The following is a 72,089-nucleotide window of genomic DNA, read 5'->3' as shown; positions in this document are numbered from 1 at the left end:
GTGACTGCTTTCCTAGGTTAGCTGCTCCACTGTCAACTTACCCAAGAAAGCAAGTTGCTAGCAGTGGAGAGTGAATTCAGCTTTCTCACTAATCTTTCTCACATACATCAGTTCCAAGACCCTTTCTTGATGCAGTATTACATTAGGAATTAATTATATTCCTAAAAGGACTCAATGACTTGGGAAACTTTCATTTCTTTTTGAGACATATATGAGAACAAGTGTATTAGAACTTATTTGATACTCATTGTTTTGAGTAATTTGAAACATTAATGTATTTACTCAGAAATATAATAGTCTAAATACTAGTCACAGAATCTCTCTTATCATAAGTTCTGATTTTTTTATTAGAAATATATGCACACACATACATAGTTTATGTTTATGCAAATTTATATCACCTATTCATAAGATGATATGAAGGTTTTCAAATGACTAGTGTTCTTTTGATTGTAGACCAAATTTTTCATGTTAAAATATTAGGTATGGTTCATGCCATTTGGTTATATTTTTTTTAACTGTAGTGCTAGGCATACAAGGAGGTTTTTTACATCAAGAAATTAAAAATTTAATTGTAACTGCTAGGTATTTTAACTAAAAGTAGCTACACAATATTATTCAAAAGTTTTCTTTATTAGAAATCTGACTCAACTCTGAAATATTGCATTTGTGGCATATATCAAGCAAGTTATTCCTTAGAGTTCAGCTTACAAAAATTACTATTTTGCAATCATACAAATATAGTGTAGCTCTAATTCAGTGTTTCAACCAAATAAATCTTTGACGTCAATGCAAGAGATAAACTAGTCATAGTACAGACTTAAAATAAAATCCCCAACTACTTCTGCTTAATTTAGAACACATACAAATGCAGAGTACTCATGACTCTGGCTGCAGAAGAGTCCGTATAGACATCGTGCATACTTTATCCTCAAAGATTTTTTTCTTATTCAGTGAATATGAAAAAGAAATGAGTGTCCAGGATTGCTGCTGTGGTGTATTTTCCTGTGTGTCAATATTTACAATATTTCCTGAACAGGGTCATAAATTTTCCAGAAAATAGAAATTGGTTTCTTTTCTTGTATATCTTCTTGCTACATACAGCACTTACACATTCAAAGCTATTAGGGTAATCTGTGAACCATGAAAACATAGCAAGCAAATATTTGCTTTGCTAACTTCTGTCAAACTATTTGTAACAGCAGCATGAGGTATATTTGTGTACTACTGTTATGAGGACCTATTTTTTCTCAAGGTTTATCAACTTTGTTATCAATGTATCCCTCACCAAATATACCTTACTTATGAGCAGATGAATATTGGTTTGATATAAAAAAATTTAAAGATTCCTGATATGGTTGATAAATTATGGTTAAAGAAAACACAAAGCAGGCAGACATATCTGCTTTTCAGAAGTACTTCTCGGCTGGTAAAAGTATAGTGAATCATAAATGGTTGGTTTAATCAAATTTGTCCTTCACGTCACTTTAGAGAGAAAATTATGACCTTTTAAGCAAGAAAAAGATCCTGCTCAATAGTGATAAATAATCATATATCTGAAAGATTGTTTTTTGCATTTAGTACATTTATCTAGAAAAGAATTAGTCACTGCAAAATACTGTCCACCATCTAAAGTGAATAAACCTTTTCTAATAAGGCAGTGAGAATGCCAGATGGAATAAATAAATATAACATGATAGGAAGATATTTATCACTACTATATAGCCTTGAATGGCCAGAAAAATGGCATTGCATTAGACACATCTATATAGTTTTGCTTTTGTAAAAACATCTATATTGGAAAAACATATAAAAAGCCAGAACCCGAGCTTTTACCAATGGATTTTGTAGAAAATAGAGACAGTTTCTCATAAAACTGGGGGGAAAAAAAAAAAAAAGGCTAGCCAAAAAACTATACAAAGACAGTTTCTGACCTGTAGTTTTGCAATGTACATGTTGGTTTCTTTTCAAAATGGCAGATAAAAAACAAAGCAAAACAAAAAACACAGAAAACTATGAGAACTGGAGCTAATCTTGGAAATAAACCTTCACTCCTTGTACAAGGTTATAAAGATGTTCTGGGAAGAATGAAAGTTTTTTTCTCCACCTTCTTTCCAAGAAATAGGCCACTATTAAAATTCTTTTAAAATTAAAAAATGAAAATATTAACTTATTACCAAAAATATCAAAAAACAACAACATAAAAAGACAACCTAAACTCAAGGGAAACTGCTGCAAAGAATCTAAAGGAATTATTGTCGTATATTCTTATAAGCCTCATAACACAGAAAATCAAGCTGAGGAAAGCCTTTTTTTTTTTAGCTCAGAAGCCTTGGTGTGGTGGGATGATAAATGCCACTTAATGCAAGCCACTGCCTTTGTGCATGGCACTCCACAATGAGTAGTTTTGCAGTACATAAAGTAATAGAGTACTACACCTTTACATAAATTTTAATATTTGGTCCTAGATATTCATGTCTTTAGCCTCCTCAGGCCAATAAGCCTTCATGCTACGGTTCATTTTTTTACTCATATTTTTCTACTATGGCTACCACCATGTAAGTGTTAATTTGGTATCAGTATTGGGCATTTAAAACAGACCCAAAAGGCAAAGAGAACCTAACAAGGACTTTCAATGTCCTACTAAAAGTTCTATGAATTCTAATGAAAGAAACAAAAGTACTGACAAAAGAATTCTCACTAATAAAGCTTATAGTTACTTGACCACAATGTTGTGAAGTAGTTATCTTTTTGGTAGATTACACTGCTAAAATAGTTATAAATGGTTGTTGCAGAGGAGTATTTAATTTTTCATTGAAGAATTCAAGTAACAGTGTGATGTAATAATGCAACAGTCTCAGCTACGACTTTTCCTCTATTTTAAATGAAAAGCTAGTGAATTTGTACAGTCTTCTAATTCCTTTCAGTAAAATTTGAGCATTTTAAGTCTAAGAGAGGACTAGGGATAAAATCTTAGAATAGTAAGTGATGAACAGTTTTACAAACACATTTTTGAGGTCCTAAAATCTGTACAAACATTTTGTACATAATTCTGAATTCAGATAAAGAAAAGGTCATAAAATCTCTATGATACACACTTGCAATATATAGAAATCTCTGTAGTAGGTAAGTCATGGTATTTTTCTCTTTTTAAAGTCAAAGATACATGTATTAAACATGCTAGTATAATTTTGCAGTAGAGAGTGCAAAAACAACCACATCACAAAAACTTCAGGCACGCAGACTGGATTTGCTTTAAGAATAGGATTAAATTGTGTAAAGAAGGCAAAAGTAAGCAGTGCATTTGTATGAAAAACTGCAGTTAAAGGAAGCAATGCCAGGCTTGCTAATACAGCAGAGCTCAGCAGCCTTTAGCCTGTCACATCATATTTAGTGTATTCTGTTCATTTTCCCCCAAAATAAGTGGTTATTCACATTTATACTAACCACATTCATAAAAATCTAATTATGTACAACTGAGACAGCTGTCCCATCCGTGTTTTCTACTTAATCCACAACTGCAATCACAACATTTATGAAAATGCTAAAATATTGCAGAAGCACAATCTAGCTAGTTATAAATGGATTGCATATTCTGAAAGAATACAAGCTATTGAGCCCATTGTTTGACCTGCAGCAGCACTGCTGGCATAAATGAGAAAAGGGATCCAGCTGGGTCTCACTTCTTCTAACATTTTCCTCTTATGGTACAATGAGTAGAAAAAACAGTAGCTAAGACTGAATCTAAGATTTATTGCTAAAGAAAAGTAAAAGAAAGTGAAATTACGTAATTCAGATCCCTGAACCAACTTCACAGATGGCCTGAGAGACACCAATACCAGGTAAGCATGACGTAGGCTGTTATGACACTACTAAATTGTCATAACTACAATTGAGAAAGAAGTTGGGGTAGAGAAAGCAGGAGGTGGTGGTAAAAAGAATTATAAAGATTTTTGTTGGTTTTCCACTTGTTTTCCTATCAGAACACTATTTAAAAAAATTGAGATTACAAAGTTTCCTCTTTGTAGCCAAAGCAGAGTTATTGGAAATTAAATACTTGATTTCCAAGGAATTCTCTTCTCTGTGCAATTTCAAAAGCTTTTAGTGGTACGAATGACCAGTGGCAGGAGCAGAAAGGACACTTAAGGGAACAGCTAGGAGTTGTCAGTGGTCTTAAGAAAGCCTGCCTGGAAGGATAAAGAGCTAAAGAGCCAGTACAAACTGCACAAATAGAATCCCATTAAGCCACATATATACATAAATAAACATATGCACACATATGTATATAAAAATATAAACATAAGACAAATATATGTTTGTGAAAGCATGTTGTGTTTGGGCAAAAAATTTTTAACTCTTTCTTCACTTCTATGTACTAGGTGGCACAGCATGGTGGAGTACTCTAAAAGTAACAGTAAAAAAATCTGTTGGAAAAAAGAAAGGCAAAAAGCGTTTCCATGTACAATCCACAAGAGGAAGGATGTAATTGTTCCAGAAAAAGATTAAGAGAAAGACTCAGTAAATGCCAACTGTTGTAAGGCTGAATTTTTTCAGACCCTAAAAGGAAGCTTCTAATGTTTCATCATCCTTTTTTAAACAATTGCAAACTACAGTCACCAGCATTTGGATCCTCCGACTGGTGCTGTAATTACAACTGGCTCTCTTTTATGCTGTAATTAGTTCTTTTATCACCCAGCTAGGATAAATAATGAAGAGGGTCATAAAACCAAAAAGTATCTGTGTTTATGATAGAATTCAGCAAGATAATAGCCAAGGTTTATGGATTATATTTTAGACACTAAGACCATAAATATTTAAATGTGGTGGATACATAATTTTAAAAGAATAGACCATAAGAAACTATGCTGTTGGAGAGATTTCTTTTTTTCTGTTTTTGCTTTTTCTTTGCTTTATAGATCTTGATTTCATGACATATTCTGCTGATTTATTTTACATCTGAATGTATTTCAATAAAACATGAAAATCTGTATATGCATTTACCCAAGAGTTTTTCAAATGAAATCTCAAGACATCTGTCCTGTTTTTCTGTTGAGCATGTATTCCAGTTTCTTCTATATTAGTCTAACAGCTTTTGTTGGAACATGGTGATAAACAGTTAAAAATATTATTTCTAATATTCTTTTTTATTTTTACTTCTCATTAATTTCTGGGTTCTTTTAACTTTAATCAAGGGGGGTTTATAATTTTTTTTCAATTACTCATATGTACATTTATTAATCTGAAATCAAGTCAGTTTGATATTTAGTATGCATTTAATTAAATTTAGTCACTAGTTTTCATTCTACTTTTATCTTTAGGTCATATATCCTGTTTCCATACAGAAAACACTGCTCAGGTACAGCATAATTCAGCACAAAATATTTAAAGATAACAGCAAAGAGTCCTTCTGGTAGGGACAGTGACTATAAGAAGTCTTTTGCTTTACTGTTGTGCAATGCACACAGTAGTGCACCATTGTACTCTAGGTTGCTCAGAGACTGTAGAAAGCAGACTTCAGAGCCAAAACAAGGACACAGCTGTCTTTTAACTCAGAATTTCAGGATAAATAAGAGTAAAGACCTCTTCAGAAATCCTACTTGAAACTTCAGAACATCCACCAAAACAAAACCAAACCCAAACCAAAACAAAACAAAACAACCCAAACCCAAACCAAACAACAAACCCCAGAGAACCTAACAATTTTTTTGTTATTGTTATTTTGTTAAAGACCTGTCAATAACTGGGACATCTGTTCTGAGTACTTATTGTTGCAGAAGGAACCTATACCCATCCTGTGTATTTGGTCTAAACCCCCATTTTATTTGATAAAGCACATCTAAAACTTTTAAAATACTAAAAATCTTCAACACCTATACAGGAATTTAATTTCAATTGTTATTGATACATAAAATTATTAAAGTGTATTCCAGTACAATTTTAGCTTATCTAAAGGAACCACTTCAGAGAGAGATAGAAACAGTTGCATTTTGGGTACCTAAAGAAGATTTATCCATGCAGGGAGTGGTGACACAAGGCTGACACTAAATCTTACTTTTACATACAAAGTAACCTGGCTTACATCCCTCCACTAAACACAAATATGACAGTAACTATCACTGTAGGATTCCATCAGCAGCACTACCCATAAAAGAAGAGACTGTTTCCTCTAGAACAGCTCCAAGTAATCCTTTGCACAAATTGGTAGCATAAACATGATTATCAGGAAGATTAATGTTTTTATGCAGAAAATTCTCAGCCATTACTAGTAAACCATTCCATGTACAATTGCAGCACTTAGAGACAGCCATCTGCTTTTTCTGATAAGCAGTCCTTCTTCAATGGAATACTGTTAAGCATAATACGACAATGAACAAATATGCACTTAAAACAGACTTTAAACTTAAACTCCAAAATCCTGATGTTCTGAAGGTTAGTGCTCCTTAGAGTTATTACTAATAAGGACCTGTAATTTTGCCATCTCATTTTTTTCCCAAAAGTACTTTTTTTCCCCTTTAGAATTTTTTCTAGTAATAAACTGAACTTCTTTCCATTACTGAACTGATCACTTCTATACAACATCACAGGAGCATTTGCTCAGAACCAATATACTTTATCATCTCTTCAGGGTCTTTCAATACTACAGACCCCAAAACAACATTACTTTAAAGTATTTCTCATTCTTAGTAACCTTTTCAAGAAGAGGGACAAGAATCCTGTTATTAAAAAAAACCTATATTGCTGTCTACATGAGTATAACATACATATCTGGATGTTCCTTAGAATTTCTAAAGAGTCTATTTTATATAAAGATATCTGGCATATATAGTACTTTATCCCTGATTTTAAAAAATTCTTAGTATTCCACATTTACATGGAAAGAGGTCATCTTGTGAGCTCTCTAATATAGATGAAAAACTGGGAAACAAAGAGAAAAAGATGAATTGCTCAGCAACCTAGTTTAGACAAAAGTAATTAAAATACATTTTACATCCCAGCGTCACATTTTAGTTAATGAACCATCATTGTTTGAAAGATGTTTAATTGTTCTATTCTCTGCACATCTTAGTATGTACAGGCAAAATAAAATAAAATAAAACAAAACAAAAAACAACCCTATGATTCTTCCTTTTTGTTTATTACCATTCTTTTAAAAAAGTAAACTAGAATATTTCAGTGCCAGAGCTCAGAATTATCTGAGTTTTGGAGCTCCTCACAGAAGAGCAGACTCCCTATGAGTTGAAGCTCTACCTTAAAATACATCTAGAGATTATAGCGAAGTGGAAACCTTTTTATCTATGCTGCCATAATGAACAGGCAAACAACTAAATCCATTTACTTTGGGCTAAATTAACAAGATGCAAGTCAAACTGTCCTGATTCTGATGGTGTATTGGGGTTGACTGAGCTGGAGTTATTTCTCCTCAAAGCATCTATCTAGTGCTGTGTTCTGCAGCGATAACACACCAGCGATTTGACTACTGCTGCACAAGCATCCAGGCTGTGCTTTTCCAACAATTCCCCGCCCCAAGAGTACACTGAGGGGTGGTCAAGATCCTGCGAGGGGACACAGACAAGCCAGCTGACCCAAACTGGCCAAATGGGCATTCCATGCTGTATGACATCAGCTCAGATATAAGAATTAAGTGAAAGAAGGAAGTGGGGGATATTTGTCAACAGTGGGAGAATCTGTCCTTCAGAACAACTGTTACGTGTAGAGCCCTGCTTCCCGGGACTGACCACTGTCTGATGATGGGAAGTAGAGAATAACATCTCTCTTTGCTTTTGCTTTCTGTGTGCAGCCTTTGCTTATAGTTAGTATTACTATATTGCTTCTATTTTATTACTGGCTTTTGTTATATTTCCCCTCTCCCCTGTTCATCTGATAGAGCAGCTTTGGTGGGCATTTGGCCCCCAGCCAGGGCCAAACCACCAGATAGCTGGAATCAACATATAAAAACCATCTCTTCAACAATGATGCACTTTCAGTACTTGGTATATCAGAGAGGAAGCAGCATTTTTGAGTACTTACTTGTCCCTGCACATACTCTTTGGTGCTTATATTTTCAAAGGCTATATCCACTCATCTGTGTGCAGCTGCCATTGCCGGTTACAACTTTAAGCTTTGGTTTTTGCACTTCCACTCAGTCTGCAGTCTCATTGTGAGGTAGTTGCCTCAAAATGGATTTGGATTCCTCATAAGAGTTCAAGTGGAGCTGGTGGGAGAATTGTTAAGTAAATGGAAAAAAAAATAATCAGAAAAATTTTTAAAACCTTGGACCACACAATGAAAACAACACCCTGTGGCTTTAAAGATATGTCAGCTACAAATACCTTGGAATAAAATTAACTTTGAAACTTCAGCAGAAATAAGTAGGGAATATATTCACAAATTCTCAAGTTCAACCACTCTGACTGTGGATTCCTCTTCTGTAGGCGAGTACATAATTATTTTAGAAAATGTATTGGGGGGGTTTTGTTTTGTTTTAAGAAAAAAATTGCAGACATTGATTCTGAAATAATAACAGAGTTTAAGGCAAAACCCCAATAAGATTATGTAAAATTAAAACTGTTTATCAAAACTGTATCTTAAATTACAGGTCTGATAGCTTAAGTGCTCCTGGGCTGTAAACAAAGGCTTGTTCCTATTGAGGATCTTTCAGGGAGTCTTCAATTTCTGTTTTTCTAAAGCAGTATGTGCACACAATCTGGCCACTGTTGGTGCAAACACTTCTTCCTCCACAGCTTCTGCCACATGAAGCTGCATTTATGTATCTCATTCAAGCCATATATTTGTATCATTTTGGACTTTTGTCCTTTCTTTTCTTCTTTCTTTGAAACACTTCCCCAGTTGTCTTGGTAATCTATTTCAGCTGTGTAATTTACAGTTTAAAATATTAACTTCAATTCTCTCAAATACTGCAGAACAGGTTTTTTGCTAATGAAGTTTACTACAGATTGCCAAAATCAGTACACAATTCTCTTGATTTAAATGAGTTCTAAATTAAGCTTTCAGCCAAGCAACAATGTACTTAGCATCCTTTTGAAGTTTTCCTCCTTCATAGAAGTGACATAGTTTGGTATGTAAACAGAAGGGACTCATCAGTTTTCAGCTACAATGACTTGGATAAAATCCCTGTACCAGCTATTTCAGTTTTAGTACCTTTGAAAGCAGATTGCAAGCCTTGTAAAAACATTATTAAAATTTTGAAAAAAATCTGCAAAATGAACTAGTAGGAAACATGGAATCATCAAGGATAGCTCAATGGATGCTGTTGGTGACTTCTACAACACCAAATCAGACCCCAAGTAAGCAAAATCTGGTTAACGGTTAAAAAAAAAAAAAAAAACACAAACCTAACCAACCAATTTACCAAATAAACAGCACCAACAACAAAACCCACCAACATTTAAAGATGCCAAGTTTCAACTAACCATTAAAGACACATTAGCTCCTGCTTAAATCTTTTACATAATCACACTTTTTTAATAACTAGCAGAACAGCAAAAATAGCCTGGGTCAAAACACAAAGCTGCTAACCCCCAAGGAAAGGCAGCACCCCTTCTCCAGAACTCAGATGGCTGCTGGGATAATCAAGTAAGCTTCCCCTATTAACATTCTGCAGATACAGCAAAGGCTTCCCTTATCAGAGTAATACAAGCCTTTCTGCAGCAATAAATCTTAGTTCCTCATGTAGTGGTTTAACCTCATAAGGCAGCTAAGCACCATACAGCCATATTCATAATAGATTTGATATTACAGAATTAGCTTTTTTAATAATACATATAAAACATTAAGAACAGATCTAAACTTGGTAGTCATGAAAATAAATCAAAACAAAACCATAAAAAACACAACAGCAATATAGAAAATACACAAACCCACCCCCCCCCCCCCCAAAAAAAAAATCCCACTTATATAAATTACAGATATTTTTTTGGAAGAAGTGTATGCTTTCAGAGTTACAATTTACTAGCAGTAAATCTGCAGATGAGTTAAGCAGAATCAGTGTAACATGATAGTCCTAATCCCAGATAAATATTTTCTCTATATATTTGGAAAATGGTCAAACTAGAATTAAAGAGCATTAAATATCAAAAAAAGGTAGGTACTTTGTTCCCAAGAAAATGAACAAGAACATAGCAAAACATGAAAATATTAGGTGATATGTATTTAAAACAGTGTCATTCAGTGCAAGTTCTATAAAAGTATGTACTCCTATTTTTACAGAAGCCTAAGATAAGATTTGTGAAAAGAAAGAAGTAAATATAATTCATCAGGACCTTCAAATTTCTTTTGACAGGGTCCTTGGAAAAAAGGGGGTTAAAAGACGCATTAATAACCACTCAATAAGAAGATTTAAGTTCAATCACAAACCAGGTATGAAAAAAAGACCGATCAATGGCATAATAAAAAGAAATAATAGCATTTTGTATCAGAGATGAAGACTGAGCAAGTATGGTTGAAGTTTTAAGAAATTTACAGTACTACATCATTAGCTGATCAGGTAGGAAAACCAACACCTATTATTGTTAAACATTACAAAAAGAATTCAACAACATGGTTGACAGGATGCTAAATTAAATTTAATTGAACTTAGAAAAATCTAGAATATAGAAAACTAAAATGGTTTTGCATTGACTGTAGATGAAGTACCATAAATTGTAAAGTAGACAATATTTTTAAATGGATTATTAAGGATGCTCCAATACCCTGGGTACTGGAAATACCAGTGTTCCACATGATTGCCTTTTGTCACAAATAATTCTCTAGAAGCAGAAGGGGGAAAGACACAGTCTTTAAAATTTACCAAAGTAAGAAAACTGGGATTTCAAATTCAGGTTAGCCTGCACTAACTGTATTTTTCTTTCTGTCAGGGTTGTGTACTCAAATTTATTCTACATGAATGCTGCTGTATGTTCTGATGTACTGAACCTTGGAACGTTTGATGTGTAACACTGCTTGAAAGAATAATGGCATAAATCACAGTAACAAATAGGATACTCCTTTGTTTATCCAAACACTCATGGATTCATGTCCTTGTTTATTTCTTCATCTTGTGTTTAATATCCCCCCCCAAAAAAATGATGCAAATGTAAACAAAAATATGTGAAAAGAAGGTGAAGTTACAGAACAAGAGCTGGAAATTACAATTCCTACTGTATTATAATCCAAAATCCTCTCTCCAGGTCTGCTTCCCTCCTAACATCCCTTGAACACCAAGGGTTTAAGGAGCAAAATAGGAAACCCACCTAATGGATTTCTGGGCACAGCACATTTGTTTTCCCAGTGTAGCACAATTTTATATCTGCATTTCATTTGTAAGTTTTAACCTCAGGGTTCAATTCTAATTAATTAAATATGGGAATAAAGGCTGGTGTACTTGCACAATTTCAACTGCAGGTTGAATTTAATCTTTAAAAGCAAGTGTAAACACTAAGTCTGAAATATAATTGCTCTACCAGGAAAAGTTAAACTCAATACAATAACTCCCAGCCCAAATAACCCTGGAAACACAGGCTGAAAATTGAGTCTTAGTGTAACTATGTGCATATGTAAGCAATCTTAATTTTTTTCTGCTTTTCAAATTATTTTTTTCTTCTCCCTTAAAAGCATAACAAATCTTCAGGACAATAATCCTTGAAAAATTGGATTTCTGTAAAGACTTTCATCCAGGACAAAAGAACTCAAAGTACAATGATAATTCACAGTTAAACAGGTCTCATTCATTCTATGCTTTAATTAAAAAATAGCTATATCAAATATTTTCACTATTTATTGCCTTACATGTATTCCTCTTTCTCACATGAAATGGCAAAGTTACAATTGCTTCTCCTCATGAGACTGTGCTGAGTCAGCATCTTTAGCAGGTGATCTTAGATTATTATAGGAGCTATTGATAGCAATTATTGATAGGTGAAATGATGATTACAAAATAGGCCTTGCCAGCAAACTTCATTCCACAGAAGGCTTTGATGTCTGGAACATTTTTTCTTCATGAGGTAGGGTGTGAAGCAGCTCCAAAGATATCTTTAAACAAATATATAAACAAATATAAATATATATATATAAATAAATAAAAATAATAAATCTCTTCTATTCCAGATACAGGATAGCTAATATGTAATAAAGGAGATCTTATAGGAGTGTTAGGGTGAATGTCAGATTCTGGAGAATTGTTCACTGGTAGACATTAGCATAAACATAATAAACCAGTAGACATTAGCATAAACATAAAAAAACAACAGTGACATGACAACGAGATTGAATATTCTTTTTCATTGTACTCTTCTGACACAGGTCCCTAGAGCACTGTCAGGTAAAGTTTTTATAAAAACTGTAGAATTTACTGCCAGCTTTGATCTGTGCTAGTTTGAGGATTTGGGGGATAGCAATATCCATAACAGCAGTACAGCATCACACAGGTGCCAGTCTTTGTCACCAACATATCAATACATTCATATTCATGGTCATAAGCTTACTTTTCAGGTATCAGAGAAAATAAACACATTTTCCACAGTCTTTTTATATGACTTGTCTTTCTTGCTTATAGTTTCCGTACACTCCTGTCTGATCTGGTGGGATCTGGTCCCTCTACGCTGTTTCCCTTGAATCAAAACATATTTAATTCTCCAAAGTATGCAATTTCTCATGTGCTTGGGTGAAGCAGAAGAAGTTGTACTGAAGTTAGAGTATACTCATCTACTTCCAGGGTGTTTTCGTTAGAACATTCCATCACTGAAATATCACTAAGCTGCATACCTGTAAAGAAATGAAGGTTTACTAGAACTCAAAATCAGGAGTCTCACTGAAACAAAAAACTAGTTTATAATACATTTGTATGCAGCAGAAAAAAAAGGAGAGGATTCTGTGACCTAAAAGGCCTATCCAGTCATAGGATTCCTTGTTACTGTTGTTCAAACTGTATAATGTAGCAAACATTTTATTCTTTATACATCTCTAAACACTTGTTATGGTTTGAGGCTGGGTGCCTTTAAGAATCACAAAGCTGAGTCTTCGAAGAGGATCAGATTGGTCCAGGGATGGACTGGAAAGCATAAACTTGTTATCCTATCCCATAATTCTGCTCTCTCTTTGCCAGTTGGCTGTACAGCTAGCTCGCTCTCTCTTTTTCCCGTTCTTTCTCCTCCTGGGAAGGCCCGAGTTCTTATCAGGCATGGGGAAGGATTTCGGGTCTCTGCAGCCTTGAGCAGCCTGGGTAATTTTTCACATGCAATTTTTGGCCTGTTTGGGCAGGCATGGCGGGGAGAAAAGAGCACTAAGGCCTGGGTATTAAGGTATGGATAGGGGGAAGATTTTCCTTGGTATGTAGAGGGTAGCATGGCTTTAAATATTCTGTATTATGGTTTATAGATTGATGTATTCTGTATTTTTTTTATATGATTCTGTATTTCTCTCCAGTTCTGCAAGAGCATTTTATTTTGCTCCTTGCAGGGCAGGTATAGTAATATTCTGTCTCACTCTTCAAAACCAAGGCAACACTTCCTGCAGAAATGTTTCCTTTTGCAGCCATGTACCTATGGCATTTATGCATAATGCATCCAAGAAAAATTTCTCTTATGTTTAATTTACTTTTGCTGTTGCCCAAGGTCACAATTGTAGAAAATTCACTTTAATTCACATTTGGAAATCTGTGAATCTGACAAAAGCAGTCTGAGTATATAACCCTGCTTAAATACATAACATAGTTCAGTAAATGACACTATTTCTCCTTTAAGCTAGATAGTGCTTTCTATTGATAGAGCCAATGTCTAGAAATAGCAAAATGCAAAAAAAATTGAGTAGAAATAACTTTTTAGTTTTTATAGAGACATCACTTTATAAATTTACTGTGAAAATTCTGCTTTCCTGTATTTTCTTAATTAGAATCACCCAAATTCCTATAAAACAAATATACCCCCAAATATAACCCCTACAGTTTGAAATATAATTAAACCACATATACAAATGTTGCATTAAGCCAAGTACTTAAAGAATTAAAAAAAAAACCTACTAGAACACATGTGACTTCACAACTATTTTAGTTGACATATAAAGCTACAAACAGGTTACTAGCAAATACACATCCATAGGGACACCAGTAAATTAGTAACTCCTCAAGGCCACCTATATTATTTAGAATTTCTTTTATATATATATATATATATATATAGTTCAAAATTGTATGAGCATTTTTCATGCAATGTTCACAAATTCTGCTCACTGGAATCACCTGCTCTAAAATATTTCTTGTGCTACATCATAAAACCAGAGTATATAAGAGATGAAACCTGAAACACCAGACTACAGTTCAGACTGCTTGTATTAGCCTGGTCATTTGGGTAGTAATATCCAAAGAGGAGCCTAAAACAGGGGAGGTCAAAAGAGCAAAAGTCAACTCAAATTGCTGCACCCAGGTAACTGCAGCCTTTTCTTAGGTCTGGTTATCTAATGCCTAAAGATTTCACAAGCAGCAAAAAATACATATTTGGGCAATAACCTGAAAAGCATCAGCCTCATGTGACCTCTGAAAGGAGAATACATGCTTTACTCTAGGTAAATTTATGACATAAACATCAACATAGTTGACTTTGTTCCCAAATATTGCACATCTTAATGATTTTGCAAATCGTTTTACTGAGGGAAAAAAAAAATATATCCTCAACTGACATTTTGTGTCCTTCATTTCAGGATACTAATTACACATAAACCAGAAAGCATCACTGAAGGCTTACTTTATCATAATCTGGAGCAGAATGAGAACAATAAATGTGCTAAAAATCTCACAAGCCTATGACTAACAACTCCACTCCTCTGACACAGCAGTCCTTTAAACCACAAAGACAGAATTTCCCAAGAATAAGGCCTAGACAACAGAATGAATTCTCTTACTACAAATGAGACAGTACAAGCCATAGTCCAAGTGCAAGGTTTATTCCCTTGAATTGCCACCTCCTACACAGCACAGACTACAGATAGATAAATCACAATGTCTACCACAGGAAACTTGCAAATAAAAAAGCTCTATCAAAATAAGACTCTTCATTGTACTTTCCCTCTGTGATAAAGGAAAAAAAAAAAACCACACCAAAAAACAAGCAACAACAAAAAGAAAACCAAATCAAGAAATAACTTGGTATCAGATGTTAGCCCAATTACTGGATGAGTTCTGAAATAACTGTTTTAACATTCTAAAACTGGAAGTGATTTTTGTGTATAATATTTTTAACTGTTTCTATATATAAATAACAAAAATTAGCTAAAGGTTTCCCGAAAAGGTCAATGGAAGCAGCAGATAAAAAAGACAAGTGATACAGTTTACTTCCTGCTTATGCCCTATGTCTTTTTGTGCATGTTGGGTTTCTTTAAGAACAGAGCCTCACAGCAGGCCTTCTAAAATCACCAGATGAAATTCAGTAGGATGACGTTATCTGCACTAGTTCATGTGGAAAGCTGACTGATAACCACAGTATGCATTCTTCAAAACAGATACAAAAAAGCCATTAGTGTCTGTATTTCTTCATGCTGCCCTTCAGCGTCAAGTCCACTGGCTAGGGCTTACGACTACCCCATAAATAAATTATTCACCTGCCACTTCTGAGTTCACACCCTATTATAGCCTTAAAATCTTATCATTTTCAAAGATGTCCTTGTGATTACTGAATGTGCAGGGTAACAAAAAAAAAAATATCAGATTTATGCCTATAAAAATAGAAAAGATCCATGGCAGTCTGTACTTTTGAAGCCAAGGCACAGCTATATAACTTCAATGGAATTACAGTGGAGCTGAATTTAACTCTTATTTTAAAGTATGATCATCAATCCAACCAGTAATTACTTACCTAAACTGTGAAGGCGTAGGACAAAATATTAGATTTCTTTTTGTGCAAGCTGTAAGAACAATAATTTTTAAACTCAGTCTCTAAGCAATTATTCCATATTTAATCTACCTAGCCTTAAAGACTAATTATATTTATTCTAATGTGGCATAACTTTGAAATTCAGTGTTGCTTTTTTAACACAGAATTACTACAGTTATGATTGTAGTAACTTTGACAGATTGGCTTCAGTCTCCTTTCATGGTAACTATAGTAACAGAGTTCTGCAATTATCAGTTGTGAGTGTATGTTCTATCTAAATAAAGATATCATCTGAATTATGTCTTTAATTACATCTGCATAATTAAGAGCTAATCACCATTTTAAAAATAATTTTGCAGTATTGAACTTAGAGAGATAATAGGGATTTTGAATGATTTAGATACGTTTAGTTGGTGCCCTGTTTGCTGCTAAAATGCAGTGACTGCTCAAGACACCACTAGAGAACACTGTTGAACTGAGCACATGACTAATATTCAGAAAGATATACAGTTAAGAAAACAGTCCTGTGTCATGATAAGTTCACCATACACTTTTATTGCTATTATCCTTTACTACTTCTAATTCAACCTAACAAATGACTGAGTGATAGTTAAGGAAATGTCAGACCCTCCATTTTCAGCCAAGAAATCATCCTCAGAAGTTCAGCCTTGCTCTTTACTCCTTGCTTTTGTTGCTATGTGCACTTGCCACCTGCATTTCTCTTTGATTTCAGGTTTCACTTGAACTGCAGCCTGCTTGCTTCCATACAGTTTTTAAAAAAATAATGAGTCCCTGCTGAGAAGCAGCATGACACCATATCAACTTTGACCCACGCCACGGAAACTTCGGCAAACCATAGAAGAAACTGGGATGTGACTGAGAGGTTTACAAGCTTGACTGCTCTTGCTTGAGGGCAGGGAGTATTTAACTAAAACAAACTGATAACATTCACCTCAAAAGCACAGTGAGGGAGTAAGATTTTTTTGAAACCTGGTGCTGAAAACAATTTTCTTTTTCATGATCTTAGTTGCAAATTAACAATCTGAAAAAATTACATGCCCATTTCTTTGCACAACATAGTAGTAATTCTACTTGTCAATTAGAGACCCTGAAAAATTCACTGAGTGGAAAACAATCTCAAAGATGTTATTAAGGCAGATCAAGGCATACTCTTTCCATTAAGTCAATATTCTTAAAGATATACTCTTTCCCATTAAAAACAAAGCAAATGCACTTCTAAGGAACAGCAGCCTTTCATTCCAAAAACACTATTTGACTTCTATTTCAAAATACTCTATAGTATTAACTCTTACAGAGTAAGATTTACTCCACAACTTCATACTTTCTCAATAAATAACGCAGGAAATTCTCTTCTCTCCGATCCTTCAAATTCCCTAAGTTATAAAACCACTTCTATTTTACTTCTAGCATTTCCTTTATGAGAAATACACATGAAATGTGTCTCCACCACATTTAATGCCTGCAGTAATTCAAGAGGTAATTTTAAATACTGAGAAATGACATATATTAGACAGTTTTAGACAATTTTGTATTGTTTCATCAGTCATTGCAAAACACTAGAAGAAATAATTTCCCAGTGATAGAGACTGTGCCTGAGGGCTTTTATGTGGGCTTGACTTTATTGACATTAGTTTCACTCTCAGACACAAACAATAAATGCAGAACAATAAACTGATTTTTTTAAAGGAATTAGAACTGCCATAAATGCTTTAGTATAGTGAATAAACTAGACTTAACATTTATTTTGTATTCTGTAGGGCCAGACGCTCATTTCTCATGCATAAACACAGTTAGAAATCAATATATTCCAGTTAGAAAAAGCTTGAACAAGTCTTCCTAAAGAAATGGACAACTGGCAAATGTTTCATTAGAAGTTCAGTTCCATGAGGCAGTGAATTCTGGGTATGAATACCAAATAGAGATGTGAGAGAGAGAGAAGAATTAACAGATTCAAGGCATTGCTGAGAATTCAGAAGGTCCTCCTAAACACCCTGCTCAATATGTCATAGCAGCTTCAACCAGCAAAAATTTGTTTTACTCATCTCCCCTTTTCTGCTCTCCTAATGGCCAGAAAATGAAAGGGAAGCTTTTGCATATGCAGAAGAACTATCTGTTTGTGAAGGCAGTAATGTATATAAGAAAAATCTTTTGATATTGTCCAGTTTTTATACTCCAACTTAATGTGATGAATGATTAAAAATTACATCTGTCGACTTTTTTTGTATGGTGGAAGTCCTGTGTCCTCAGTTTCATTTATACTAAGAACACATACATTAATTTCTTTTTCTACTATGAAACTGAGCTGCTCATTCAATTAAAGTTTATGTTTAATGATTCAAATTTAAGAAAAAAAATAGGCAGTCTATTTAAATATTAAGAAAATAATAAAAAATTAATGATTCTTTCAGCTTTTAAAATTGCCAAAACTATTTCTATCTATGTGTTAATGAAACACAGGTAATAGCAAAGATGCTCAGCCTGAATTTTCTGTAAGTCCTCTGCTTATGAAACTGGCAAAAAAATGCTGTATCAACTCTAAATTTTGTTATTCCAGTTGGCTTTCTGGCCTGCTGATTATAGACTTGCACAATCTGTTACAGTATTATTTTTCTGTTCCCAGAATACCCCCAAAACAATGGAGTTTCAAGACAAAAAAAAATACCTTAAACTAGTAGTGAATGGATTGCATTTTCACTTATATCCAGAAGCCAAAAGTGAATTTGTATGGGCATTCTGTTCTGAGAAAATGCATTATTACACTCTTTTCTCCCCTAAAAAAAGATAAGTTTTAAAAATATTTATTTTTTAAATAAATCAGATAACAAAGGGACTGAAGGTACCAGCTGCTATCATCCTCCTATAAAAATATTGAATGTGTGCAAATATTATTCTGTAATAATAATAAAATATAAATAGAGCTCTGTAAAATTGTAGTAGATTACAGTTTTCTATCTGAAACAAGAATTCGGGACAAAATTTGCACATTTGTTTTTTCAGAAGCTTGTTAAAGCACAAGAAAAGATTGGTCTCCTAGGTGCTACAGACTGAAGTATGCTATTAAAATAGGTTACCTTTTAAAGAAAATTTTAGGAAGAAGAAACATAAAAGCAGCTAATTGATTTCAAGAATATTGTCCATATTCTCTTGGGTATTTTATATTGGTGCCTAACACTAACAGAATTTTAGCAAACTATGTATTTAAATACTTCTGAGAAATGGGACTTGAGCATCTTCTTCCCTCTCTATTTATGAGTAATATCTCTTTTATCCAACAATTGTCTCTCTCTTACTGCTTTTTATTTTAAAATAAGAACAGCAGAGACCTGACTGCCTCCTTCTGGCCTTTATTTTTTCAGATCATAATCTTCAGTGATTTTTAGATCTCCACTATGGAAAGCAGCAAGTGTCATTTCAATATTTATTATTCATTAAGCTTGAATGGTGGGTGAATAACTTCCCACCACTGTTAATTGAACGGGTCACATTGCTGAAGATATGGTTTACCTATTTCCTGACCAAGAAGTCAGGATTTACGTGCCAGAACCCTACGTTTGCACATTGCTCAGGAGTGAGTGCTGTGATCGTTCATTAATAACTCCAGCTTCTGAAACAACACTAGAACCCCTGAAAGTACTTGTAGGACTGGTTTTAGGCCATCTACTCCTCCTTCCCACAGGAATGGTTGCTTGTGCATTTACATAGCCCAGGAAGCCTCCCAGCCACTCCAGGACCTTGAGTAAGACATTGTTTTCCTTCTGCTCTAACTTGCTCATGATTGGAATCAGGTTGGAAGAACTTAAAAGATGAGGATGCTAAGAATGAAAAGATGGTATTGAAGAAATACAGAACAACTATTCTGTCTGACCTGTCCGGTTGAAAAACAGATTAATTCATCACCTGGCTTTAGGAGGGGGAAAAAAAAAGATGTTAATTTAGGTTGAACAGAGTTTGACAATTCCAAAAATTATGTCTACATAATTAGACTTTAGGTAAAGTCTTAATTACATGGTAATATCTTTCATGTCCTTAAGACGCATGTACAGAGTAAAGATTTATAAAGATCTTTCGATTTTCTTACTAGTAAAGCAATACCTTTCTTTCTTTCATCACATCATTAAGTACGGACAGTTATTTTGCATATCTTTCTTGCTGCACACACATATGGCCTTGCTCATACTGATCAAAATTTAAAATACAATCATTTAATTTGAAATATCTACAGAGAGATAGAAAATATGTTCTGAACTACTAGTTTTATTAGAAAAAAAATCATCCTCATATTACATTCAAGTAAATACATACTTATGCTGTATATTTGTGCATGGTTGTGTTTCACTCTCATACAATCAATAAGCTACGTGCATAAAGGGCCAAAAGTAGAATTAAAGTCTTCCCTCCTCTCCCTGAGCAGCTCCAAGAGAGTGCTGATGAGCAAATCATGTAGTCTGCTGGAATGCAATGCACCACATTGCAGTTTCGGACACTGCACCACTAACAGACTACCTATGGAATATATTCTCAAAACCAAGTCTCTAAACACAAGTGACAACCAGAAAACAAACAAACAAACAAAAAACAACCAAGAACCATTAAAAGGGGGTTAAGTAAGATAGGACTGCTAGAGTGTGTGAGAGCTGGGACTGTTTAGCCTGGAGAAGAGGAGGCTCAGGGATGACCTCATTGCTGTCTACAACTACCTGAAGGGAGGTTGTAGCCAGGAGGGGGTTGGTCTCTTCTCCCAGGCAACCAGCACCAGAACAAGAGGACACAGTCTCAAGTTGTGTCAGGGGAGGTATAGGCTGGATATTAGGAGGAAGTTCTTCACAGAGAGAGTGATTGCCCATTGGAATGGGCTGCCCAGGGAGGTGGTGGACTCACTGTCCCTGGAAATATTCAAGAGAAGACTGGATGAGGCATTTAGTGCTATGGTCTAGTTGATTGGTTAGGGCTGGGTGACTGGTTGGAATGGATGATCTTGGAGGTCTCTTCAAACCTGGTTGATTCTATGCTTTAGGTTTGTATTACAAGGTTACCAGCACACACTGACTCATCATTTTATCCAAAGCAAAACTGTTATTTGTAAGTTCATGTCATTCAGAAAACTGTGCTATATTTACTGGTCATATGCTACATGTATTTTTGACAGTTCTCTCAAAATTACTTTTGAAATATCAAAGGGACATTATTTGTTGGACTTTCATATACCTGAAATTTGAGAAAAATCAGCACCCTTAGAACAAGAAATACCACCCTGCACACCAGAAATTTGGACCTCATGCCAGTAAGATGTTTGAAACATTCAAAAAGTACTATACTTTCACTTCTTAATTTAAGTTTAAAGATCCACTGAACTGCATTTCTATATGGGTATATCTAATTGGAATTTCCTAGTTTTCAGTCTATGAATTCTGGCAGAAAATTTGCATTCTAGGGTCAAAGTGAAAATGAAGAGATATGAGCATTTTACAGCTCTAAGCACACTCATTTCATAAATTTCATGAAGTGTAAGTACAAGACAGTGCTGTTAAAATTGCTCTCTAGTGCATTAAGACTGCTACAGATACTTAACACCACAATTTTAACACTTAAACGGAAAAAAGACCAAAAAAAGTCAGTCAAGCATCTAACCAATGGTTTTAAAATATATACCAAAAGGTATAAAAAAGCATTTACATCATTGTTTTGATATAATTAATTGCATTCTGCATATAAGGGATAGAACAATAAAGGCCTTATTTCACGGCCTTACAAAATGAATAGATAGAACAATAAAGGCCTTATTTCACGGCCTTACAAAATGCTCTTCACAAAGATATATTGTAAAAATAAATAAATATGTAAAAGGTCTAAAATTCTATCTCATGAAGAAAACTATGACAATAGAAGAACGCTTTTATTGTGCATCTTCATGGAGTTGGCTTAAAGATTTTTAAATGTACTAAAATTTATTGCAGAGAAAAACATAATATAAAGAAAATTATTTGAATAGCATACCTGAAACTGAGTCTAGTACACTCAAAACATGGTACTTTAAGGATGATTTTTTTTCCTAAGAAGAATGATTTTTTTCCAACCTTAAGTGGTGATCAAAGCTACAGAGTGAGAAATTCTAGCGAGTTATTTTGAGAAAACCCCAGAGGAATAGATTATGTTGGAGAACTTGCATACATAACATTCAGTGAACCTGAGGATTTTTTGTTAGTTTTTGAATAGGCTTGCACTATGATAGATATAAAAATTCCCACCCTCAAAAAAAGATAAATTTGCATTGTCCCACAAAACACAGTTTTGAGACTGTGGAGGAAGAAAAATCTGTTCTGCCAGCTTTCCATTTGTGTCTATGATGGCCACAGCACCAGAAGGCTGCCTATTGCAACCTGGCATGAAAAAACCTGCTCTGTTAGACATTGCCATTGTGGCATTTATATTTTTCCTAAACTTTACAATACTAAATCAAGTTTAGATACGACTGTTGTGTCATCTGCCTTGAAACAAAACAGAGTTATAACATTATTCTTTCGAGTCTTTGGATAAATTTAAGCTTGAGTGTCTCTTAAATAACTGTAATGAGCTACAATGCAACCCCAAACACATATCCTCACAACTCTCAGCACACAGGAGAACAATGAAGACCAAAAGTTGGTTTATGGGTTGTTGTTAAAGATATTCATCAATGATCCACAAACCTGTGGGACATCAGTCTAGTGAGACCCTAGATATATTAAGATCAGGGTTCTTCATGAAAACCAATGAGCTGAGTTCAGATACCTGATTAATGAAAACAAACCAACTATTAGCAAGATAAATAATTTAGCACTAAACTGATGAGAAACAAAAATATGGAACTTTGTAATAATCTGACAAACTCACACAAAATTGTACATCTTTATCTTTTATAACCGTAGAAAGTCCATCAAAGATTTTTAAATGAGTTAATCTAAATGAATCTCAAGTGAACACCTCATAAAGCAACACTGATAATTTTAAAATTAATCAAAGGGGATCATAATAAAGAGAAAATGGTCACATACTAAACAGAGCTGTGCAAAAGAGCAGCTGAAGTAATAAAGTTCATCTTTGAATGATATGCCAGATTTCCCTAATGATGTGTGCATAAATGTTAGGACAAGGAAACCGCAGCACACAGTATTCTGATTAGAAATATAAAAAAACAGCATCTAAAGTAAGACTAATAGGAAAGGAGACAGTAAAAAAAAATTTCATCATTGACAAAAATCTCTTAAATATATAGCTGTTTCTCAGAGTTCTTGAATTCAATATTATGTCTTCACTTTTAAGGGGCAAAGGAGAGGTCAATTGTGTTTTTTAATTATTCTAGAGCTTACAAAAACTTTCTGATGACTGCTTTTTTCAACACAGCACGAGGGTAGAACTTAATTAGCTGACTACGGTTTCTGATTATCATGGAAAAGCACACATTCCAGTCTTCAACTAATATTTAAATCCTCAAAACACTTTTTCAAAGCCCACAAAGTTTAAATTTAAATTACTTCTATTTTTATTATGTTTTCCAACCCTTTTTGCCTCCTAGTCACAGAGAACATCTATTCTCTGTGGTTCCAGCGTTTTGAAGACTGATTTTTTTATGTCTTTTTTTTTTTTTTAATTACCAACCATTTACCAACTTGGAATATTTATATCTATTTAACTGGATTTCTATTCCTGTAGCATTTGTGTGCCATCTGTGCTACCGTTAATTTGTATTCATTTTAGCAATATGATACAGCTTATTACCTGCTGATATGAATTTTTTGTTGGATGCTGCAGTTAAATTACTGCTTAAGTGACAACTGTTTAGATGCATCATTATTTGTTAATATATTACAGCTTCTTCCTGCTGCAGCTGCACTGATGGTACCTGGCCCAAGAACGAAGAGTTCAAATACATTTTGTGTAGCACAAGCCAGGACACATTTTTCTGTAACAACAGCTATTGCTACCCCACTCAAACCATTGTGCTCACATGCAGCACAATCCATCTCTGCACTCTGGTGAAGCAAAAGGAGTACCTTAAGTACAAGAAAAAAAGAGCAAACATAAAAATAGGATAAGATCAACAGTAGCTAGTATTAAAGATTATTATTATTATTGGAGAGTATGTTCACGGCTGAACCTAAATGCTAGCCTTAGCAAGAGATTCTCTGCAACACAGTTGCATCAAGAAGGGTTGAGAGTAGACCCTTTTCTCTTTCACAGAAATTCTTTCCTAGACAAGCTCAGGAATGTGAGATTTAAAATTCTCTTAGAAGTCAGTGTTTCTAGAAGTGATACAAACCAGAATTTGATGTGAATTTGCTATGAATACGTGCATTTATCTGTATTCAAGCCTTTACCGAAATAACTGCTCTTTTCAGTGGTATAATTTTTGCTTCCAACAGTTACCAAGAAAGTTCTTGTTAAAGCCAGTGCTAAAGTTTTTTCTTCAAAACTGTAATGAAGAGGCTTTGCCTGTTCCAGGTCCACATTATTCAGTACAATTTACCTTCATTCTCTATCTGCTTCTGCCGGTAGTGAAAGAACAGGGTCAGAAAAATTGTTATTCTGAATACAGAGTAGCAATGAAAATGTCCTTCTTAGCATAAATGAATGGTGTTTAACCCCTGAAACAGACATTAGAAAACAAAATGCAATAAAATTTACCTTTTGGCTCGTAAAGACAAAATAAATGTTGCAACTAATTAAGGGGCCATGTTAAATGAAAGTAGCATGCTCAGCACAACCTTTAACCACAGCTCTCTTTTCAAAAAATGTAGTCAAGCAACTCAATAGAGATTTGTGGGTTTATGTTGCTTTTTGGATACACTTCTGCATATAGCACTATAGGGCAAAAATAGTATCCATTGCCTTAAGAAGGGGTTTAACATACACCAATTGCCTCATATAATCACTTCTTTCCCCAAAAAAAATCAATTTGGGCTCTCTTTTCATTTTTAATTAAAATTTCATAATTACCTGCTTAAAAATATTCATGAATGTATTCAGTCCTTGACATGCCCTTTCCCCTATAGCTGCTCATTCAAGAATGTTCAGAAAAGCTGAAGTACTCCACGATATCACTGAAGAGTCAATGATTCACTTGTCATGCCCCTTATTACTCCTAGGCCAGTGTAGCTGCTATGTGGAAAAATGAAATAGTTCATTACTCAGATCTTTTGAAAATGTTCCTTACAGAAGCCTATTTAAATCCACTGCTCTTAAGGAAGCAATGGATTATTGATGCAAAAGCCAACTCTTGAGTCTCATTGATTTCATGGCTGCCTACAATTTCACAAGAACTTCAGCCAAAGAGCTACAGAAAATAATCAAACAAAAGTGTACTTGGCTGAATACGTTTATCTCAGGGAAACACACAGAGTATCATCAATAAGGAAGTACTTTATCTGCTTCTGTTAGTAATGTGAGGGGGGGGGGAAAAAAGCCACAAAAAATAAACACCAAGCGACCAGGACACACACACCAGAAAACAAAGCAAACAAAAAAACCCTCTCAATGTAGGAAAAACATGGACCTGATGGAGAGGGTCCAGAGAACAGCCATGAAAATGATCAGGGGGTTGGAGCACCTCTGCTTTGAGGACAGGCTGAGGGAGCTGGGGCTGTTCAGCCTGGAGGAGGCTCCAGGGAGATCTGACAGCAGCCTTGCCGTACCTGAAGGGGGCCTACAGGAAGGATGGAGAGAGAGTGTTTACAAGAGTGTGTGGTGACAGAACAAGGGGCAATGGCTTCAGACTAGAGAAGGGCAGATTTAGATTGGATATCAAGAAGAAGTTCTTCACTATTAGGGTGGTGGAACACTGGAACTGAATATCCCTGGAGATATTCAAGGCAATACTTGCCGAGGCCTTGGGCAACCTGGTCTAGTTAGGGATGGCCCTGCTGACTGAGGGGAGGTCCGACTAGGTGACCTTTGGATGTCATCCTAGAAGAGGTCCCTTCCAGCATGGACCATTGCATGATTGAAAATTTCTGCTTTCTGATTAGAAGTAAAAACCCAAACTATCTGAACTCCGGTGCTGCTGCTTGTGATTCAAAGAACCACTCAAAAAAACCAGGAGAAAACAGCTTCTCCCATGCTCCATTATGCTCAGGCTTCAGCAGGCCATATGAGTTGACAGAAGGGCCTACTGTAATTAACAGGAAAATGGAAGTTTGTAAAATTGTGGCAAAATCAAAATGTTTGAGTAGCAGATTCTAGTTTAGTTAATATTCATCTGCCAGCACCGAACATACAATCCAGGTGTTCTTAGAAGAATGTAAAATTCACATAAGCAACAGCATCTTTACAAATACACAGGCTACCGAGCAAACATGGAATAAAGCAATTTCAGGAATACCATAAAAGACATGGCAATAGCCGTATGTGGAAAATAGCTGACTCTGTCACTACATCTTGAGGTCATTGAAGGCTGTACAATAATTCCAACTCAAAAAGGTATGGAACCAGAGTTGTATTCCTGCCTTATCCCCATGAAGTCACAGTATGCCTTTGAAGAGCACAATATTCCACATACTGTCTTCATAGTCATCTATGAGAATCTAATCTTGTAGAAAACTCCTCTTTCGCCAGATCGCCACGGTCTGCATGACAGTCATTATGGAATGTTTCTCATGCCTAAATTTGGCATCCTCCATATGGTAAAGACATTCAGAAAGGAAAACTGAGCTAGTTATTTTGGAAAATGAGTAGAACATTTTATGTGCTAGTTACAGTCCAAAGAAAGCAGAGACATACTTGGCTAAATTAGATGACTATTGATTCACTAGTATGGCCTACAGAGAGAATAAGATTCTGCAATGATTCAAATCTGGCTCGTAACAAGTACTTCATTGGCACCCTCTTGGTTTTTCACTGAAGTAGTCATCCTCTGTCCTCTCCATGCCCCAATGCTTATAACTTCTTACTGACTGTAGTAAGACTTCAGCATTCAGTTACTCAGCTTGCTGGCATAAAATAGTTTTTCTGGGGTGAAAAAAAAGGCAGCATATTTTACTCAGTTTTAAATAAGGCCAGTACCTATTACACATTTCTACAGCTAAAACATAACAGTAAAGATCAAATGAAGTTTCACATCTTCCTTAATATTATCCATTATCATGATGTGTAGCTCCTCCTCTGCCTAGGAGCATCTTATTTAATGTCTGTTTTATTTTTAAAAATTATTCTAGCATCTCTTTGCACCTGGACAAGGCTCCAAATTATTTTTTTTACTTGCTACTGTGCTTCTGTTAACTACAGCACATGACAATAATTTTCTCTGATTTTCAGATATATCCCTAACGCCTCAGATAAGCCTCTTTTTTTTTTTTTTTTTCCCCTTAAGAGCCTTCTTCAGCATTTTTTTTGCTGTGCTTCATCCCTCTGATCTTTTGCTTGTTTTATGTCTACAGATGAATTCTACTTACAAGAAAGCCTTTCCTCAGCTTTGGCTTAGCCTGAGCTGACAAGTATCTTCTCTGAGATCACCTATCTAGGTATGTCACTGCCATAAATGACAATTTCCAAACTGATTAAGGAAGGAACTAAAGAACGAGCAGAAATGCTTTTAATGAACAGACACTGACATATAGTGCATATGGCATCTTTGTAGAGCACTATAAAATGTATTAAGTTAACAAGTTTGAGATTTCAATACTGCATGAAAACTCAAAAGGTATTTAGGACATGTATTAGTAGTAGATTATCTTGTTTTTCTTTAGACATCAATATTTTCCTCTCAGTCTGATGGTCAAGATCTACTTCAAAGATACTTGCTTTAGATGTCAATATATATTTTGAAAACTTTTTTTTGTTTTGGTTTGGGGTTTTGTTGTTGTTGTTGTTCTTGTTTTGGGGGGTTTTGTGGGTTTGAGGTTTTTATTTGTTTTGGGGGGGTTTTTTGTTGGTTTTGTTTTGGTTTGATTTAGTTTTTGTGGGCTTTTTTGTTTGTGCTTTTTTTTCTTTTTTTTAATCTGTTTTTTATTTTCTTCCTACAACTTGAAGCTGCATATTTCCCATCCTGTCTCCTATTGAACAGCAGAGTTAACACTTTTTCTACCACATCTAGCACGTTTTCTCCTATATTATTCCCTGTAGTTTAAGCAGAGCTAATATGCAAACCCAGATTTTTGCAGTTGAAAGCAAAATTACATATTGAGCCAGGCATATTACTTAGTACCTTATTTCTAAATGAGATAATAAAAATAACAACATAATATTTCTTCCACGCTGAGGAATAACAACACATGCAATCTTATTTCCCAGGCGGCCGTATCTAGAATCAAAGATGTAGTTTCTGTGTTTAGAAATCCTCCAAACTGTCACTCCAGAGAGTTATATGTCAGAAAAAAAAAAAATCTGTTTTCATTACTTACCTCTACACAATTCTCATGGTTCTTTGTGCCTTCTCCAGTGCATTGTATTAATGCTTAACTGCTTTACTCCTTCCTCTACAGTAGGCCAGCACAAGTAGTCATACACTTACACTTGAGTCAGACTGGGGCACTACTAATTTTGAAAAGAGTATCAAACAGAAGAAAATAGTTAGCCTGCTTAAAGTGGTACTGCCTCTAAGAAGCTGTGGGCCAAATTTCATCCTAGAAGAGCTCCCAAGGGGTTTTGTCAGTTCGGTTTTGTTTGTTTGTTTGGGTTTTGGTTTCTGTTGTTGGGGTTTGGGGGGGAGGGGGGGAGTTGGGGGTAGGGTGGTGGTGGTTACATGGTATGGTTTGAGTTATTTTTACCTTAGTTTTGTTTAGACAAAAACCTTGTCTATGGGCATTTTCAAGCTCACCTGTACTTGTACTGAGCCTGCTTCTACTGTCAGCACTGTAATCTTCTTTCTGTGGGTCACCTTGTTCAGCAACTTCTACCAGGTCCCAAGAGACTCTACAAAGCAGGATGCATAAAGTTCTAAAGTGCATAGCAATTCTTTACTTGTGAATACACACAAAAGATGCCTAGATGTAATGAGTAGTATCTAGGTGTTAATATGCCCTCCTACAGCAGTCACTCAGTGGAAAAAACTGATCTCTACTGTTCCTCAGAACGGTATAGTCCTCGAGCTTAATGAGGTGTTAACTTCTAATTCCTAGTTTTTTATTTTATGGTTTAATATCTTATCAGTGTTCTTCCTCTTCAATTCCTTCAGGATTAAAATAACTCAAAATTTAATAACTGTCAGAAGAGAATTAAGACAACATCATGTTACTCTGAAGCACCTAAAAGACCTTCAACCACAAACTACTAGAATTCCAGTTGGGAATTTGGATATCCACTCTTCACACTCTTATGCATTCTACCTCTTCCACCTGGGAAACAATGAGTATTTGTTACAAAACCCAGACAACCTCCACTTCTTCTGACCATCCAACTTAATCTCAGCACAGGCAGTCCTCTGAATTAGTTTGGCTTCAGTGATGTTACTGCCACCTTCTGCAGCATGGAAGAACAATTCTTTCTGTACAACTGAATACCAGTGCAGTCAAAAAAAGAGGAGAAATCTTGCACATATCCATCACACAAAAAGCATGTCAAACTAATCAGCAGAACATTTCATTAAAAAAAAAAAAATCCAAAAAAGCTACTTAATCAGAATTTTCCAGCTAATCAGCATTGAAAATCTTTGCATACACTTCCAGAGGACCTCCAATGGAACCAGGCATCTCTGTCTCACAGCTACCTTTGGCCTGCCATGTCCTCTATCCCATTCTTGGCCACATAATGAATTCAGAGCTGTACATATTGTTACAAGCTCCCTTTCAGAGTACTGTGCCAAGAATTTTGCTCATTGATACTTTTTCATGAGATGCTTCCAGTTTGACAGACTGACGTTTTCAGAGGCACAACAGTAACCTCTAGTTTTAAATGTCTGGTTTAAATGTTTTAAATCTTTTATTTGAAAGCAAACAAACAAAACCAAACAAGCCCCTTCCCCCTGTGGAAAAAAAAAAAAAAAAAAAAAAAAAAAAAAACACACCTCAACAGATGTTTCCTTTGCCTAAAAATAACCAGGACCCTTGCAAATCAGAAAGTTGTTTGTATGTGTGTGCACATAGGTATGTCAATATGACTAAGTACTAAACTAACATAAATCTTCTAGTCAGATGCCAAGCTTTTAAACATTCCTGAGAGACAACCAAGCCACAGTTTTCAAATATAAAGGCAAGGTATATCTCAAGTATAGAAGATGATTGTTGAAATGCTACAAGTAATAAAGTATTTGAACCTACAAGACTTCACAGACTGAATTTGTTTGCACAATGTAATTGCATACATTAGAGTCTTCCTGTCAGTCCCCTCCCTCGCCACAAATCACATCCTTGCACAATCTCCTCCTCTCAGGAGCCATGCACCCCATTTCCTTCTATGATTTTCCCCCATCTTTATGATTTGCCCAAGATGGTTATATCCAAGAGGTTAAATTACTTTTTTTGAGTAGATAGAGCATGGTTATATGCACTCCTTCAATATAGTCTAGAAAGAGTAGTTTGACTCTGCTCTTTCAAATGCAGCTTTGAAAACATAGGTGAGTCTACCCTAGGAGTATTTCCTGGTATATTATTCTGACATTCCTAAACTAGTATCATACTGAAGTTTTCAGCAGTTTATGTATCTGTTACAACATACCTATGGTTGTTGTGAGTAATCTGTAAATAAAAGAAGACTAGACTTTGGGAGCAGGAGAATGAAGGAGAAATACGGAAAGAGGCAGAGAGAACAGCAAGAAGACTCCCACCCTCTTAAAACCTACCATCAGAGCTTCAACTTATGTTAACAACCGTCCACAAATCTGCATGAACAACATAGTATTTCACCTCACTCATACTTCTAAAGCACCACAACATGTTTACATTCTGGCACTTTAAATTACCTATCTCAGGAAGCATTGGTATTATATGAGTGCTGGGGAGAAAGCAGGATTATTAGAAGGACACATACGAAGAGCTCAGGATTAAATCTTAAAAGCTACATCCCACTATATACTTGGACAATATGTGAGTGTAAATATAAACATGAAAAATTCCACACTGACTGATGGTTATTGTGCTTATGGCTGACTAATTAGCTCATTCAAAGCCCATTTTCATTTTCTTGTCTCCTGTACAAGACACCAAGACACTTGCACACAAAACATTTGTAGTGTAGCACTATTTTATTAGCCTGTACAACTAAGAATTCAGGAGGTACTGCCAAATAAATATTATTCACAGGTAAGTATTGTCAGTTGTTTGGGGATTTTTATTATATTCAATGCAGTACAAGTATCTGATCTCAGACATACTCTACTTCCCTGGGCCTTGTTCAGAAAATGTGTATGTAAATTCTGTCAATCCTTTTGGATAGGACACAAATAGGGAATTCTTTTGTGTTTGTACCTCATATATTATTGTTTCAGGAAATTACTTCACAGAGTCATTTAGGCTAGAAAACACGTCTAAAATCATTAAGTGCAACTGTTAGCAGACCACTGCTAAGGCTCAATTAAACCACATCCCTCAGCATCACATCTACATATGGCTGAAGGTTTTCAAGCAGTGCATGGACCTGGTGCTTAGGGACATGGTTTAGTGTTGACCCTTCAGTGCTGGGTCAAGGGTTTGACTGGATCATCTTTGAAGCCTATTCCAAATGGATGCATTCTGTGATTCTGTCTCTTAAACACCTGGTGATTCCATCACCTCCCCAGGCAGCCTGTTCTAATGCTTAACAATCGTTTGGGTGAAGAGGTTTTAATTAAAATCCAATCTAAACCTCCCCTGACACACCCTGAGGCCATTTCTTCTTGTCCTGATACCTATTACTTGGGAGAAGAGACCAACACAATTTCACTTCAACCTCTTCAAACAGCTAAATAACCCCAGCTCCCTCAGCCACTCCTCAAAAGACTTGTGCTCTAGACCCTTCACCAGCTCCGTCACCCTTTTTTTGGACATGCTTCAGTATCTCAGTATCCTTCTTGTAGTCAGGTGTCCAAACTGAATAGCATTCTAGGTGTGGCCTTGCTAGTGCCCAATACAGGGCAACAATTACTGCCATAATCCTGCTGACCACACTATTCATAATACAATATAAAGTCTGATTTCCATACCAGAGAAATGAGGGAAGAAGGACTTCTTTAAAGAAAACAAATAAGCAAGTTGAATTCCGTTTCTGCTGGATACAAAGTAAATTCTAAGAAATATTAAGGGATGCAAAATTTCATCCTAAGTAATGAACATCAAGAAAAATGTTTCTTTGTTTGGAGACAAAAATAGTTCTCTTTCCATGTTAAAATTTTTAGTGCATCTACTTGTTTGTTATAAAGTATGTTTTACTTTCTGTCTTTGACTTTTGCATCATGTTGTACGTGAAAATAAGAAAATACTTGTCAAATGGTGGTTTTAATGATCAAGATTACTTGATCATCAAGAGGTACTGTAATTGCATCTGGATGCTATCAAATTGTTTCTTTAGTTGAAAAAAAAAAAAACACTACCCTCTTTTATAATCACAACTTTAATGGATTTTGAAATGCAGTAATACATGGCAACCAAATTGAACACAGGAAGCAAGTTAAAATAGGGGAAATTAAATCATTCACTTTAAAAGTGTAGCAGTGAAGTTAAAGCTCCAGACTATTTTTTTTTTAATGACTGATAGTTTGACAGTGGTAATAATCAGAAAAATACTATTACCATTAAATTCTAGCTTCACCATAAAGATGTATGGATGTGGAAAACTTGCAAAATAGTATAGACCATCCACTGTCACAGAATCATAGAATGCTTTAGGTGAGAAGGGACCTTCTATAGTCTAGATTCAAGCTCTGTGCAATAAGCAGGAACATCTGTAACTAGATCAGGTTGCTCAGCTCCACATCCAGGCAGACCCTGAATGTTTTTAGGGGTGGGACATTTACTATCTGTTGTAGGTTGAGTTTTAATGTGCCCAATTCAAGCTTCAAAATGAGAGTGCTGGCTGGAGCAAAGTATTATGGGGCTTGAAGTTTAGAGCATAACATGAGAGGCTTCTTGACTCTCTTCTGCTGGGATGGCAGCTGGACAGGGAGGGATGGGGCGAGTAGCTCCTGCCTTGGGTTTTTAGCTCACTGACTTTCTGTTGTGCTTCTCATGCAAATAGGCTAATGCAACTGTGCACTGTTATCTCATTTATGTTAAACTTCTATCTTATTTCAACTCTTTATCTCAGCCAGGAATTTTTTGTGTGTGCGTGTTGCTTTCTCTCACCTCTATGTTGCAGGGCAAAGACTGTGTTAAACTAGCACGTATCTCTCTGGGCAACCTGCTCCAGTGTTTCAGCAACCACATCATAAAAAATGTCTTTTTATTTAGTCTGAATCTACCTTCTTTTTCTTTGAAACCATGTACCCCTTGCCCTATTGCCACAGGTTCTACTAAAAAGCCCTCTTTAAGCACTGAAATCCTGCAAAATAAAGCCTCCTGTGAGCCTTCTCCTCTACAGGCTGAAAAACCCTAATACGCTCAGCACCTTTTCTTCACAGGAGAGGTGTTCCATCCCTCTGATCAACTTTGTGGCCTTCCTCTAGCCCCTCTCCAACACATCCTGGTCTTTCAAGCCTGTATGGTAAGCTACATTATCTTTCAGATCTCCTCAAGGTCTACCGTCATACTATTAAATTGGGTTTTTATCTGAGTCAGAAAACTGACTGCACAGAAAGATGAGCACTGCTATTCTCAGAAGAAACACACAGGAACATATACAGAGGACAGGGCCATTCTACAGCCTGTTTTAGTCACTCATGAAACCACACTCTGAAAACTAGAAATACAAAATGAAAAGGCAGCCAGAAACATCTCACCCATGACAGTAAAGCACCGATCGTCTGACATACCACATGGAGCAGAACAGTGGACCACCACAGAATGACTTGAGAGGAGGGTGGATCTCTTCAGTCAGTCACTTGCATGGGAAAACATAGGGCACAGCCATCAAAGAAACCACAGGTAAATTGAGGAAAATGCTAGAAGATTCTCCCAAACAAGAAGTGCTTAATTAAAATTTTACTCAATAGCAATGGAATAAGAGCATTAACATGCATGAGCCACTTCGATTTAGCAGCTTTGCAGTAACTGGTTAAGCAGCACTAACTCAGTACAACATTCTGACAATTTTGTCTGCTGAAAAAACTTAGCGTGAGACAGACTAAGTTATATTAGTTCAGAATAATTAGCAAGTATTTGTTTACATATATACTTGCATATATGATTACTAATGACAATTTAATATTTATATTTTAAAGCACATATTATATATACATGCACACATTTATCTATATTGATGATGAAACATTAGATGATACTTAAGCTCTACTCTATCAAAAAAATTCTACCTTGATAAAACAGACATTTTCTTCCCAAGATTACTTCTGATAATTATAATCTAAGCAAGACATAAAACATAGCTTTAAAGATTTTCTATGTCGCCTCTTTTATTACATTAGAAGCTAGTTCAGTCAGCCATTATTATTCTTTATTTGCTCACTATAATTGTATCAGTCGGGGTCACCATTTATAATGGTGTCAGGAACTCAGCCACATCGATAGGTTTTTGGTTCTAAAGAAAAAAAAGTGTAGATAAGCCCAGAAATCTGTCAGAGAAATAAATAATTCTTTCTGGTTATGCCTGCAATATTGGGAAACAGTTTGAAAAGCATCTTCCTCTCTAGAGATAAGAATCCAATGCTCATGTTTCCAAAACTGCCTTTTCCAAAATCCCAAATTAATGCTAATTTATCCCATTCCCATATTCTTAGATGCCTGCTCTTTCGCTTGTTTAATCTTTTTCCTCCAAAAATAAGGTAAGAGTTCTAAATTTCAAATCCCTGTGTGCTTTAGTATATGCATCCACAACAGTTTAACCTTTAGATTTAATTCGTTTTAATCACAAATCATGACAAAAAAATCACTTTAAGAATATCATCATTACTGGACACTGAAACATTCAAAATTCAGGAATGCCAAGATTAAGCATATCTTTACAAATACACTTTTTCATCCACAGATTAAAAAGAAATAAGATGAGCTTTAAAAAGCTTTTGGATTAAAGATTCAGAAGTCTTGCTTCTGCAGTCTTTAAAAGCAATAACATGCAGTGGCAATATAGGATCTATACATAAGGTATACATAGGTCTATCATGCAAAGACTTCAGTTAACAACAAAACACCCAGCACCTGAATCTTGACCAAAAAGCAAATCAGATTAGTCTTTCATTTTCAAAAATAATTAATTCCTTGAGAAGTCAAATCAATATTGTGTATGTCAACAAAACCTATTAAAAAATAAAATATTTTTTTTTTAAAAATTAGTTTTATTAACATTGAGTACTGGTGCACTGCTCAGGTAGGCATGGAAGAGCCAGAAAAAAAAAAAATCTGCTTTCAAGTTCAAAGGTAGAGTATGTGACAGTTGCCCATCACTGTGTCCGTATATAGCGGATTTGCTTATATTAATAAATGGCAAGCATTACACATAATTTCCATCTATTTTAGATCCCAGAATTCATACAGAAAATTCTAATAAAATGTTTTTTTGCAGAACAGTACTTAAAAAAATAATAAAGGGCATCAGATTCACAGGAAAATCAACGTCCTTTGATAGCTACCACAGATCTCATTTATAGCAAATGAAGACTACCCCACATTCAGTACCACCAAGTAAACTTTCAAGTGACTGAGATACAAAACATTCCTCATGCTTTCCAAAATTATATATTTGCCCTGAAATGTAAGAAAGCTATATTGTAAAAGCTTGGTGCTATGCCTACATTAGTACTTTTATTTGCCTTGTCATCCTTGGCAGTATTTTTCATGTTTTCACTTATCACCATAGCAAATTCTATTATCAACTGCTCTGTGCAGACGCAGCAATCCTAATAATCAGATTATATGCATCACTAAATTCACCAGACAAAAATAACTGACTATACCTTTGATTCCCAAAGGAATAGAAAACAGAGCCTTTAAAATGCTAAGCTACAAAAAAAAACAAACAAAACACACCACAACAAAATCACCAAAAAACCCCAAACCTACCACAATCCACCCTGCTCATTTCTAGTTTTCATCTGTGTGGCGCTAATATGCATCCTGGCATGAGTGCTCAGCATAGTTCAGAAAGTTATTTTTGCCTTACTGGGGACTTTCTTTAATGTTTCTTTTAAAAAGTCAGATTTTTTTGTTTCTGTTTTGTAAAAAACTTCTTTAGGTACTGTTACTCATTCCATCATTCTCAAAATAAATTGTGCAATACAAAATGTTTTACCCCCTAAGGGAAAATAGCAGCAACTGAGACTTTCACAAACATGAGTTCCTAAACAATTAATAAAGAAACAATTCTTCAAATCAGCCTGCACCCAGTGAAGTGGAAGCAATCATCATCTTCCACAGCAAGTTCAACTTTTAGCACAGCATGGGTATTTTCAACATAAATATCTGCAGCATAATGAAAGAGCATAATCACACAAGTGAAAATCTGGGCTTCCTGAACACCAGTAATTCACACTAGGCTATTCATGGTTTTTACCATACAGAGAGGTGTCTGTGAAAAGACAGAATGAGAGCAATGACAAGAACAGTTTAGGTTGGGACAGCTTTCATGACACTGTCTGGTCCACCTCTCCACTCAAAATGAAACTAACTTGGATGTTACATTACACAGGCCCTTATCCAAAGTCAACTTCAAAAAGCCTTCAAGACAGCACATTCCACCATCTGTTTAGAGCAACCTATGGCAGTATGAGTTTACTCATCTAGATCCCCACAGTACTTGACAGAATTTTCTTTCAAGTAACTTACTTGTCCTCTTGCGTTCACCTCCAGGAAAAGTCACATCCTTTCTCATTGCTAACTTTGTCCAAACTGGAGTTAAAAGCACCAATGCTGTTTGTTTACAAATTTAAGGGAAATATTGCCAACTATGTGATTACAGTTTTCATTTTCCCATGTTACCATAGTTACAGTCACTTATACAATTCAATAGTTTACTGTATCCATACATAAAAACTTCAGCTCTTAGCTAATTGTTCCCCTAAGTCTCTCCCCTCTCTGGCTTTTTAGTCATTCCATGCCTTAAGCTGAAGAAACGTTAAATCCCATGGGGGAATAACTAAGTGTTACAGGAGTGACAAGGCTCTGTTGCAGCTCTCCAGCTTTAATCTGAAAATAGACATCACATGTCAAATAGAGAAATGTTGGCCTACTAGCAAATATTACTTTACAGCAGACTTGCGTCTGATCCATCGCATCCCAGAGCCTAGCAATCCCTGCTACTTTTGGCACAAATGCTGGGAGACACCTTTAAAAATTCTGTCCTGGATTCAAAACTTTTCTGATGTTGAATTCGCTCTACTCACATTTGACAGGCTTTTATAGACTTCACAGCTACATCTTGCTGAATGACAGCAAAATATTGTAAAGTTCTACCTCTTAACAATTTTCTAAATTTAACAATTCAATAAAAAAGTGAAAGTTAATAAACATGCCATTGTAGTATTCCCACAACAAATAGATTTATGAAAAAACCCTCAGTATTCAGACATAAGCAGTGAATTAGGTTGGTTAACGGAAGGAACATAAATGAATTCACAAGTTACATTACTCCACAGGGAGTACAAGATGATGGCATTTTTATTCCAGTCCAATTAACCTTGGACCATTGAACAGTGTAATTTTAAATTTCTTCTATCCAAAGCAGGGTGTTTACCCAGCAGAACTGCAAAATGGTATTTGTACACAGGGAAAGTCAAATTCAGGAATTACAGGTTTTGGTTGGGGTTTTGTGTGTTTTTTACACAGGGACTAATATGAAGTGTGAAGCTGGGAACCACCTTTTCTTCCTTCCAGCTGAATGTTTCATTGCAGCAATCCATTTCATATGGGCTTGGTTGGTTTTTGACTGTGGTTTGTTTTGGTGGATGGGGTTTTTCCTTCAGTTGTTTTCTGAGAGGGAGAGGAAGAAAAAGGTGGATGGTTTTAGTTTTAGACACAACATACCAGATATAGTCCAACGATTTTACTCAATAAAACATTGGCTTCAACACATTTCCTGGTATCAGTATACTACCAGCAACTTGCCAAATTCTGAGACATAGATCATAGTGAAATTCCTAACAAATAGGTGTTTGCTGATATTTTCAGCTGGCATCAGGATTGAACAGTGTTCTATAGGCAAAAAAAACAGTTCAAGTCCTTCTGTATTTGTGTGTCTGTATTTACAAACACTAACTACACTAATGCTTAAGTAGATCTACGCACTGAACTTGCTTGTTAGCAAGCAATGAAGACCTACAGAGAAAGTGCTGATGACCTGATGCCTGATCGACTTGCATTTCATGGCTTCTATTTTCTGGCTGACCAGTTTCAATTTGGAGCATCTCCAGAGAGGGTGCATTACACACCAAATTACATCAGATTAGAAAACTCAGCCTGCTCCCCATAACACTGATCAAGAATTGAGCTTCTGTGCATTACTGTTCATTTTCCAGCAGCAAAGATGCCTTTAAAATGCTCCAGTTGCCAAGGATCTGTTCCAGCTCTGTGCATGACTGAAGTAGTGTTGCAGGCACATCTGCAGCTGAGCAGATGAATCGATGTAATCCTATTATATCATATTGTTCTAACACTTTAATGTAGTAATATGTTTAACATAACATAGTAATTTCCATAAAACATGGACAAAGAGCAGAGTTACAAATGCCAAATATTTTGACACTAACTTTTCTGCCAAGCATATGCAGTTTCACTTTCCTTCCCAAATAGCTGAACTTGCACACACCTCAAATTCTAATTTCCCCAAATTACTCCAAGATTATACTGCTCCTCAATAGCAAGCATCCAGCACACAGAATCATGGTCTGACAGCATCTCTGGAACGCTATTGATTAGAAACGAACAAACTTAAACAATGATTACACTGAAAGAGTTACATTAACTGTATCTTCAAATTAAGATGGTGATCCTCTAGCGATCTATTACAATTTCTTCAGCATAAGGGACATTGCATGTAACACTATTTTGGGCAAAGAAATCCATCCTCTGTATAAGTCAAACTCAATAATCATACTTACCTCCTAAAGTAATTTTAGATATAAGAGAACTAAAGTCGATTCCAAGCAAAGTTCTGTGAGTGTGACTTCTACTTGCTAAATGCAACTACCTGCAGAATTTGACACAAAAAACAGGCAAGTGCACACAAAAATAGTACTACAGTTACCTACTAAGTGTTAATAAAACAGCCTAGACCATAATTGATTTCTCAGTCTATAACCTAGTTTTGTATTGGCATTTGTTCCATGCCAAATGTTGTTACAGGAAAAAGAGGATACACCTTCGTGTAAGAATTGTTAGTCCAGATCCAACTATTACAGAAAACAAGAGAGTATTACTATACACAAACAAGGTCTCGGTAGTAGCAATACTTAAAATTGCTGTACATGCACTTCCTATTATCTCACACCTTTTCCCAGGTATTCTGCTTACCCTTCAAGTGCCCCTCTGGATATTGAGGTTGGTGCCATCCACTTGTGCCACAGGCCCATAGCAAGTCATCAGCCTCCCAAGTCAGAGTATGGTGTTGGCAATGCCTTCCTTCTTAATCTGTAATCCATTTGGAACCACTTATGCTTGATTACACAGTTGTAACACTGGTTTTTTTCTTTATATAGCTGCATGTTCAGTTACATCTGATTTTAGCATACACAGTGCATTTTCAATGTGCTACGTAATTTTCTCTCCATTATACACAGAACAGGTTGTGTCAAGAGCCAAGACTGTATTTCTTCAACTGACCACTGGGGAGTAATTTGCAACCCAGGTTTCCAGTGCCAATGAATGCCCCATCTCTCAGGTACTCCTCTGTGCTGCCTCCTGCCCTATAATTTGAGGCTTCTGTATCATAACAAATATCTCTTCCTCTATGTTATCTTATTCTATTGAAACCAATAGCAAATTCTGCACACTTATCCAACTAAAAACCTATGTGTAATCCACAGGGAAGAAAGGAAAAAAAAAAGCCATGTAAATTACATCAGTCATATCCACCTGGTTGTTAACAAATTGCTGTTAAAGCTAAAACAAAGCACCCAGTGAGGGAAGCTCAGACTAAGCAAACCTAAGCCACAGTCGTGAGGTTGTACTGAGTTTACTGTGACCTATCACTAGCAACATATTCAGAGTAACTGGGCCAAATTAAGTTTGAGAACAGAAATACAAACAGCAAACCTCTCTAACTTCTGTTCAAAAGTTCAGAGCTACTGTATTGTTAGCTACCAATTCAAAAATTGTCACAGCAAGTCATTTGTCACTGGAAAAAAATTAACCTATAAGATGTCTCTGGCACTTTAAAAAAAAAAATCTCCATGCAGTATAACTTCCATTCACATTAGTCAGAGCCACTTCCACAGAGACTAAGGAAGTGCAATTGTAAGACTGACTCTTGGGAAAGTGGATAAGCTTTGTAACTTCAGGAGTTTCGACTGTAAAGGTGATCAAACAGCAATCTAATACTACCTGCATTTTGGATAAAATCTGTAACAAGCAAGTTCTGAAATGCAATACTTTGTCTCCCTGACAGGTCTGACAACTTCCTCCTAGAAAGGCTGACTATGTACTAAATTTATCTATGGGCACTTCTGCACTAGGAGTAAAGACAAACTAGAGAAATTTGGTTTTAATTTCCCCATACCATAGTTTTGCATCCTAAATTAATCACGAAACACCTAACTGGAAGTTATCTTCTATAGCTATTGTAGGACACTAAATCTGACCGAATAGTTCAGCTGATCTGGTCGAAATTCTGATCTAGCTCTTCCAACTATTAAAAAAAAAAAGAAAAATAAGACTACTCAGCACCAATCTTTTAGCTAATATGAAAGCAAATAAATATCGGATTTAGAGTTTATGCCTTATATAAGTAATGGCAAACCTAACAAATTTAAGTGTCAGATTTTTAGTTTCCATGAAAGCAGACTTCAAAATCTGCAGATAGAGGAAAACAGGTTTAGCACAGCAACATACAACCACTCTAAAAATATTAAATACCATCTACAAGACAAATCCTTACCAATATTAGACAACAGTTATATAAGCTCTGAATTTTATTCAAAAATAGATTTCCACCACTACATAACAGCCTCAAAAAGTATTTATCATCCCAAACTAGGAGGCATTATAAAAATAAACCATTATTTAATAGTCAATTATTTTTATCATACAGTTTTTTTTTTAGAAACAGAAAACACATATAGAAAAGTTTTCTATGCATGTCCCATAAAGCGTTAAACTCTGTATTTTTTCTATTGCTGCAGAAAAATGAAGCATCTCCAAAAAAAAGGGAATTCATTCTTGGCAGCCTGTTCTCCCTCCCTTTAAACTGAAATGCTCTGTATACAAGTTTACAGAAACTTAGTAAGGCCTGAACTGAAACGACTGGCTAGTAGGAGGAGGGGTAGGAGGTGGAGGTGGTGGAGGTAAAAATGAGTATGATGAGCTGTATGTGTTTGGAACTGTCCAAATCATATTCGAACTTGAAGGCGGAAGGTGGAATTGCTGCATGTTATTCACAGAACCAAAAACTGGAGGAGGAAAGGGATACTGTTGCATCACTGGATGTTCTGTTCTTTGAGGTTGTGGAGACACTGGAGATTCCCGATACAATCTGTTGTCTGAAGAGTACTGCTGTGGTGGTCTTACTTGTGGTCTCAAAAAACCTGGAGGACCTGGTGGATGAGGAGCTGAATTCCTGAAGAATCCTCTGCCACAGTATCGCCTTGAGTAATTTGAAGCAGGCTGTGGCATCGACTGATTAATTCCTTTATTCTCACCTTAAAAACAAAATAAAACACAAAGACACACAGTTTTAGTATTATTTTGGAATTTAGTCCTCACATCTTTCAAGTCATGAAAATCTGAAATGTAGAATTACCAACAAGTAAGACCGGCAAATAATACATAAACAACTAATAACTCGACGTATTAGAGTAATACAGAAAGGATGATCCTGAGGGTTAAAATTCAGTCATGAAAAAGAGAAATGTTACTTCCTTTAACTTCAGGCACTTTCATCTGTATTAATGAATCACAGAAACACACAAACTGTAGAAGTTTTACAGAGCAAAACTGAGATCGAGTTTGCACCTAAATTCGCCAGGTATCAGTATTGCTGAATTCCACAGGCAAACTGAATTGCACAAAATGTCAATTTATACCACACTGTTTACAGAAAAACATAGCAAATCACACCCATACTCCCTTAACAGATAGACACTTCCTCCCATTGAGTTCTCAGTTATGGAACACCGCTCCGTAACAGCCTCAGCAAGCCCTAGGCAAAGGCAGTTCTGGAGTAAGCTGGCAGAGTAAGGATATAGTGGAAAACATGCCATATGCTGGATAAGCAAAAGCCAGGACGGAAATAATCATCACCAATTGAGGGAAAGTACAATTCAGATACTTCATTTAAGGGAAAACTGGCAAAATCACAGGCAAAAGCCAAAGAAATATTGCAGCTTTATCTAACAGGTACTCGGGAGAGGAGCAGTGTACAGAGAATAAAAAGGTTAACAGGACTGTTACTGACTTCCCAGATCAAAAGAAAAGAGGTTCAGCAGAGTGCAGTATCTAGCAGCTTTACAAAGGAAGAGCAGCAAACTCAGAGCAGTAAATGCAAGAAAATCAACAGGGGGATGACTGGTGCAGGTAAACAGAGAGGTTCTCAGTGAGTTACACAAGTAACAGTTATTGTAAACGTGCATTTTTATGCCATGGGTAAGCAAGAGCTTCCTTTTCATATACAGTAACAAATTTCCCATCTAACAATTTTGTCTTCTCCTTGATTGTAAAAAAAATTACTTTCCAAAAATTGCACTTGGCCTTGCTCTATCTTCTCCCTGCATTCAAAGGCTTAAATTGGACTTGGGCCCAAATAATTCCTGCAATAAGCAAGTTCTAAACTCCAAAAGGTACCATGTGCTTTATATGCTCACTGTGTAAATTGACACTGTTTTAAGAGCCTTTGAATTTAGTGACAACTGTCCTGCTTAAACAACCTGCCTTTCACAGTCTAATGGCAAAATCTTTCATTTTCCTTTTAAAATAAGGAGCAAAGCCAAGAAATCACAAAAATAACTTCAAAAAGCACATACTGATTAACTGTATAAAAGCTCAATTATTAAGATAAATATAATTATTTCTAATTCAGTTTAAGAGATTAAAGCATTCTCCCATAGCATTCACTCACTTGATGCATTTGTTTCCCACTTCGGTTTCTTCCTTCCTTGACTTTGAGGCTTCTTCTTCTGTTTTGCCTCCCTTTCTTTTTCATCGTCACTGAAATCCAAAGCCTGGTTAGAAAAAGAAAACAAAACCATAAAACAAATAAATAAAAACAACCCAAAACCAAAGCTATATAAAAGCAGAGAACTCCAATTCTAGACAACTTTTTAAAAATCATTATTTAAAAAACAATCCATGCTGTAGTAATCTTAGAATGTGTTCAGCTGGCTTCAAGACAATAAAAAACTTAACATTCCACAAGTTTCTCATAAGACAGTTACAGAATATGCATTTATACCTTCTAATTTCCCCAAAAAACAGCAACATTGAAGTATTGACCATAAATTTTTAATTTCCTAGACATTAGTAAGAAAAAAATTGGGAAACTCTGAGGTAGCTGGCTATTTATTGACAAGAAAAAGCTTTTGAAGGACAAACTGCAGACTAGGTGAATTAAAATATGGATTTTAAAAATAAGTTAAAATTAATTCGGCAACCAATACTTAACTCAAAGTTACTGCATTAAAAATATCTCTAGTCTAAAATTGTTACCAAATAGAAATTTTCAGTATTATAATTCATAACACTGTTTCTGTTAAACTTGCAATAGCAATTATTATTTGAAAGGAATTTTCCATTTTAGAAAATCTTGTCATCTACAACCAGTTTGATGTCACTGCAACATTTTGTTCCTCATACACAAAGTCTTGCTACCTTTCAAATCCTAGCTTACATTTAGAATGAGGAAAAGTTGTTAGCAACAGTAGGGCAATCTGTCAGCATAATGAGTTCTCTGGAAAACAGCTTGCTTATATATCTTTAAAGGAGTACCCTACACAGTTCTGAAAGCAAGGGTTTTGCTCTATCTCTATAGCATGCATCTTAAAAACAATGCACTAAAAGAGTGTTAAAAAAGCCACATGAAAGTTAATTCTGAATACAACTATTCCCTGTTCTACAGCAAGGGTTACATTTTTACTCAAAAAAGCCACAAAAAATAAAACAAGATCATATATAGCATGAAGTACCTTTCACTACCTCCATCTTTTTGTAAGGACTTCAATACACCATCTTCCAGTACAGCAGAAATAAACAACAGGTACCTTCCATTGCTAGCCAATTTTCATGTAACATTCCATAAAAGCCACCTCCCAGAGAAACTGCAGATCTGCTCCTGTTAGTCTTGTCACATACAGATCACTGTCATCCCACAACCCCAAAGACAAGGCTGAGAGAGACTGTGTTACTGGGGTTTCAATAAAGCTGGGATCATTACAAGATTGTCAGAAAATTAACACTTACCTCATACCTTAAAGGAATAAGCATGAAAGGTCTAACATGGATTAATTTAACATTCATGCAAAAATAAAGCTTCGCAGTATCACAAAATATCCAGCAATTGTACAGTTCATGACAGGAGCTGGCCAGGTAACTCAAACCAGCTACCAGCTGAGGGCTATAAAAGAGTGTGGCTGTAAGAGACAACTTCAAGCATCAGGAGCATAAAATTTAATCTATACCCTTATCACAGCAAAAGCTACTTTCTATCAGCTCATCAGCTGTCACATTTTTGGTATCTTAGTGTAAACTCTAACTGCTAGTTTTATCTAAAGATTATAATTAAGGACTACAAGATGTTAGATGTGGTGTTTTCTCCAAAATAGAGCACAAAGACAGTTCACGAAGTGAGAACAGCCATGGAAACAAAGACATCATAAAAAGTCCATCCTTGCCATCACAGATTTTGTTTAAGCTTCTTTCCTATAGCAAGTTCCCCCTATATTTTCAGATTCTAAAGCAAATGGAACAGTATCATAATTAAAATAGAGGAAAAAAAATTTAAAACCCATCAACTTTTCAAAAAAGCAATGAATCTATCTGCATTTGCAGAAGATTTGACTGTTTGCCTATATTTAGATACATTTTAAAGTTCCTTGGGTTCCTATAAATTCAAATGACTTATTTTCAAACTTACCTCCTGAACAGCTTTAAAAATATGACTAGTTAAAAAAAAAGCTCACTGTTATCCAGGAAGTACATTTTGCATCATCATGACTAAGAAAATCATTCAACAAAAGCTAAGACTAGCCAAAAGTTTAAGTATGCACAGGCTTTCAAAGCTCTGTTGATCACCACCACATGCCTACAGTCCAATTCTATGCAACACTTCTAAATCTCAGGTGATGACCCTCTGTCAGATGATGTCTCCCCAGGAAAGGAAGGCAATTTACAGTCAGAATCTAGAGAGAGGACTCTTTAAGGGAAGGTAACACTGCTCAGCTCAGTTGCATTTGTGGGAACAAAAAAAGGTATTTCAAAATGCATTATGCTCACCATAGTGCAAAAGGCAACATTCTGGGTTAACAGACTGATAGATCATTACAGGACCTATGTTAAAGCATAGAAAGCCCAAGCCACAACATCTCTCCTTCAAGCCAGAAAACCTGGCACGGGATAAGGGCTGTGAACGCAAAAAGTGACATTGTCCAGGAGGATACTGTGAGGGACAAGTTATCCAGCTATGGGGATGAGCAGGTTCATGGTGCACTGAGTGAAAAACCATCTCTGCTGAATGGCAGGCTCAACAGGAGGAAGCAGAGTGCTCGTCAGCTAAGAGGACAAGCTGCATCCTGGAGTGCAAACACAACATAAACAGCTGGTCAACAAAGATGATTATCCTGCTGTGTTCAGCACTGGTATGGCCTCATCTGGAGTACTGCACTGCAGGTCTGAGTCCCACACTTTAAGAAGGATCTGAAGGTCCTTGAATACATCAAAGGAGGGCAACAAAGCTGGTGAAAGGGCTGGAAGGAAATGTCCTATGAGGAGTGGCTAAGGACTTTGGGCTTGCCTAGCTTAGAGAGAAGGCAGCTGAGATACGATCTCATTGCCCTTTACAGCTTCCTAAGGAGCTGACAAGCAGAGGAAGATGATGGGAGCTTCTTCCCAGTATCCAGTAACAGGACATGTGGGAACAGCTCAAAGCTGTGCCACGGGAGAATTAACCCGGGTATTAGGAAACATTTCCTTACCAAGGGAGTTGTCAAACACTGAAGCCAGTGCCCTAGACAGATGATTGATGCCTCAAGTCTGTCAACATTTAAGAGGCATTTGGACAATGGTCTTAATGACATGCTTTGGCTCATGGTTAGCCCCGAACTGATCAGGCAGTTGGACTAGATGATCATTATAGGCACTTTCTGACTGAAATGTCTATATTCTATTCTAAAAATCTGTTATAATACTGAAAAACACCAACCCACTAAACCACTTTCTACAGATTAAGAAGCACCGTCAACTTAGCATAGAACTATGCTAACCATGTAGGTTTTGATTCAAGATAGAGAGATCTCTTTAGGATACTGTGGTAGATACAAGCCTTCTAGGAATTTCAGCTACTATGGATAAGATGTGCTTGGAAGTAGAAATTGCAAGGAAAAGTGACTCAAGTACTAAGCTAGAAAACAGATCTCATGAAAAAACCCCTAATAAAACTACGAGCCATGCAATTCTTACTGAAGAAGATAATAGTCATAGTTTTGAACACTGGACAGGAAGCTTGGATCTCCTTGAAAAAAATCTTTATATATACACCACAGAAAATCATGTCAATGGTCATAAGAAGTTCTCAGTGCTACATGATCCTGTATGATTGCCTTGAGATGGAAAACAACTCATCTCCCCTCATGAAACTACTGTTTTATGGTAGGAAACAGTAGGAAAACCCTACTAAGAAGCCATTCAGAGAACGCAACAAAGGTGTTAAGAAAATCTAAAAGAGCAGATATTTAAACATTTAAGTAGTAGAGTTCACTGAGTACTAACAGGCCTTTAAAGACAAAAAAATGCTTGTGGCAGGATAACAGACAAAGCTGAAGTGAAAGAACAGCAAGAACAAAAATCTTCTAGTGGAAGCAAAACTATTAGGCAAGCTAAAACAATGCTATTCAAATTGAACATTCATGTTGCTAAACTGTCTTGAAGGACTAAAGGAACTGCAGATAGATACACACTTTCCCATGTCCAAAACTAAGCAGAAAAGACAGATACTACTCTCTACACTGTAGATCCTCTCCAAGAAAAACATGTCATTCTTTTCAATAAAGGAAAAGAGCTGTACATCCAACACTTTTCTGCATTAAAAAAAAACCCAAGCCTGTTGATTAGTAACTGCACAGAAATTTTTCTCTGTATATCTTATTTAATCAAAAACAATAAATCAAAAAAACGCTGTAGTTACTTCAGGTGGAGGTTCTTCATCATTCTTCCAAGATGCATCTGAACCTTTTTCCCTAGAAGAAAAAAAAAAAAAAAAGGAGACAAATTAGACAATCAGATGAAGGATGACAGTGTAAGACTACGAAACATCTCATCTAAGTCATGTAGTAGCAACATATTCCAGATTAGAAATAATTTGCAAAAACTATACGGTAGCAAATAGGGTAACGCTTCAAGGCATCAGGTATCCTACACTAGGAGCTGTGCCTTTTAGGAGGCATTTGTTTTTTTAATATTGTTTCTAAGTGAAAAGTAACCTAGGTCAATTTAGGGCTTCACTACATATGTCACTTGAAAAATTTGCCTACTTTTAACAATTGCACATTTCACACAGCTAATATTAAGCTTTGATATTCTCTCAATATACTTTTGAACCTATATTTCTGTATTGTAGAAAGTTTTCTACCTTATGCAAAGATGAAAAGTAACATTATTATTGTTATTATGACCCAACATTTTTGTTTCTCCCTCTCATGTTATTTTGGGGCAATACACGCCTTCCAGAAATACAAACTCTAACACCTGTAGACATTAAGCAATATGCAGTACTACTGACTAGAATTTAAACCTTCTAAGTTCTTCAGGCAGCTTATCTCACTTTCCCAAGGAAGCCTTCCACATTCCAGCAAAATACAAAATACTTTTCATGCTGTGAGACATTTTATAAACTTCTGCAAAGAACAGTATAGCAACTCTCTGATTTCTGAACTCAGGTGCTGTAAGATCTGGAAGTCTAACAAAAGGTGACTCAGAGGAATCATGAAAACACATGAGCTTCTTTAGAATTGCATTTAAGGCAACAGAAAAATCTATTTTTAGCAACAACTATTATCTGCATTCAAAAAGTTTTATACTACTTTCATTTATTTTGCTACAAAATGTAAGGCTTATTCACAGCACTGCAACTCTGTACAATGCAAGGAGATTGCATTGCAGATTTCAGAAAAAAAAACTTCAATCAGGACTAAGATCTGAAAGTACCATCACAGTTGCAAATAGCAGTTCTAAATCTTTAAGCCTGTAATACTCCACAAGCTAGTCTGCACATAGTAAAAATAGCAAAAAGCAAAAAAACAGACATCATTGGTCATCAAATCTGCAATCCACAAAGGTCCAAAAACCTTCCTCCAAAGCACTGACTGAAGCTCAGCTTTTTCTATCTTCAATTCTTTACGTAAACATCACTGCACAGGTCAGAAATTCTTTATCCTTTTCCAATGACACCCACTTTGTGAAAAGGCACAACCAACAGTATTAATTGCCTCACAAAAGCTTAAGAAACTTCATTGACAAAACTCAAAATATCATTTCAATGAAATGAATCTTAATTGACATTATTAAGAATTTATGGTTTATGTCAGATTACACAGGTGTTCACACTGCTCACTTAAATGCAGGGTGAGTATCAATGTTTGGTGCACTGTTCAGCTGTGCTGGTAAGTTCCTGGTGTTCAATATTGTACCATATATGGCATTAAAGTAATAACAAAAGACAGAGTTTGCAAAACTACTTGCAAAGCGTGTAAAAAACCCTGTAACATGAGTCTCAAATCTCATATGCTGAGCACAGCACACAGTTTTTGGTGTAGAAAGCAGATGATTAAAGTCTTTGCAGTTACTGTGCTAAGCAACCACATTTAATGGCACAAATCAAAGACCATCTGGCATCATAATGCTACAGAAAAACAAACAAGCAGCAGAGCAAGAAAGTAATCTATTTTGGCCTTCACTGGAAGGAAAAAATTTAAAACACTGCTTGTTCCTTCCATAGAAATAGGAAAAGAAAAATAGAAGCTTTATTTCTTATTCTGCATCTTAAAGTACACTTCCTCTGAAAGGCAACAAATCTTGTTACTGTATGCTACCTTCCTAGGCAGACTGGAATACACAAACAGAAGAAGTTTCTGTACATCATGCTACATTGTCACTAAAATCCCTCTGCCTCCTCCAAATTTACAGCAGGCAATGTTCATATGGAACTGCTGTTTTCCCACAATGGATTTATTGATAATTAAAGTTCTGGCCTTGCAACATGAAAGAGAACCAGTAAAAATAAACACAAAGTTGTTCAGAATTCAAACAACTTAAAATAAAGTTGTGAAACTAAACAAGAATCTGAAGAACACCAAAATCTGGAAAGTTTCAACTTGCAAAACCACTGTATGTGTGTGAGAATGTGTGCAAGAGGGAAATACCAATGACTTTTTTCTTCTGGTGATGATAGTTTAGGTAACACAGCAACATGAAAGGAAAGTAAGCTTAATATACTAAACTGAATAAGAAGCTACTCAACTTTAGTAATCATAAAGCTTGCAGTTTAACACTACTCTGTACTGTTCTGAAAGACAAAACAGTATGACCTCTTTATTACAACACTGTTGAAAATACATACAAAAAAAATCCAACTGTTTTTCACTCAAGGCTAGACTTTAATCCAGAACTTTCATATATATTAAAATATATATGTGTGTGTATATATAAATATATATAAAAACTGGATTAAGGAAAAAACAAACAAAAATCAGACTCACTGTTTTAGCTTCTCTGCAAATATATACTGGGTGAAATCCTCCACTGATGGAGCAAAATACATCTCATCTTGCACATTAATACCTTTTGCTTTGATATGTTCAGAACTGTTAAATCTTAATACATAAAAGGGATGTAAAACAGGACCAAATATCTCAAATATCTGAAACAAAAAATTAAAATGTTTAGACAAACCACCAAGAGTAGGTAGCTAATTTCTTTGTACACAACCATAAAGCTTTAAGATGCTTTGTATTTAAGAAGTTTGACGAATGTTCAAAACACAGCATCAAATAAAGTTATTTTCATACTTCAGTTTTATTACTGCATTCTGTTTGACAGTATTTCCCCTGCTACACTTTAAGTTGTAATTCTATATTCTTCTCAGTCTTTCAACTGGAACAATCATCTGAACATTTATTCCTGAAAGTTCATTATTAAAACATGCCTTTACATTGCTTTCCCTGTTTGTTCCTCAGTTTGGTGGAGGGCAGAGAATTCTGACATGTTGTACAGAGCATCTGCCATTTCAAGACTAGGTTTTTTTGGTTTCACTCACATCTAGCATTGGTTATAGCACTAACCATTCTAGATGATGACTTTCCTTCCTCATAAAACATACAAAACTCAATGCAACACCCCTCCCAACATACTTCATCATACTTGTGTAAACCACACATTGGTCTTAAACTGGAACAGCAGAGTTTATATACAGAAACATTCCCCATTGTTTCTGAAACTTTTTTCTAATTTCTCCAGTCTTCTCCCCCACTCCTGGCAATAAGAGTATAGCCTGTTATCCAAGACATCACACACCTGAAAGCAGTCTCATAAAATAATGGAAACTCATCACATATTGCAATTCTGCAAGGATGCAATGAATGTCAGGTTGGGTATTCTATAAATTAAAAATAAATAAATATATGACTATAGCAAAGCATCAAAAGCACAAAGAAAAACTACTTATCAAGGAAATGTTAACTTTCATTCAGTTGACTTCAACATTAGCTGTTGGAACATAAAAGAATACTTTGAATTTTATATTAGAATAACAGAGGTTTATGCTTCATACACACCTTTCCTGCTGCTTGTCGATCTCTTTTAAAAATTATGCTCTCTTCATTTACTGGAGGTAGGCCTCTCAGTGACTCGATTATTACTAGAACGAAAACAAAAACCACCCTAAACAACAACTAGAATTGTGTTTCAATGGCAGCATGTATTTAATTGCAGAGAAACTTAACAAACCACACTTGTCTACTTGTTCATAGAGCTTCACCTGAAAATTCTTGTGCACCACCTACAATTGTATACCTCTTCTCCAGTGATATGTGAGCAGTAAGATTTACATTTGTTTTCAGATTATTGTTGTTGGGCGAAGAAAGAAAGAGACAGCAGAGAAGTCTCAGATAAGTATGTGTGAGGTATCTGTTGTATTTATCCATGATGTTTCTTAATTAAGTACATACCAACAATAACCTAGTTTGAGTAAAGATGGATGCAATTCTGCCTTCTTAGTATTTCAAATTTTCCTTAGAAAAAAAGGATTGGAGATGACTATTCATTATTGCTTCCCCTAATAAGTCATAAGAATCAGAGGAAGTCATAAAGCAGGTGTGGTTAGTTTTAGGCTGTACCTTTAAAATTTTCCACAGATCTTGAACAGCAAGTGGTAGAATGTAAATAAATCACTATTGGGTGTAAAAATGAAAATAACGATAAGTTCTAAACAATCCATTGGACAGATAACAAACATAAGCTAGTAATAAAAACTACTTCTCTCTCTTTTGGCTTCCTTGCTCTGGGAGACACTAACTTGCTTCTGCTTGACCTTAGCTGTGTTGTTTGTTTTGGCTAAGTACTAAAAAACAATGCTCTGCTCTTTCTTGTCGCTTTGTGTCCAGGGGAATAAGGAGGGGGGCAGAGAGTGGGAAGCTATTAGCTCCCCTGGTTTTTGGCAAGGGGGTTCTTGTATTGTTTGTAAATTGTAAATACCTGTATTTTGTACATATTCACGGTATTTCATTGTAGACTGTAGTTTTGCTTGTAAATACAGCTTCATTTGCTTCCAACTGGGCTGGGCTGGCAATTTAATGTTGGGGGAAATTTTCAACCCATCACAGCAGGGTAGTAAAAGCAGAGAAGTAACAGATATCTTGGGGAATATTATATTAATATATGGTTGTTAGCCTTGGTTATTATTCAAGACTTCACATATTTCAGTTACATAAAGTAGGATGTGGACTGAACAATTCACCTAAACTGACAGGGTACAAAAAGGTTATACTCACCATGGAGCATTAAAGGAGAGTCTTAAAGAACAGCTTTGGTTAAACATTTACATATTAAGATCAAAAATAAGAATAATAGCAAACTATGATTTCTTTGATTTTTAACTTATTTTAAAAATGTAATTTTAACTGAAAAGAGCCTTCTTCAAGTCCACATTATTACTAATAAGGAGGGAAGGGCTAGGCAGAACTAAACAACAATCAGATTATTACCTTCCACATGTTAAAATCAGGTTCCTGTACATGAATCAAAATAAAAATCTACCTCCAAACCAATACTACCAACAAAAATATTGCTTCTATAACCTGGAGTCATTTACAATAAAAGAGAATATAATAGCAAAGGCTACAAGCTTTACTTCTTTTGGTACCTCACTCAGTATAAGTGCTTCAGCTTCAGAGTTGAACTTAAATTATAACTTTTGTAAGAAAATTGCTTTGAAAGCAGTTCAAGCAGAACGGAACACTAAAAATAAAATTAAATACAACCATACTATGATGTTTTAAGATAAGCTTCAGCAAAACTTTGATTTCATATATCCAAAATTCAGATCTCAGCTAGATAAGATCCTTATTGCCTGCAGTTTAACTTACATTCACTGTATGTCTCAATCCCATTAAGTTTACCATCCAGCACCTATAAATCATGTTAGTGATGCTGTCCTGTGACTGCTGACACAAATAAATAGGAAGAATTTGTACTGCTAAAGAAAAGTCTTTTTCCCATCTTCATTCATAAACAAGCAAGTGCTTGAGACTGCGTTGTACTGCATCTGTGCTTTCAGCTATACATCTCTTGTATCTTCAGAGAGGGTTAAAGTAGTGCATGGACAACTGGAATACTTCCTTAAAATACTGCAGATGTTCAATCTTATTGTTGCCAGAATTAATAAAGAAGATCATACTACATGGTAAAAAAAGGGGGTTTATTTTAAAAATTACTACATGAAAGTGAAGCAAGCACATGCGTAACAGTTATAGTAACCTAATCTTTGTAAGATGTAAGCCAACTAAATGGAAATTCCACACAAACATCATTTGGTAGTCAAGAGCTCTCATTCAGCAACCTGCTACCTCCTGAAATGGGTTGATGCAGTACTAACACTTTGAGGGGACCATTAGGTACACAATTAATGCAGAGCTATAGAGAAATTATTTTAATTAAAAATAAAGCAAGCACGTCTTGCCTACCTAGCTGTTCAATGATGCTGGAAACTGTCCCAAAGGGCTTCAGTTCAACATTATCAGGCAGAATTATTGACAAGTCTTCAACAGGAGGCAGTGCCTAAAAACACCAAGTCAAGATTTAGAATACAGTGTCAACATGCTATGACATTCATAACTTCATCATTGCATAAATCTGACAATCAGAAAAACTTCCTAGCGTTCTGAAGATTTAATAAAAATAATAATTAAAAAAATGACTGTGATTTGCTTTTTTTTCCCAGAATAATTCTAAATTAACTCCTCTTAGGGGAATGTCACTTTTGAAGACACCTTTTATATTGAGAGTATCTCTGCAATTAAGTAGAAGCCAATGTTATCCAAGCGGATAAAATCAAGGACAGATATGACATTTTGCTCACCTTTTTTTAACTTTCAACTTAAATGAAGTTTCATGTGCAACACAATATCTGGCTAACTGATAACCAATCATCAAAAGATCAGAGAACTTGTAGCCACATTAAATACATGACAGAAGAAAAATGTACACAAAGAGATAAAATAACATGTATATCATCTGATTTGACAAGATGGTGTCTGTCCCTTTATGTCATGACTCAGACCACTATAGATGTAGATCACAAGAATCTATAAAAAGAATTTAGCTAAAAGTTGCATTAAGAGCATAATCAGAGAGAAGACTTTCTGAAAAAAGCCAGACTTCAGATACACAAATCAGTAATGCACAAACAACATCCAAATTAATCAGCCTTTGATATTACATTTGAGGGAAAAGTTTAACAATGAAATCATCATCAAATTTACTCAAACTAAGATTTTTATGTATACACTATATCGCTGTGAATTCAATATGAACTATATGGAATACAAGGTAAGGGCCATTAGAGTATGAATTACCTTGAAAATTCAGCTTGGTCTGAATTTGAAGGTAAAGTACAAATCTCAGCCCTGAATGGCTGAAACACACGACATTGTGTGTTTCTCAATCTTCGATTAATTTCAGTAAAGCTTTGCTTTACTCCAAGCATCTCCAGAGCAAAAGTTTAATAATTATAACATACTCCCATCTCTGGTTATTGCAGGTCAGTATGCATGTTGCATACCAGTGTCCTGAAGAGACAAGCCCCAAAACATGCCCTAACCCGGACAACGTGCTAAGCCCTTGCAAATCTAGATGTTTCCTGGGGTCTAGATGGTCCAGGTAAACGTGTAACACATGTAACTAACCTTGTAACACCCCTGTGAACTATGCATGCCCCGGGCGCATTCTTTAAGTTAAGCTATCAGGTTTCTCTGTTACCAATGGACATTAATTGTCCTCCGACAGTATTTAACCCATCCAAGATGGTAGGCAATTTGCTTTGTTCTTACCAAGAAAGCAACAAGAGCTGAATGCCAAAGTTGCAGCTGAAGAGCCCCCCCTAGCAGGCAAACTATACGTGGGCCTCATACCTGGAATGAAGCAAAATCAAAGCCCCACTTGCAAGCAGAAGAGATCTTTCCAAGCAAAAGGGGGTGAATCCTGGAAGAGCTACACTGCTGCAGCCCAGAGCAACCAACGTTCCAAGAGCCCTGCGCCAGAAACACCTCTCACTTGAGAGAAAAGAACCGCCAAGTCATGGTAAGAATCAGTCCAAGAACCGAGAGGAAACCCAAGACCTCTCCGCAGCCTCAGCACCCAAGAGAAGCCAGCTGCCACAGATCATAAGCTGACCAAAGCTCCAAGAGCCCTGTGCCAGAGCACATGAGAAGAGAGAAGCCACCTTAGCCCTCTCTGAGCCAAGAACCAGCCACAGCCCGTGAACCAGCAAAAAACCACTTGATTTATAGTTACAGACACTGAAAAGATACCCGACAAGGTAGCAAGCCATGAGTAACTGGCTAAGTTGCTACAGAATCCCTCTTGTGGGAAACCACAAATCACACCACCTCTATTTCCAATTTGAATTGCTGTATTGGAAATTCTTCAATTTTTGCTTAAATCTTTTAACTATCTTCATATTCGTTGTGGGTACTATATTCCACATACAAACAACAGAACCTGTAAATATACTTTGTAAATAAGTTATAGCAGTGTCTGAAGATGCCACTGCCTGAAATATTAAATACAAAATATATTTATGTTTTGTTACAACCAGTAATGCCTGTCAATACCTCAGCTTTTCACAGTCATCTAGTACTTCATTACAAAGCATTACAGATCACTGAAGCAAGGTAAATGTAGTCAAATGTATCTGCTCTTCACAGGTTTTTTCCCCTCTACTTAACTTCTTGATCCCATCAGTAGACTTCTCATTCCAGAACGCATTCTTTATGAAGCGGAGACACACCGAACATAAAAACATGTGCTATTAATGTAAATTGACATCAGTGTTACATTATCCTCTTATTTGTAATCCGTTATGCATAGCTAATCACCTGTTGACAGATTATTAGAATTCATTCCTTTATATCTCTCAATTTTGAGATAATGATGAATAACGGTAGCGATACTTAATAAGTAATTTATGAGAACCAAATCAAGTTCTTGATGCAAATTAGGGTACCAATCTGCAATACATAAAAGAGTGCTGTAATGAAAATTTCAGAATAAATCAAATACAAACCCATTCTATGACCACTCCAATAATTCTGCTTAGAGTCAATGCAATCTGAACCTCTGGGAGGCTTCATGCAACATTTGAAATTTTTACCTAAATGTTAAATTAAATGTATTTAAAATATATCTGTTAAAGACATATCAGACCTTCCTATACAGAGAAAGGATGATAAAAGCCTGCAATACACAAATAACAAAAAACGTACTAAAATATTGATAACTTTATCCATAAATTTGTTTTTATTAATCATCACTGTGATTTATACAAATATGAGCCTTGAATGAGGTGTGAACCTCACCTCAGAGTGGTCTTAATATACTGAAAAATAGATTTTAGGTTATTAAACGTGTTACCCCTCAACTAGTGAATAAACATACATTCAATCACTGCAATAACCTAAGCATGTATTACGGTAAAATATTTTAGATTGCGTTACTAGGAAAAAAAGATTTAAAAGATAAGACACTTACATCAATAAGCAACTCATCTTTTGTTTTAACACAGTAAGATCTGTTATCCTTCCCATTCGGATAATCGTCTTCATCAGATATTGCTGAAGAAGATGATGAAGACAAGGATGTAGTTGATGAAGTATCTGAATCGGTATCACTGAATTAAACAAACACAGCAATTAGGATGCAGACTTCTACATTACAGATAAAAAGAGCAGATAAGTTATACATTGATCAAACACCTTTGGTTACCAGATAGTTTTCCTAAACTTATAAATTTTCATACAGATGAGCAGCAACCTTTTTTGAAGCAAAGGCCAAATATGGACTTCTTGGAACAAAATCAACACAGCAGAAAGACAAAAATCAATTTTGACTACCAGAGAGCAACTAGTGAAGGGAGAGAATAAAATGGCAAAACAGAAGTTTGAGTTACACACAGACATTTACATAAGTTAAAGCTATACAAATTTCATCTTTAATATTCATTTGAAAAACAGCACAAGAGATTTTAAAAGAAAAATTACTACAGGGGAAGCAATGTCACAGGTCAGGAATTTCATTCTCCATCACTTCACGCTGTTCTAGGAAAACTGACTGGAACAAATTCCAAAGTCAAGCTGTGACACAATAGCCATTAAACACATAGCTAGAGATCCTTACATTTTATTTCAGTCACCACCACTTAAAAAGAATACTTAACCAATCTTACTACAATGGCCCAAGGGCAGAATTCACAGAAACTAACAGAACGTGCAGTCTTCTAAGACTGAAACAGTCCGTGCATAACCAAAGTTATCTGTCACCAACTATACCGAACACCAAGTAGAAGACAGAGTTGAAGATCTGCAGACTCTTTACCTTGAATCCTACCTTTTTTTCAATAATAACACTGCAAGTGCCTTGTTACAAGTGATGTCGAGACACTGTGAAGACCACGGCAAACAAGACACTCAAATGGTCACGATGGCCCAACCAGCCATGACTCTCTACAGGCCACCACCATGTTTTCATTAAGCTCTGTATCGTTACAGTCATTGTTTTGTAAACTTATAAACAATAAAATTTCTAGTGAAATATAAACGAAAACGTCATCTTTAATAAGAAAGAGAAACCTACAGAAGCTGAAACGTTCGGGCGAGGGAAAGAGGGCAGACCTAAACACCTGGCTAGCACAGCGTCGAGCCTGAGAGGCCTCTGAATGGGAAAAAGCGACCCAGAAAGAGGGACGCGTCCGTCTCGCCCCACGGCCCTGTCCCGGTGCTAAACTCACCTGTCCGAGTCCGACGAGGAGGAGGAGGCACGAGGGCCTTCGTGACCTGCCGGCGACGACGAGCAGTTCGCTCCTTCGGCTGACGGCGGCGTGGCCTGGTCTTCCCCGCTGCCCTGTCGGGGATTTGGAGGGTTCAGCGGACCATCCCCCTTCACAGTCGGCTCCTCGCCCGAAGCCTCCTCCACGCTCGCCGCCGGCTCCTCGACCGGCGCAACCTCCACGCTCGGCGTCCGCTCCTCGACCGGCGCAACCTCCGCGTTCGCCGCCGGCTTCTCGCCCGGCGCAACCTCCGCGCTCGCTGCCGGCTTCTCGCCCGAAGCCGTGCCGGCGGTGGCAGGCTCAAACGCCAAGCTCTCTAGCTGCGCCAGCACCTCTACCTGCGCCTCCATGCCAGCTGCAGCCACACGCGACCCACAACCCCGCCTCCATTCAGAAGGTACTTCCGGCTGCCCCTAGCGCCCACGCCCCAACGAAGTGGGGTCGCTTAGGCTCAGTGATGCGTAAGGCGCATGCGCAGACAGGAAGTGCGCTACGCGAGGGTCGGGTACCCCGGTGACGCGTCAGGGGGCGGTGCGATGAGTGACGTCACGGGGCGCGGCGGGCTGCTGCGGGAGGGGGCGCGGGCGGAAGAAGCTGCTTCTCATGTTTGATTGGTCTATGCTGTTCGTTAAAATGAGTCATTGTGTTAAACACTGATGGGAGGTAGCAATAATAAATTTTGCCATCATTCATTTCTAGAATATCTTGTCTATGTTGAAAAGAAACATCGTTAAGATTGCTTCACCAATATCCCATACAGACTGAAGGGAGCATCTAACAGGCAGGAGATGGCTTTCTCTGGTAGTTCCACACTTCATTTGCAACATGACACAGCAGATACAACCAGCAGAATTTATTTAGTAGAAAATTAAACATATACAAATATGTATATAATGTAATTCCTCAGGGGTTTGGGGATTTTTTGTGGTTTGGTTTTTTGTTTTGGTTTTGTGGGTTTGGTTGGGTTTTGTTTGACGTTTATCTAACATTATGTATAGGTGAAACAGAATGGGCACACTATGGGCATTTGGTATTTTTTGCACTATCTTAAATTATGAGCCTGTCTAGGCTCTATATTTAAAGAGTAGAAATACGCTTTCTCATTGTGCAGTTACTCAGAACACCTATATTAGGAATCATCTTCTCTCTAGTGACAACATGGAAATCCTGAAATGAGGGTACATGGGGCACATGGTTTGAATATTACTGCCCTGGACTGCAAGCTATTTAACAGAAGAGACCATTAGAAATTAATGCAATTAAATATCAACAACAATTAGATGTCAGTTGCATAGAGGTTAAATAATGAACGGTCATAAAAATGTTTTATATTAAATCTACCTGGCAAATATGTTTTCATTCCTAATGAAGTATCAGAAATTACATATATACTCTGTTAAAGGGTAAGTAGAGACAGAATCCTACTAAAACCCAATCCTGTAAAAACAGATTGTGTAAAATCCTGTTTCATTTTAAAACTAGGCAAGGAGTTTCTTATTAGTTTGTGGGGATTTAAATTTATTTGTTTGGTTTTTAAAGCTGAGACTTGAGATGTACCTGAATTGGACCATAACAAAGATCTCTTCAGTATGACTGGGGAGGAATAACGCCCTCAAAGCAGACAAATCCATTATATCAGTCAAATCCTTTCCTAACTAAAGGTTACACAATAGATGTCATAGTGTAGAAGTGAATTAATTGAATGATGAGGAAATGAGAAATAATTTTATTTTCTAAATACAAACCTTTTGTAAATGTAAAAGCATATTCAAGTCTCTGCCTTGCACTTATGTAAGCAAAAATTCTTCAGCTGTTCATGAGTCATGTTTTCCTGCTTTTTAAAGGATTTTGGTGTTTTGTAGCTGTACTCTGGCAGCTAGCTTGTGTTTTGACAGTTTCCTCTGTGTTTGTGCAGAACTGGCAGCATCTTTCAAACAAGAACATACTTTATCTCATCTGAACACTGCAGCTTAGCCTTTAAGGTGAGACAGCACTACTCTTAGAGGAAGGTAAAATGCATGATACAGAGCAAATATCATCACCCATTCAGTCAGGGCATTTTTAAGTAACCTGCAAAGGAGTAGCAAAGGCACAAAGATATTCTAAGAAAAGAGTAATTTCACAGAAGAACACTTGAATCACAGTACTTCTACTGCTTGCTTTCAAGGTCTGAGCAGTGAAAAATGTCACGGCTGGGACTAGAATCCAACATCAATTGTCAAGACAGGGGTAAAAGCATTTGTAGACCTAGTTTCTGCCTGCAATTTCTTTGATGAAGCTCTCTGGAGGTGTTGTTTTATCCATTAATTTTTTTTCTAATCCTGCTGCTAAGACAGGCATGCATAATTGTTCCTATCATACTTTTAATGCTAAAATGACACCATTCAAACTATTATTACAATGTTTAACTGAATTTCTTTGGATGCAGTTGAGGACTCTGTTGGAAAACACATTTTCATCTTGATACGTCTCCTGAACTTGAAGGTGGAAAATTGCTTGGAGATTTCAATATGAATTGCTTGGAGATTTCAATATGCTGCTTTTTATATCTTTAGAAGAAAAAAATTACTAAGAAAGGAAGTCGTGTTTCCTAATATATTTGAAATATGAAAATAAATATTATTATGATTTTTATCATTTATAGATTTTATGCTTTCATATTCCAGTGACTATAAACAGGAATATCAGACTTTATAGATAGTATAAGAACCATGCACTTTAATTAACGTAGTAAATTTGAAAAATATACTTCTGAGAACATTTTTTTTAAATTTCAAGTTTAGATCTTAAATTTCATATTTAGATAATTTGACAGTATTTTGCGTGTAACCATTTTCAGTGCTTCATCAGTATAATCAGCAATTTAGATGTTCTTTGAAATTCTGTGTCAGTTAAGAATTATTTTTAATATAATTCACAAGGAAAGCAACTGCCTGGAAATACTGTTTTAAAGGTGCCAAAAATAGAATCTGAATGTGGATTGTTATAATGTCCCTATGGTTTCAACTGTCATATCTTCATCCCTTCCTTATTACTGCACAACTTAGCTTTCACCCAACTGTAGCATTACTAACTGAGGCTGTGGGCAGTTCATAGTAACACCTTGCTCCTCACAACTCTAAATGTGGTCTTCAGGTACCATGAGGTGATAAAACTTCTAGTAAATCTGTTTACACATTCAGAGTTACAGAATTGAATAGGTTAACAAAAATGCTTTTTTTCTTCTTATTTAATATCCAGTGGTCAGAGAAAGCCTTCAGGAGATCATTTCTTCTTGTGATGACACTCTTCCATTTTGGGCCAAGAAGTGTGATAGGAGTTCCATTAGTGTTCGTTTAGCCTTTTCTTTAACACCAGTCAGAACACCATTTACTACTCCATCATATGATCAGCTCAGGTTTGCACCCCTCCTCCTGTAAATGAAAAGAAGAAAGAGAATATATGGATTCGATGAATACTGGAATAATGCTACTGGGAAAAGCATATGAAACACTTAAAACTGCAGTTACAGTGGGACTTTTTCCCAGCATAGTGATAGCAAATAGTCACATCCCTGTGTGCTTTTGCCATGCTTCTGGTTTTGCGTAGATTTGCTCCAAGTGACCCAACATGAAAGGATTGCACTTCACATTGCTCCTTACAATACTTCCCTTTTTTAAACTGATGAAGGAAAGAAAATTTCTCCTATAGTCCCTCAAACTGCATTCATTTTGACCTACAAAAAAAAGGATACAGGAAGAACGTGTCTTCTAAAATGACCAGCAATTTTAGAATGCTGAATTGTCACTCTAACATCTGAGAATATTTACTCCAGGGAATTTAATAAATCACTTAAAACATTTCTTTGAATGTTATATCCATTACCTGATTAAAAAATTCCCTTCAGAAAGCCATTTTTTTTTTCTCTTAGAAGTAGCCCTGAACTATGTATCAATGCCAGCCACTGAATAGAAATAGAATAGAAAGTGACTGACCTACCAAACAAGGTCAGGGGAAAAAAATTAAATTACTAGCATTTCTCCTATATTTGACAAGTCTTGGTGAGACATGCATATTAAGATGCCAATTTGTAGTCAAGACTTTGCCCAACAATGCTTGGATGCTCATAGGGTAGGTGAGATATTCATTGTAACTGGTGCTAATGACCATGATTTTCCAATACCATTATTCACTCTGTTTCTTATATTTAGTCCAATTTGAAAGTGAAGCTGTGGGCATAATTTCCAACAATTTTTGAAACTACTGCTCTTACCTCAGAGCCTTTTTTTTTTTCACTCAGCAGCTGAACTACTGGGAGTTAAGATATTCATAGTCAGAAGCAGTGGGAAAGAGAGGAAATCAGATAAACAGATTTTTCTATATTACTATTGCTGGTCATATTTCATTCCACCCAGATGAATCAATATTGTAGCTTGCACAACCAAGATACCTAGTTCTGAAACAAAATTAAAATATCTACAGTAGGGAATGTTTTACTCATTTCAAATCTCCAAATTATTTTACAGGGTTGAAACACACCAATTCCTTAGTTCTTTCTTTGTATAAAGAGTTGGGAAGTTCATAACTAGAATAAAAAAAAAAAAAACCAACACAGCATGACTTTTAAGTCACTTCCCAAAATAAATTTTAAATTACGGAAAAATACACTTTATCTTATAGTCCCATATTGTTAATTTACTTTATTCTTCCAAATAAAGCCTGTAATTTTCTGATGATTGAGCTGCTGACAGCCAATTTCATCAATAGCAATTCAAACCTTTTCACTGATGGATAGACTATTTCACTTCTAGTTATTTTAAGAGTTTGTACAATTCATTTATCAACTCTTTTATTAAAGTCTATTACATTTTTTTCTAGTTATGATTTCAGTCCAATATTTTAAATTATACCAATACAAGCATAACAATAAGCATAAGCATTTGGTTAGTTGCCAAACCAACTGCATTCAAGTGGCATCTATGAATGTCATTTATTCCAGTGTGTATAAATATTTTAGAACGTTCAAATATCTGCATAGCTGAAATCAGTGTATTGGAGTTTGTAGGGACTCAGATTTGGAGACAGTAATATGCTCTGTAAAATTGAGTGTGGCTTCCCTGTAATGACCTCAGTATAAGAAAATGAGCACATTTTAGTAAACTGGTTGTTTATCTGATTACTATAATTTGTGGTGTTTCAGTCATGTCTCCCGCAACCTTGTATGAAGTTTTTATGGCCATTAGAGCACAACCAACTGTGTCCAGAACCTAGAGAACCTTTCTTTCCATCCTGACAAATGCTTTCAACCAACCTGTCTCATTTTGGCTGCACAGCCTGACATTCTTCCCATGCTTGCAACAGGGTCTTGGGTAGACGGGCACTCATTAAAGTGTCAACATATGACAGGCATTAGGCATGAAATCTGTGAAGAAACTGAAGTATGTAAGTTTTAATCTACTTAGGTAATAATAGAATAAGAAAGATCTTTCCGTCTGTATTCAGATGTTTTGCTGTAGTTTTCTGCACACTTGACATCTCAGATTGTGCTTCTTACATCATAGTTTCATTACTTCAATGCAGCATAAACTGGCACTGCCAGCAAAACAGACGGTTTTACCTTTCCCCAAGGTTTCATTTTCTGACTTGTTTGCTATGCTAACACTAGTGTCCATGCAGATAAGAGCGAGCCAGGTTAGGAAAATCCAGTGAAAATTAAACTGGCATCAGCCTCCCCCAGGTTAGTTTTTAGCCAGATCAGTCCCAGGTCCCATATTTCACTGTGTAGCACTACAAATTCTAGCATCAGTAAAACTGGGCTGTGGAATGTGAAATGTTAAGACCCAAGAACTAAGGTATTTCAGAGTTAAGGGACAATATGCAAGCTCCTGACACTGAGTTTGATGTCCTCCCAGTCACAAGGAAGAACTGCTTGGATTTTTTAAAATTTGTTTGTGTTTGGTTTTGGTTTTGTTCTTTTTTTCCAAAAGAGTGATGTTAAGAAATGTAAGAACAAAAGGACTATGAAAAAAATCTTAAAAGTTCCTTTGAAACAAAAACTGGTTTCTATATAAAACCAGGGGAAAAAAAGAAAAAAAAAAAAATAGTCACTTCTTTTGAAAGAAAGCATAAGACACCAAGGAGGTGTTTGACTGGAAATTTTTTTCTGGAGTTAACCACAGAGAACCAATGTTCATCTGACTTTTGGCTCAGTTACAATTCTCTGTAGATAAAAGAAACATAATAATAAAATGAAAAATAACAAAACAAAGCAAAAACTGTAAACAAACAAAACAACTGTTGCAACCACAAAACCCAAAATACAGCACAAAACCCATCCCAAAACATGGTTATCTCAGAAAAGAGGATTTCTACCTATCAAAAACCTATTTGGTTGTTGTGGTTTTTTAGTAGTAATTTACTGTTGTAGATGTAAGGCTTTCTGAGAACCAAGGAACGTCAAATCCTGTCTACCACAACCTCAGAAAATCATAGGATTCATGTTTGGTCCAGAAAGACCAGAAAAACATCCACTCTCTGCATCATAAAATGGAAAATACTTCTTTTATTTGATGCACTGTACAATAAGATGAAAAGCAATGCCACTACAGTGCCTCAGAAAGAAAGTAAACCAGACTTTCTGAAATGATCAAAATCGTTCTCCCTACAGCCCTAAGAGGCCATTTGTTACATAAATTACCTCAGTTTTGACCAGGCAAATGGAGACATACAGCACAAATGGGATCAACAGTGCCAATATCCAGTCATCTTATTTAAGCCAATAAAAAGTAAACAATAGTTCATATTATTATTATTATTTCAGTCCCAAACCAACTGTGTTGAAACGCTGTGAGTGCTTCTGAATTCCTATCTCTGGTCTATTTGCTGATTAATTTTTAAAAGTGAATTTTGAATAAATGGAAGAATCTAACTGCTTAACTTGGCTTTGACACTTCTCAGCCTGAAGCATTAGCTGGACCATATTTGAAAAATATATATGAAATACATGAAAACTTAGTTTACCTGTTGTCACAAGTGATTTAGGTGGCAAAATTTCCTGGCTATTACACTAATGAAGGTAGTAAAGATTTAGGTGACTGTGAAGAATTGCAATAGAACATTGACAGTCTGAGAGTCTGGGTGATAAAAAGGCAGGAAGATTTCAGAATCAAAATTTGTAAAAAACTTACAAATGAGACAAAACAGCCCTAACTTTACAGAAACCATAATAGATTCTGAGCTGTTTGCTACGAATCTTGAAAGACACCTTAAGATTATAAAAAATAAGTTTATAAAAACATTAGCTGAATACTTTTTTCTCCATAGAGAAAAAACAATGGACTTGTGCTAGAATATCAAACACAAGAATAATGCCCATGTTAGCAAACGGAAATCTGGCTAGTGGTAGAAGTTGAAAGAGAGGGAGTAATTGTGAATCAGAAGGTAATGTAGGAGCATTAATTGATAGACTGTGACATTGTGATGTTTGTGACATCAATTTATGAAGCCCTAATTTGTGGACAAATTAAGTGACTTAAATTATTTGGGAAAAAATAATATACAAGAGCAGAGGACAGCAATATTAGAATACATAAGGGGCAATGACCAAACAGTAGACTAATAGTTTTTAGTGGTTCACACAGCCATAACAATGTCAAATTGAAAAAGTCAAAACTAGCCAAAAGACTCAGTAAATCTGAAGTACAGAGGTAAAGCAGAAATTTTACAACTACATTATTTGAGTGCATATCTTCTTTTTTCTTTTTTTTTTCCAAATCTATTTCTATTTCCACTTACTTTTAGTAATTTCTACACAGATAAGAAAATCAAATACATAGATGCTTGAAGGACAAATGCTAAAACAAATTAAAAGCATGCTTTCTTTGATTTATTTTTTTATTTCCATGTACATGTAATATTCACTCAATTCCTTCCTTGTCACCTGTTATATAATATAACAACTCTGTGATTTGTATTTATTTGTGTATTTATTTTACGTATTTAATAAAGTATGGTTCTGCAGGCTGGTGTCCATGGAAATTGCTTGATATTGTGCCAGGGAGGTTTAGACTGGATATTAGGAAAAATTTCTTTTCTCAATGAGTAGTCAGGTATTGCAATAGGTTTCCCAGGGAGGTGGTGCAGTCACTGTCCCTGGAGTGTTCAAGAAATGCGTGGACATGGCACTTCGGTTTAACAGATGTGGTACTTCAGTTTAATGGACATGGTGGTCTTAGGTTGATGGTTGGACTTGATCATAGAGGTCTTTTCCAACCAACCAAAACAATTCTATAATTCCATGAAGCTGACCAGTACCAGGAATATTGTTAATAAAACACTTACCATGTTGCAAAAGAGTTTCTTTAGGTACTGCAGTGATTACTCAGTTAGATATTGCTGGATGCTTATTAATTGTAAAATAAGAATATAAAAAATAGAAATAAATAGATTCTTTTGTTAGGCAATTTTTAATTTTTGTTCCACAAAAAGTATATTGTGGTGTTAGTCATGAATCCAAAATGAATATATCAAATAGATTCCAGTAATATATATGATTTCAACACTGGAAATTTGGCTTTTCATCAAATTGCTAATAATTCTAGATGGTACATTCCTATCTGAAGTATGTTCAGAAGACAAGTTCACAGTTACTTGTTCTGAATTAAAATGTCTTCACAGATAATGTTTCATTTTGTAAGCTCCATTTAGTTAATGTATAATCTAAATATACTGGCACCAGCTTAGCTCCTTTTGAAAAAAGGAAGTATTTGTATATTGATAAAATTTCCAGATTTTTCAAACACAGTATTGGACATTTCTGACTGAGAGATACAAAACCTGGATTAGAATTCTTTACAACTATAGTACTTCTCAGTGGCCAATTATGGACAGGAGATCCAAATCCTTCTCAGTGTTTTATACTGGCAGGGAAAGATGCAGTGACCCTAATGGTTGATTTATTTTTCAACAGAAAGGTCATACTTAGGCTAAGCATAAATACTAGGTAGTTCCATGCAAAGAGATGACTACAATGTTAGGCTCACCAATATCTGTAGGATATCTGGGGTTTTATGTGTTAGAGTGAACAAATTCACCTATTTTCTTTCCATCTGTGGATGTTCAATATTCCTCCTGATACTATGTCACTGAAAATGGGTTAGACTGAAAACATTAATATCTAGTATTTCACATCATGAACCCTCAAAGAATGTCATTGAAATCTTGATCTCTGTAAATAGGCTTTTTGGTCTCTTTGCTATCAGAAGTGTTGATACTATGCATCAAAGATACCTATTCAACTTCATGCCTTTTTCTTTTTTTTTTTTTTCCCCTAATCTTTCAGAAGACTTACTATTTCAGAATAGAAGGATTTGGGTTTTTTTACCTAGAGGCTTATTTTCTTGCAGAGTGATGTGTGGGTAAAGTCTCTCAGATGGAACGTTTTCTTCCAATGCTTCTCAGAATTTGTGACAATTCTCTGTGTATGACATACTTCAGGTCATCCATGACTGCTCAGTAGGTGAGCTGGCAATTTCAAACAATAGTCCTGATCAGGCTACTTTTACGGAGGATCCAGACAAGTTTTAGATTGTCTTACTAGCTATTAGGGGCATCTCAACTGTATCTTATATAGATGATATTCTAATGTGCCTCTGAGGTACAACTGTGCAGGACGTGATGAAGTACTTCAGCAGGTGTTCATTTTGAAGTGCTACAGTCAGAATGTAATTAATATTCTAGTAATGAAAATTCAGTAAGCTCACATTACGTCTTTATCTGAGGTTTCTCAGAAGGGATGGAGGAGGTATTTGGGCAGGAACTGACAGGTTGTCAGGCAGAAGCACTGAGTTACCTCAGGGGAGGAGAGCCCTGAGGTACTTCAGGAGGTGGGGCTGGTGCTCTGGTGGGAAGGAGCAGTGTATGCTGAGAGCACAGCAGAGAGCTTTTGTCATTTTTTGTCTCCAAGTTTGGGATTTTCCTATCTCTCCATGAAATTGTGTGCAAATTCCTGGGTTTCAGCTCTTCAGCATCAAGAAGGTTTTTTAAAAACTTTCTCCTTTTTTTTGTGCTTGCTTCAGGCTTAAGGGCTTGTGTTTAGCTAGGTTGATGCATTGGCTTTGGGAACTGGGCCTCTTTCTCAGAGAGAGTTTGGCAGATTTCTGGATTGCATTTCCAGGCCCTGTGCTAGCTTGAGTTAACCATGTTTTGAAATTCCTGGTTCTTATTCCAATTCAAATTTCTGTCTTTCAGCACTGGAAGTTAAAAGGACACTCATAAACCAATTGTGTCAGTGTGAGCTGAAATTCCACACACACCCCCCCCCCCCCATTGACAATAACCAGGCTAGCCCAGTCTGGAAGCAAATGAAAGCTGTATTTACACAGCAAAATCTACAATCTATGATGAAATGCAATGAATATGTACAAATATACAAAATTCACAACATTTTCAAATATATACAATCAACTGAAAAGCACAACCAAGCTCCCTTTGCTTCCCCCCAAAGGGGACCTTTCCCAAGGGGCCTCTCTTCCAGGGGCCTCCTCCCCAGACCCCCCTGAACAGAAAGCAGTGTTAGCTAAAGCAGAAAAGTTGTTAACTTAGCTGCCAAGGTCAGTGTGTGTTACCTTCAGCCAGAAGAGAAGAAGAAACAGCAGCCAGACAGCCCAGCAAGCTGCCCCCACTGCAGATTGCAGAGTGCAGAGTGCCCACTTTGTTTTGAGTAATAGTTCTTAAACATTTCTATCTATCCAATGGAAGTGTTTAGAACAATCGTTATTTTGCTTTCTTACACCCAATAGTGACTTATTTACACTCTTTCACTTTCTCTGCTTGAACTTTGCAAAGAAAAATCAAAAAGACAGTTTCAAACCATCACACCAATAATTGTTTCCCACTGATACATATATCAGAGGTTACCACTAGTGTCAAAATATTGGAAAATGCCCTCTGTATCTACCCTTTTTCCAAGGAGAACACTCATTCTTCAGCCAATGGCAAGGAGATGTGCAACTTAGTAACTTTCAAACCTAACCAGCTCATGCCAACAGAACTGCACTTTACATCTGATTTTCACTTTGTTCCAGCTATTGACTTTTTTTTCTGTAGGGTTAGGGTGTCTTGTTTTCTAGGTAGTGCTTTTGCCCTCTGAGAAGTACTTTGGAAGTTGTCACTTATCAGCTTGTTTCTAGTAAACCATTACCATGGATTTGATGTGCAGGAATTTTACTGGCATTGGAATTTTGCTGTAGGAGTGATGTTTTTTTGATAGCTTATCTTTAAGATGCAGTATGGAAAGTAGGAGGAAGGTGGAAAATTCACTTTGTATAGAGGATTGCTGGGTACAGTGCGGGGGCAAAGTTTAGATGGAATGTATGAAGCAACTGCACTGATGCAGAAAGCAAATAGGGGTAAATATATAAAAGTTTCTGAGAAACTTAACACTGTGCTAGCTACTTCAGCTTTTTTTTCCTTTTCCTAAGTAGGCTGAGAAGGGCCATGTGCAGCAGAAGTGTTCTTAAGCACTGCAGTGGACCTCACCAAGAATGAACTTCCATGAATCATAAAGGTGCAAAAATGGTAGAAAAATCCATTTGTGAGCTTTAGCACTGATTAAAGAAACTGCAAACTCTCCTTTGAGCAGAAATCACTGAGATAAGAGTGCTACTTGTTTATTTCACAAATTGTTTCAAGGTCTAATTTCACTAGAAGGTATTGAGAGTTAGCAAATAAAATTATCTAATTCTTTTTATGTTATTGTAAATAACCCAAATTCAGGGAGAAGACAGAGCTTGTTTTAAGTTTTAGAGATGTGTTACATTTTTTCCTTGTAAAACTGGAAAATGGAATAAACCCTTCCTTTTCATGAACTATGAAACTATCTGGTTATAATCCCTTACCTCATAACATACTTTATGTAACATAAGGCTTTAAGTTCAGAAAACATATTCCCTGTATTTGCATACATCATAAAAAATGTTTTTATTTTGACATTAAATTTTAATTAGTAGGGAGAGAGGAGGAAAGTTGAAATTGGGAGAAGAGGTGCACGAAGTTGGTATCCTGTTTCAAGCAGGTACAGTGAGCAGAAGAAGCCAGGAGAGGGCAGGGCAAGGCAGGGGCTTTCTCTGGGAGCAGGATTCCAGCTGCCAAGGGCAGTGGTATCCTGTGGGTAGGCTGTCAGAGGAAGGATGCCACCTGCCTTGCACCATGATATGGTGTGTGTTACTCCCTGTTTCTTTGTTGAAACCACAAATAGAGTCATGCTTCATTAATTTGAATGTAATGTCTAATCAGAAACATTTGTCTAGCCCTAAAATTTCACTTTTGCACTGATTTAGCTGTTCATTTGCAAAGACAGGTGTATACAGTGACCTAAAGCAATATAGGAAGTGGAACCTTAGAGGCGTTGTAAAAAATGCAGCTCTGCTCCTCTTTTCTGAGTATGGAAAAAGAGTAACATCTCAGTTCCTACAATAATCATCAGAATAAACTTATAATTTTATATTGTATGCCAGCTAACATTCAGAAGTTATGCCAAATTTTCATCAGTGGGAGGGGACGTAGGGCCCCATGAATTCTGAGACAATCCTGAAACAATCATCCACTGCTGTTGATACATTTTGGACATACCATCCCTTATCCTTCCTCTCATTCCTGTAAAGAGCATAACCTGACAGTTTGGTTGCAGTTGCCACAATATATGACTTTAAGCCTTGCAACTTTGCTTCTCATTGTGAAATGTCAAGCACTCAAGGCTATAAACATGCCTTGCTGATGGAGCTGTGTCCTGAAAGAATCACATTGTTTAAGGTGAAAAATCTTCTATTAACATTTTTAAAACTATACTGCACACAGACAGTCTTGAGTCCTTTACTTGTGGTCAAATCAGAGAAAAGAAGAAATTAATTACATCTTAGGTCTCAGAGAAGTTATTCATGAGTAGAAGGACTTGTAGAAAGCCCTTGAGAAAAGAGCTAATCTTTGGCCTTGTGAAAGAGAGTATCAGCTTTCACTGAACAAACAAACAAACAAAATATCCTTGAAAACATAAATTTATTTAACTGGAACTCTAAGGACTGATGACATTGATATTTCAAGTCAGCAACAGACAGTGGGCATATTGGGCTGCTAAATTACATGTACATAGATATGGAATCATATTTCACACTCTTAGGTGAAGCCTGAAATTTATGGAAAGCATTATATCCAATAATATGATACGGTATGGTTTGCTTGTAATATCCATTCACGATCCAGTGTCCCAATCCATAAGCCAAATGTGATCCTAATAACGTAATGGCAAATGCTGGTTCAGCAGCCACTCCCAGCATTACCTCAGCTTGATTTTTTCAGATTTTTAGGCTTCTTTCAAAATGGGGTTGAACAAGTGATCTGCAGGTAGCCACTGCAGAAGACCTTCCTGAAATTCTGCTAGCTGCTCCAGCAGTGTGTTGGAGAAGAGGAGATATTTTTGCCTGTTCTGATATCCTGAGTGCCTTGTCTCCAATCAGGAGTAATGAGGGGCTTGAAATTTACTCTCCAAGTGCTCCCTTCACAATCATGGTATAAATGCTACTTCACCTTCTTATACCAGCAAGAAGAGAAATGTAGGGCTAAAGTGAAAATATCTGCAAAAAGGCCAATACCCAGTCCTCTCACACTTCATACTGTCGGAGGGAGGCTACTGTGTCCGGTGGTGCGACACGATTCATATTACTCAGATGGTCTTATTTCTGGCTTAACAAAAAATTCAGATAAGCTAGTAGGAGGCTACCTGAGATACTGGGAAAAGGCAAAGAACTGTGGAGTACTAGGGATTTCAGCTTTCAGTATTTTGAGGTGAGGCTCCTTTTTTACATAAAAAAGATTGTATAGACTTCAGTTAAGATAGAACACTTTTAGAAAAATATACTTGAGCAATAGTTTAGTGTATTCTATCAATCCTTGTTCTTTCCCTTTTCATCAGGCCTTGGAAGTACTTGGAGGCAGCACATGTATTTTCCCTTACATATTTATTTTTAAATAACCACTTTTAATTGCTTGTAATAAATGCAGATGCATGAAAGACTTTGAAGCTTTCATGAGGTTGTGTCCAGTGGTAATAATGACAAGAACTACCACAGAAAGATATGTTCCATTACAGTTTAAATTAAAATAACACCGCTCCAAATTTTTAAGTAGTTACAAAATTAACACCAGATTTGTATTAAGCAATTAAAAAAAAAGATAACTGAATACTGAGATAAACCTTCTGTGCTTTGTTGACAGCTTTGAACTTGTGAATAAAATACCGTTTTCTGT

The 72,089-nt window shown here is 36.1% G+C and overlaps 1 protein-coding gene across 1 annotated transcript; it reads right to left on the bottom strand.

Annotated features, from left to right (window-relative positions):
• Window positions 1-41,228: 41,228 nt before the first annotated feature.
• On the bottom strand, window positions 41,229-58,159 carry NAF1 (nuclear assembly factor 1 ribonucleoprotein). Its single transcript, XM_054382941.1, has 8 exons — window positions 57,771-58,159; window positions 56,516-56,654; window positions 53,452-53,545; window positions 51,046-51,128; window positions 49,972-50,132; window positions 47,403-47,454; window positions 43,128-43,230; window positions 41,229-41,712 (listed from the first exon to the last, which is right to left on the bottom strand). Exons 1-8 carry the CDS (start codon window positions 58,157-58,159, stop codon window positions 41,294-41,296), a joined length of 1,440 nt encoding a protein of 479 aa, XP_054238916.1. The 3' UTR covers window positions 41,229-41,293.
• Window positions 58,160-72,089: the final 13,930 nt, after the last annotated feature.

This window comes from Indicator indicator, chromosome 8, assembly GCF_027791375.1.
Source record: "Indicator indicator isolate 239-I01 chromosome 8, UM_Iind_1.1, whole genome shotgun sequence".
Classification (NCBI taxonomy): domain Eukaryota; kingdom Metazoa; phylum Chordata; class Aves; order Piciformes; family Indicatoridae; genus Indicator; species Indicator indicator.
This window is presented reverse-complemented; position numbering and strand designations above follow the sequence as displayed.

Excerpts from the sequence above, each read along its gene's own strand:
- NAF1 (XM_054382941.1), bottom strand. The coding sequence starts at position 58,159 with ATGGAGGCGCAGGTAGAGGTGCTGGCGCAGCTAGAGAGCTTGGCGTTT. Across the intron at positions 51,129-53,451 it reads CAGCATCATTGAACAGCTAG|TAATAATCGAGTCACTGAGA; the intron begins GTAGGCAAGACG and ends TTTTCGTTCTAG. Across the intron at positions 41,713-43,127 it reads GTGGGAAACAAATGCATCAA|GTGAGAATAAAGGAATTAAT; the intron begins GTGAGTGAATGC and ends TTTGTTTTTAAG.